At 44.5% G+C, this 59258-nt stretch overlaps 1 protein-coding gene and 1 long non-coding RNA gene across 6 annotated transcripts; one reads left to right on the forward strand and one right to left on the reverse strand.

The window, feature by feature from the left end:
* Positions 1 to 1007: 1007 nt before the first annotated feature.
* Positions 1008 to 48350, reverse strand: LOC101935553 (ADP-ribosyl cyclase/cyclic ADP-ribose hydrolase 1). Of its 5 annotated transcripts, none has more exons than XM_024110681.3 (9): positions 48107 to 48350; positions 41281 to 41499; positions 13365 to 13494; positions 12460 to 12595; positions 11538 to 11620; positions 10060 to 10136; positions 9189 to 9281; positions 4835 to 4921; positions 1008 to 2727 (listed from the first exon to the last, which is right to left on the reverse strand). In XM_024110681.3, exons 2-9 carry the CDS (start codon positions 41454 to 41456, stop codon positions 2652 to 2654), a joined length of 858 nt encoding a protein of 285 aa, XP_023966449.1. In that variant the 5' UTR covers positions 41457 to 41499; positions 48107 to 48350; the 3' UTR covers positions 1008 to 2651. The 5 variants fall into 5 exon arrangements, with proteins under 5 accessions (XP_023966449.1, XP_008172349.1, XP_023966450.1 ...); XM_008174127.4 differs by having other exon boundaries at positions 48161 to 48349; XM_024110682.3 differs by having other exon boundaries at positions 48103 to 48174.
* LOC135983762 (uncharacterized) lies at positions 6993 to 12574 on the forward strand. The gene is made up of 3 exons (XR_010601540.1): positions 6993 to 7230; positions 9557 to 9669; positions 12443 to 12574. It is a non-coding gene; the product is annotated as an uncharacterized LOC135983762 (long non-coding RNA).
* Positions 48351 to 59258: the final 10908 nt, after the last annotated feature.

Below are 59258 nucleotides of genomic sequence, written 5' to 3' on the forward strand. Positions count from 1 at the left end.
AGACACACAGTCCTGAAGAATGGAATCCTCTATCTATCTACAGACAAGCAAGCTTCCCCACACTCTTCTATCACTATGCAGCCACCATGTTATAGAACAGTGGTTCTCAAACGTTTGTATTGGTGACCCCTTTCACACAGCAAGCCTCTCATGCAACCTCCCCCTGTAAATTTGTAAATTAAAAACACATTTTTTATATATTTAACACAATTATAAATACTGAAAGCAAGTTTGGGGGGTGGAGGCTGACAGCTCATGACCCCCACATAATAACCTCATGACCCTCTGAGGGGTCATGACTCCCAGTTTAAGAACCTCTGTTCTAGAAGAACCATCTGTAGGGTTGAGAGGCTAATTCACTCTTCATGGCCCAGTCAGTCCCTGGCTTCTCCACTGACATTCAGGAAGGATGCCATATATTGAAACTACTTCTAAGCATTACAGGTTTATTGGGTTAAAAACTCAACAATGAAATAATGGTCTGAAAAATCTTTCACAATCTATTACTGCTACTTTTTGGGAAGTTTTCCCCAATGGAATAGTGTATTCTAGATACACAAATGTTTCAAAAACCAAAAATGTGTTGCAATACATAATGTAAATGTTACAGTAGAATAGTACAGTGGAGATGTAAGTCTGAGGGCTATATTTCACTTAAAAGGGGCAGCCATTGGGAAGGATGGCATGGTACAGAAATGCACCAATCCCATAGGAATTCTTGGACAGTATATGCCCTAGACTCTTAATATGTAGCAGTGTGTAGGCAAAACTAAAGACTGAGAGAAAACAATAAAAATCATTTGTTGAAAAAGAAAAACAATTCTTGGTTCTGCTGATTTTCTTCCTCTTACTTATTCTCATAATGCAAATATGTTTTCATAGAGAAACACTTCTGAAATTATTCCACTTTTCCGACTATTCTAATCCACATGGAAATCTCTTAATAGATGACTCATTTTAAGTATCCAGTCCATGATTAACCAATGTGTGTAATAGAATTAGGAACATTAACCATCAGCGATTTTATTGTACATTACCATTTTACATTCAACATTTTGTATTATGACAAAATATGTTCAAAAGCCAATATTAAACTCTCCAACCCTCTTGTCAGAAATAACAGAATTAAAGTTATTGATATATGTCTGAGTTAATCACAGTAACCACATATCAGAGTGCAATTAGAAAATTAAAATTCTGCTTAATGTAAACATTCCCAGTCACAGACCTGGCTAGGAATTACCAATCTGCACCATGAACACCCCCCTCCCGCCCCGTGCCTAAATGAGTGACAAATTGCTGGCTATACTAGTATTATACCACCTGGGGGTTTCCATATTTCAGGAAAGCCCCAGCTCTCTTCCTTTGTGTCATTAGAGTAGCACAAAATGAAGAGAGTCAAGGCCAGACTCTGGCCCTAAGTCTTCAGTTTCATCTGAATCTGAGTATCATGACAGCAAAAAAGAAATATAAGAAAACTATTACAGTTTATGTGTATGTGTGCTTGGAAATTGTATGCTACAAAGATGTCACCATCAACTTCAGAAGCTAAGCAGAGACTACTTATTTTGGGATCTTCCTGTCTGTCTCTATCTCAGTGGTGTCCAAGTCCATGGAGGCCACTTTGTAGACTGTGAGGGTGACTGCTAAGAAGAAAATGTTATATTTGATTCTGAACTGAAAATGTGTTCCCAGAGCTGTGCCCAGTGATTTTTAAATGGAAGAGCTGGAATTGGCCCTGTTGCTCCCTCCTCCCCAGCTGTCTCCCACCTCCTCTCTTGCAGCCTCAGGTGTAGGTCTGGTGTGAGCTGGAAGTGTTCTGAGAGTTGCTTTCTCTTAGCAGCAGCTGCTCAGCAACTTCCCTGTTGGCCACCTACTGCAATGCTGGGTAGGGAGGTGAGAGTAGTTCTGCCTTTTCTGTTGCAGGCTTCCCTTCCAGGCTCTGGGCGCTCCAGAGAGAAGAGGAGAGAACCTCAACTGGCTGTGCCAGACTTAAGGGAGTGCCTAGCAATGGAAGACTGCCCTCCCTCACACAACCAGACAGGGCAACCTGAGAGAGAGGAAAAGAGAAGCTGACAACTGTAACTGATTAGGTCTCTTCCTGCCCTGGTATGGTTCAGAGTAGCTTGTGGGCTGCTGTAACTTGTACCATTTGGCAACAGTCTTCTAAGAAACACATTCCCACTGAGGACAGCCAAAGCACAGCTGTTCCAGCCACTTCCCCTTCCCTCCTCCCACACTCCCCTGTGTGCCGGAAGGAAGGGAAGAAATGGCTATGGCTCTTCCCAATGTATTCCCTACCCCAGGGAATCCCCAACAGGGGCTTCTGTTCCCTTTGCACCACCTGTGCTGTGTAAAGAGAGGGAGCAGGGCTGAGAATCTGACCCAAACCACTTATTGTGGTCCTTTTGACCTTTCTGAAATAATATGTTTGGCCCTCAGGCTGAAGAGGTTGGAAGTGTGTGTGTGTGTGTGTACAGTAACCGCACCTAAAATATCATCTCCTTTCATTCATCTATGAGTGTTGCAGCCACAGCAAGGTTTTCTGGTAACATACAGTGTTTGTATACACATTTATACTATATAGTACTCTATACACATATTCTTGTTCAGTATCATACACAGTTAAGCAATGTGGAGTATTGTGTGTTTCACTGTACACTATTGGTGCAAAGTCTGCAGTCTGCATGGTCAGGATCATTCGCACACTGAAGCAGCTGAACTGGCCTGTGATAAGACAAAAAAGAAATCCAAACATTAGTAGCTGTTTTGGATGTATGGTGTCATAACTCTATTGATCGTTAAAAACAGTTATCAAGTGCCACATGGAAGTCAAAGTACAGGTTACATAGTTCTGAGCCCATGAGATCTCCTTTCTTAAGGTGATAGAAATTACTTCATAGACACAGCTGGGATGTTTTCTTCTTACTGCAGTCTTAAATCATTGATGCTTTTTCAGTAACACATCTGAATACATTTCATACATACTTAGACTTGTGGGTTTGAAATTTCTTCATTGAACCAATTTTTTGAGTTATTAACAGAACATCATGTTGACTGGCTGACAAAAATAAGAAGCATGCATCCATACTATACTTGCTATAAGTTATGAAACACCAAATGTGCAGCTAATGTAAATTGGCTTGAGTGGAGCAATGCTGATTGCCAGCAGCTGAAGATCTGGCCTGACGAGTTTTACTGTACACTGAAAATACTACTTCTTGCCCACATTTCACCTAATGTTGGTTTGGGCAGTAGGTTATTATTGATTGATTGAGCTCTGACAGAAGCGCTAAATCATTATTGTCTTTCACCTTGGGGTGCCACTTCTGAAACCCACCAGTGAGTGTGCTACAGGTCCTCCTCTCTGCAAAGGATATGAGTTGTTACAGTCCCCAACTACAGATCCTTGTTCCATTAGCTGCAGACATTGTGAATTCAATCCCCAGTGTTGGCCAGGGTTACATTTACATGAGAACAAAGTGGATGCAAAATACTAAGACTCTCATTTGGCAGAATTTTACATCACACTAGTATAAATGACTCCACAAGGTGCAGGGTGCTCATGAATCAGGCCCAGTAATGCATATTACAAAGAGGAAGAAATGGCTTTGTCTTCCAGAAGGTTAAAATATTACTGCCAGATGGTGCATTTTATCCAGTCATCCTCCTTTGCAGGCCAACTTTTCACTCAGTTAAAGATGACTAAAATTTAAATTATAAAACTCCCAATGGTTTATTGAAATGATTGTTTACTCAGGAAATATTCTTATCAACATACAAGTTCTGCTCTAAGGAAAGCTGTTCTCAATAAATAAGAATTATTCTTGTTCCTAGTTAACAACTTCACTGCCAGGACAGCAATGTCACTACCAAAACTTATTTCCTCCATTTTCTGGATCACCATGAGCCCTGAAAATGGATACCAGATTACTTCCATATTCTTTATCATGGCAACTGGAAGCAATGGCCTACAAATGGCATTCCTTGCCAGTAGCCAGCTTGATGCATGTCTGACTTTTGCAAGAATTGCTTTTAATTCTTCCTCAAGCTAATAATAGGCATGGGTGGTCTTAGGAGAGGATCAGTACAGGTAGAAAAAACTGTAGGACCCCTGATGCATTCCCACCCTAATATGCACACACTGCAAACATGCTGTTGTGTCTGTGAAGTGAAGTGATCAGGTGGCTCCTGGAAATTCTCCCACCACCACTCCATAATTCCATGTAGTTGGTTGCAAGCAGCTGCAGCTTTGAGTGGTGCCAATGGATCCCCGCCCCCAGCATGCAGCCTTCTCCTGAGTAAGGGAACAGAGAGGGCAATCATAATAATTAATAATACTTAGAACTTCCGACTATTGTGTCTCAAGCAAACCCTCACCAAATAGATGGGCTATACAGCAGGCTCAGAAGGTCAACCAGCAATGAAGGAAGCAAATTCCAGAGTCAGAGGCTAACCACTGAAAATGCAATGCCCCCAGCAGATCAAATCTAGGCATTATGACAAGTGGGAGCACATCTCTTGTTCTCGACTGCCAAGGCAGAGCATTAGGAGAGGGATTGACTTTAGTAGCGAGGACTGAACCACAGAGGACTTGAAAAATGAAATTTGCCTGGAAGTGGATAGGAAACTAGGGCAGTCTTTGGAGCAGAGGTGTAATACGAGTACTATTATGACCTCAAACTTATGCCACTAATGTCATTTTCACAATGGCCATCAATACATTAGCATAATAAAACATGCTCTAGTTCCTTCAAAAAATATTCTGATTAGGAGGGAAACAGCCTCATTTTATACAAGTAGACTCCAACTCAAACCCAAAGCAAATAATTACCTATAATTGTCCTCACAGGAGACATGCAAGTTTCGTTCCTCTAAGATGCTTTTTAACCTTGTTATGGAGCGACCCGTGCAGGACTCACTGAAAAGAAAAACCTCAGGATGTTACGTGTGTTCTGCATGCGTGTGAAGCTCACAATTGGCAGACACTGGTAGATTTTACACTATGCTGCCTCATGCTGTCTGACCACACAAATTGTTAAATGTACCTAAAGGGCAAAGACACAATTTTAGACCGCACTCCTGCCAGCTAATCCATGCCGGGGAGCCGAGCCCCAGTGCCTCTGTGAAGTCCAGTGGCTTCAATGGAGCTCCGGGTGTTGGGATCTGACCACATAGATCAGAGCCTGACTGAGTAGAATTCTAGGGTGACCATCACTCTCTCCTGCAAAAAGTCTTTGTATGGGGAGCTAACTGGGTTGTGAGAAATAATTCAGTCCTTTACACTCCGGCAGGGCATGGGGGCTGCAGAACTTGCCCATCCACAGCTGCTATTCTAGACCATGTGCCCTACAGCCTCAGTGGGCCTGATCTAAGGCTCACTGAAGTCAATGGAAAGCAATATGATCAGGTCCTGTGCGTGTACAGGGGAGAAGAGGGACTGGCCACATATTCATGGATGTAGGTCCCTACCCCAGACCCCGCTCCTGTAGTTGGCCATTCCACTTGCAGCTCCCTCTGTGCATCACTCCCAAAGAGTTTAAGTCATGTGGAGGGCCCTGTGCTGCTTCTCCTCATCAAGGTAAATTTCTCTGCCTGAATAAATTCAATTGCTAATTGTTAAATGCTCTCCAATACCAGGACTGGTGCTAATTTCCAGTGTGAGATGTTCAGAGCCCACTAGTGCATACAACACAAGGCCAAACTGAAACAAAAACAAAACAGATGTCTGGGTTGGTCCACAAAATACACAAGTGCAGCTACAAGTGAACATTTTTTCCCATCACAAACCATGTAATCAGCACGTGTCTGCACACCTGTCAATATATGTTTAGCAGGCAGTTTGCACCTGTTTGCACCTGTATGTGTATATTTTGCAGGCATACCGTAGATGTCAGTTTCATGAAATTTGGTACATAAGGAATTCAGAATTCATAGATTTTTAAGACCAGCGAGGACTGTTTTGAACATCTAGCCTGGCCTCTTATATAGCACAGGCCACAGAATTTCATTTTGCAATCCCTGCATCAAGTCCATGATCTCAGGGTGTTTCCCATTTGTTAAAACTGGAAAAAACAGAGAAACCTGGTTTCCTTTTGTGAGTCCTATGTACCGTTTGGGAGTTGTCTAGTCCAGACATGGGCAAACTATGGCCCATGGGCCACATTTGGCCCGCGGGACCATCCTGCCCGGCCCCTGAGCTCCCGGCCGGGGAGCCTAGTCCCTGGCCCCTCCCCTACTGTCCCTCCTCCCCCGCAGCCACGTGGGCCAAGCGCTGGCCCGCTGCTCCCGCTGGGCAATGTGGGGAATGCAGCTGGCTCTGGCTGGGTGTCACGGCTGCAAGCTCCTGCTGCTGGTAAGGCGGTGGGAAGCGGGGGTTTGGGTAAGGGAGCAGGGGGTCCTGGGGAGCAGTCAGGGAGGAGGGGGTGGTTGATGGGGTGGAGGTTCTGGGGGGTGGTCAGGAGATGGAGAATAGGGAGGGTTGGGAGTGGGAGTCCCGGGATGTGGATAGGGGTTGGGAGGGCAGTCAGAGGACAGGGAGCAGGGGTGGTAGGATAAGGGGGGTGGGATCTTGGGGGGAAGTTAGGGGTGGGGGGTCCTGGGAGGGGGTGGTCAGGGGACAAGGAGCAGAGGGCGGTTGGATAGGGGGTGGGAGTCCCCGGGGGTTTCTTAGGGGGCAGGGGTGTGGATAGGGGTCGGGGCATTCAGGAGACAGGGAGCAGGGGGGTTGGATGGGTTAGGAGTTCTGATGGGGGCAGTCAGGGGGCGAATGGGGGGGGGACAGAAATGCATGTGGCACAGAGCTCCTGCATGGGAGGCGATGCAAACTATAATAAAAAACTATCAATCCCAATGACCCAGCGAGGTAACAGGTCATGGGGGCAAATGCAGGACTGCCCCACAAAACACAGGCCAGCTGACAAACAGAATACAATCCTCTTCCTTCACAAGAGTTTCCTAAAGCTGTGGGCTGACACAACATGTGATGTGAATCCAATCAACATTCAGAGCTGACATGCCAGAGGTGTTAATTGGAGAGTGAAGGGGAAACTGCTGTAAGTCTGATGGAGGGGCCTCAGCATAGGAGGAAAGTGTGGGGCCTGAGGGACTGTGCAGGCTCCAGAGCATGAGGTAAGAGCTGCTCTGTCTCTGCTGAGGATGGAAATGAGGGTCATTCTGCTTCTGGGATATCTCTGGAGAAGGGAGCAAGAGCCATGCTAGTGGCACCAGGTAAGTGTGGACAGTGAGCAGTACGATGTGGGGTGGGAGGGGCATTCAGGGAGGCTGTGTGTCTCTGTCAAAGTGGTCATCAAGCTGTTAACTGGGTGACTCCATCCCCATGCTCCATCCCCCTCTTTTACTTTCTATTTAGTCAGTGGGGAAGTCATCCCCCCCCCCCCCCCCGCCTTCTCCCCCTGTTGTGATGCTGTTGAGCAAAAACAACAAGTTTTCAGCCTGCAGTCCTGAGGAGACTTCTTTTTGTTCTACCACTGAGTGGTACCTTTACAAAGACTGGGTGGGTGAAGAGGCAGCAGCACTGGGAGGGGTAAAGGGTGTGTGTAAGGAGCCTGCACCCTGAACCCCTTTCTGCACCCCAGCCTCCTGCTCCAGCCCTAAACCCCCTCCCACACCCAACTCCCTCCCACAGCTTGCACCCCAAACCTCCTCCTGTCCCGTGTCCCAGCCCTGAGTCCCCCCCATAGCTTGCACCCTGCTCCTGACCCAGCCCCCTCCAGCACTCTGAACCCCTAGGCCCCAGCCCAGAGCCCACACCCCAACCCTGTGTTCTAGCCTGGTGAAAGTGAGTGAGGGTGGGGGAGAGTGAGCTATGGAGGGACGGGGGATGGAGTGAATGGGGTGATGCCTCAGAGAAGGGGTGGGGCAACAGTGTTGGGTTTGTGTGATCACACAGTTGCCAACCCTAGGTTTATGGAATCACTAGAGCCCCTCTATGGAATTTGTTGTCTGTTCTGTGTGTCACTTGCCCCTCGTGATTTGATTTTTGAAATCTGCATGTTTGGGGTTCTCTTCAAATAATGTTTATCTTGCTTTGGGGCTGAGCCCTTTGTGACCAGATGAATTCATTTGTTAGAATGCTTCCTGCTTATTCCCAGTCACGTCTGCCAGTTGATGGCCAGACACTCTAGTGGACTTAAGTAATAAGCAGTGCTGCTGGTGCAAATCAGGAGTAAGTAAATGGAGTTACTCTGTATTTACACCAGAGCAACTGAGATCAGAGGGCCAGATTCAGACACATTGCCGGCATGCTGTGCCAGTGCATCAGTGCAAAGTGTACACCCATGGATCCATGTAGAAGATCCCCCTTGCCTACAGAGGACCCTCACAGACTGCATCACCTTCCACTCTAAGTGCAAGGTGCATTTCTTTGACTGCCTTCTCTAACATAAACATACAGGAATGTGTGTGTAATTATATAAAATGACAACTCCAAAAACAAAGCACACTGTTGTATGTATTTCTCTCCCTGGGGAGACTATGAGGGAGCAGATGTGTGACAGATGTTAGTCATGTCACTTAATGCACTACTGGAAGCTGTTCAGATGCTATGGTGATGAGCTCTTTATAAAACCTATATAGAACAGAAATTCTCTGACTTATGGTCACTGTCTGGTATGAATAGTTAAAAATAAACATTTAAATTGTGGGTCTGTTATTAAAAATTACTTGGCAAAACATGGCTTCATGGTTACTCTGCATTGATTGCCTCTCAGTGACCTGCAGAGCATATTTGCTCAATTTTCATGTAAAAAGATGTTTTCCAACTGCACAGATTTGCAAACTCAGCCAAGCTGTGTTCTTTATGTCTGAGCACTACACAGATCTGTTAGGCCTCTGTAGGGCTTCTGTAGGATTGCACAGACGTAAAGAGGTACAGAATTTGAAGACAACAGGGTTACGGAGATGACTATATCCAATTGCAAGGTTAACAGAAAGGAAACAGTTTAGCTCTTCCAGAGCTGTATTGGCTCAACAGAGCTGGCAGTAATAATAATAATATTTTTACCACTTTTTATTAATAATTTCCACTAAAGTAAGCAGTTAACTGCATTCAAGGAGCAAAGTTGATGGGTAAGGCAGTGCTATTTTTAGTCACGTTTCAGAATTGAACCGCATTTTAAATTATAGAAACAAAGCATCACACATTATTTTGTACTAGCAAACTTTACCTTGGAGGTCCACCGATGTTCTGCATAAGCCAAATCTGCACTGTAGAAACTTTGTCTGGGTCCAAGTTTAAGATCTCAACACTTCCAAAAATGCTGTAAGAATGGGAGCATGAAAAAGCAACACACATCTTCGCTTTAGAACAAGATGAACAAAGTATGTTCTCCAGTCACTACTACATACTCATGCATTATCATTATTCCCAGTGGAGATAATGTATAATTTTCCCATGAAATTTTCATGGACTATTTAATTTGTGTAAAGGAATTTCCCCCCATTTTCATTCAGCTTTATTGAGAGCCTTTGGAGCTGTTTGCAGAATGAAACAGTCTGAGGTTCTTTCATTCCTAATGATTTTTCTCTTGTCTAGATTACCAGTGACTGCCACTACTAAAGGAAAAAAAATCTTTCTGCTTGCGCTAACCACAAGTTTCTTCATCCCTCAGAGTTAGCAGAGGCAGCACCTCCTGTCAGTCACTGAAAGTATGTACAATCTCTGGGGGAGCATAATCCAAGAAATCCACTCTGAGGATAGTTATAATGTGTTGGTCATGTGAGTGTAATATAGCAGAGGAGTCCATTTTGGGCTTACTGCACAAAGTTCTGTGGATTGTGGCCATTTTCAGAAAAAATCCAAATCAAATGCATCAGAAGATGCATCATATAATGGGCCAGATCGTCAGCAAATGTAAATTTAGCATAGCTCCATAGAAGTCAACAGAGCAACACTGATTCAGAAAAGCTGAAGAAGATCTGGCCCTCTAAGGCCCCAGTCTTGCACTGGGATTTACTGTCGCCAACACCTGCACCAGTACAGCGTCTCTAAGTGAGTAGTAAGACAGAGCCAAAGGCAGTGACCGATTAAGTAGATACCTGTTACTTCTGAATGCTCCAGCTTCTATTGATCCATTGAGCATCACCTGAACCACACCACATGCTTCTTCTGCAAACTAAACAAGCAAACGTACATTGTACTTTAGCTTTACATGAAACAGAGGGTCAAATCCTTAGCTAGAGTAAATCAGCATAGCTCTTTTGACTTCAGTAGAGCTGCACCAATGTTTACCAGCTCAGGATCTGGGCTCACTATTTTACCAGAAGATTGCAGTGAAAATAAAGGGCCATATCTTCTCTCACTGGTACAAAGTTACCCTAAAGCTACATTGACCAACCGCAACTGGATAACCCCATGTAGGGAGAGCCTGTGATGGTGCAAAGCTGGCATAACAGCTCCTGTGCCACAGTTTTTCTGGCTGCTGGTGTAGAGGACATTGCTGTGACTTCCCTGAGCCCTGGCTTCTATGAGGAGTTCTTCTCATTATGTTAAAAAGGCACAAGGAGGCACTCATTCTCTCAGCCATGCTCTACAGCAGTTTCCAGCATGCTTTTAGCATTCAGAGGTTTAAAAAGTCATTGGTTTTAGCAATTGTGATCTTGTGTATTTGTATGAGAGAATGATTTCTATATATATATATATATATATATATATATATTATGGTTAATTAATGTTTAAGAACTAATTGTGCTTGGTGCTGTTCGACACAAATATCAAGATGACCACTGACGGAGGGACCCATTCAAGCAAGAATAAGAATGCCCAAATTATTGTGACATTAAATGTTGTGTGAAACATGAGACCTTAGTGAAAGTCTTGGGAAACCTGTATTTCCCAAAAACACATGGCACAGCTTTCAGTTCTTAATAATCTAATCAGTGTTTGAATTTGATCCATTCAATGTCTTTGGTGAAAGCCGAGAGGAAAATGGCATTTTGAGTAATTTGTGGCATGACTCCTAACAATTTGGGAGGAATTCACATCAGACCTCTGAGATGATCAGACTGTGTTCCAAGGTTTAACTGTTAGCCACTTTTTCCTTTGCTGTAGTTCTTTCATTGTTATAAACACGAATATTTTGATTAAAAGTATTGTTCCAGGATGTAATTGGTCATGATAAAAATATAGAAAAAAGACTACTGGCCATTAAAGTAGGGAGCCGTGGTTAATAGTTAAGGCCCCAATCCTGCAATTGGATCTATGTCTGCACAGAGTCCCACTGAAGTCAATGCATCTTGCAGGGACTCAGGGATTCACATGCATGGATTTGGTTGTAGGATCAAAGCCTTTGTTTTCTAGCCAATGGAACAGACATACCAGACAAATTTGGATGTTCAGCATTTTAGCCCCAGATTTCCACAGTCTGGGTGAAACCCTGTCCCACTTAAGTCTATGGGAGTTTTGCCATTGACTTGCTTGGAGGGCCAAGATTTTTACCCTCTTTCAACATCCCCAACCCCCAAAGGATAAATTGATGCTAACTGTGATCCTGGAGAAGTTTCTATATAATCCTTACCATCTTGGATGCCATTTTCCAGTACACAGAACTAGGGTTGCTCTCGCATTCACTCCATTTTGGACAAGATTCATAGTTAATTCCTAAAATAAATATATGATGCAGAATAACTAAGATTAGAGAGGAAATTGTCAGACACTTTAATACTGCCTGCAGTGCTGAATAAGAATGGCAAAAATAACTATTGCGCCCCATCACAGCAACAGGCTTAGGTGAAAAGTGTTCTAAGGGGGAGATTAAGTTGAAGGTGTTTGGAAGACTGTGAGGCATTTACAGTCCCCTTATGCAAATTATTCCAGCAACATTGTTCCTGGTCAGGCTGAGCAGGGAGAATGTGCACTTATTGATGTGACAAAAAGCGTGGGGGGGTGGGAAGGGGATGCTCAGAAGTGACTCTTCCCACATAATTTTTTATTTTGTTTTTTATACATTTCCCTCAAATTTGGGGACAGATTCTGACATCCCTACTCATTCTTAGCCCTTAGCGTGAACAAGCAACCCCCTTATATCTACATGTGGTCCCAATGACTTCTGTGCAAGTGCAGGAGTCTGCCTGAATGGAGCATATTGCAGGACTGGGGCCTTAGTCTGAAAGTGGTCCCACTGGAATCACAGTATGTTGCTGATTACTGTAAATAAGGGGGGCAATATGTCACTAGGCTGAGCTCTTTTTGTGCTACTGGGAGCTAAAAAGTGTTGATAAAATTAAGCTGAAAATTAGTGTGTTTTTCACTTTTCCATAACTCAGGCAGGGTAGAAAGGTTCAACAGTTGTTTTGGGCTGAAACCAAGAATGGAAAGTATCCTCTCCAAAAGAGATTTTCTTATATTAGAAATTGGTGAGTGAAAGAAAACCTGGAGTTATAATGTTGTTGGTTTTTTTTTTTTTTTTTTTTTTTTTTTTAGTTTGAAGGAATCCTTACCTGGACTAGAAGGGTTTCCACACCATGAGATTCCATCAGCCATATAGCCCAGCAAGGTGTCCTCCAGAGTGAGGAAATTGTGATTGGTTTTTGTATAACGATGAACAAGGTCACTTGTCTTGCTCCAAAATAATGACTGTGAGGGAAAGGATGATGAGTAAGAAATGGCATTGATAGAAGAGCTGGTCAGGAAATGTTTTTTCCAGAAAAAGTTTTGATGATGAAAATGTTTATTTTCCTTTATATTTTGGGGGTTTTGTCAAAAGACCAAAAACTGATTATTTAAAATATATAAAAATTCCAGTGGGGTTTTTGATGAAAATTTCTATTTTCAGAAAAAAAATATTATTTGGTTGGGGGGGGGGGGGGGGAACCAATTTTTTCGATTGAAAAAACATTTTGAAGGAAACTTTTTAACCAGCTCTAATTGCTGTCACTCTGCATGCATTTCAACCACCCATGAGCAATAAAAAGCCATGTGCCTCTAACTGCATGGCTGCTCTTACAGAGAGGTTCTCTTCTAAATAGCAACGAAGGCCACAATGATTTTTTTTCCCATCATGGCCCAAAATGTTGTCCCTAGAAGGAATATTCTGTACAATGATCTTCATCACTGGCCTATAATGAACAGGATTCTCTTGTTCTAAAAGAAGTAGCTTTGGGAGTAATGTTATCTCAAGCCTGAAGTCAGAGTACCTGTAGGTATTTGAGGGTCACTCATGATTGCGATCATTATTATTATTTGTTACACCATAGTGCCTAACAGCCCTAGTATTGGACCAGGACTCTGTTGTTCTGTGTTTGTAAAGTGCCTCTAGCACAAAACCAAAGAACGTCCATTGTACTAAGCATGTACAGACAAGCAGTCCCTACCCAGACAGCTCATCACACACAAATATTGTTACCTTGTTACAGGGGATAGGATGACTCGCCAAATCCAGTAACGGCTGATAATCTTCTATTGTAATATTACATGGGTTCTTGTAAATAAACGCCTTTTGCATTTTTTCCCATATTTTTTGGCAATCTTTGTCTCTGTCAAAAGATTAAAATATATTAAAGGGAGATCAACTGTTTAAAAAACAGGTAATCCTCCAAAAGCATAGTTCTATTTCTGTGAGATGCTGCTGTGTTGTTACAAGGAGAGAAAATAAATAATGGGGGAGGGGCTTACAAAAGGATCCCCACCCCTCTGCTGTGTTTAGGCAATGTGGCCAGACTTTCCGAAGTGCTTATCTCTCATTTAGGCCCCATAATAAACAACCAGATTTTCAACAACAACAACAACAAAAACCCTCGGCATGTTCAGTATTTGCTGGATGCTGAGTAATTTTGAAAATCAGACCCCTCTCCCTGCTTTAGGGATTTTATGCTGCAGCCCATCACCGTAGTCACTGAGCACCTTCCATGTTTGGGTGCCTAGAAGGGAGCGGAGCTTTTTTGTTTTGTTTTTTTTTGGGGGGGGGGGAGGGGAGGGTTTGTTTAAAAAAAAAAAAAATCTGGCCCCAGTTGTAGGTGCTGCACACTTGAACATTTGGTCCTGAGTTCTTTCAAATATCTGACTCCACACAAAGAGAGGTCCAGATTCTACCCTCCTCATTCCTGCTAAGTAGTGCTGTGAGTTGTCCCACTGCAGCCAGTTGGACCGATCGCCAAGTCAGTGACTGCTTATCATGAGCAGCAAGGGTGGCAGAATCTAGCCCAGAGATTTAACACTTCATGGCACAGAGAAGTTGAATGGTATTGCCGGTTCATATATGTCAGTGGTGCCCAAACTTTTTGTCATGCCCCCCTTACCAGTAATGTAATCTGTCTGTGCTCCCTCCCCCTCCCCATCACTACACAGCTGGCTCAGCAGAGGAGGGTGGGCTGAAGGTGGAGCTGGGGGCTGAACTGGAGCTGGGGTTAGAGGTGGAGCTGGGCTGGGGGTGGAGAGGGAATGAGAGCAGAGCTGGGCTGGAGCAAGGCTGGGGCCAAGCGGGGGCAGAGTGGAGCCAGGGGTGTTGCAACAATTTTTATAGTGGGGGGGTGCTGAGAGCCATGGAACCGAACTGTTAACCCTGTATAGAATGGAAACTGCCTCAAGCCAGGGGGGTGGCAGCCCCCCCTGCACCCCTAGTTCCAGCACCTATGAATGGAGCTGCAGCTGGGGCCAGAGCTGGGCAGGGTGCAGAGCTGCAGCTGGGGCCTGAGTGGGCCTGGTGGTGGAGCAGGGCTGGGTGGCGCTCCCTCCCCATCCCCTGTGGGAGCTGACCTGGGGCCCACCATGTGCCCGACCCCCTTTCTCCCCCCCCCCCTCCCCGTTTGGGGATCAATTATATGTGTAGATCTGCTGGTAATCTAAAAATCAGCCTGTGAACCTTCCGAAAAGGAGACCTATATAGGTAGCATCAGTAATTTTATCCAAAACAAAAGGAAGAAACTTTAGAAGTATTTAGGGCCTGATTTTGATAACACACCTATTTTACACCTATTGACTTCAGTGGAGTTACATGAGTTACTTGATCTCCAACTTTTGAGCATCCTTTTCTCTGCAGTACTGATTCTGGCCTTCTTGTTTGCACTGAAGTCAGGAGTAACTCCACTGAAGTGAATGGAAACACACTGATGTAAAACTGATACATGCGGGAGGGTGCACAACCAAGTAATCTGTGTCTAACTTTGTTGCTTAAGACGTTGGCCCATCAGCTAAGTCATCAGTGTGGGAAAGACAACAAGTGAGTGCTGAGAGTTTCTCCTGTATTGCTAAATGGTAATTCATTGCACTGTGCCAGGCTGAGGTCATTTTTCAATATGTAGTCTTGGAATGAAATTTCTGAGACTTTTGCTGAGCTCCAGTGAAATAGTACTCTGTCCCATTTCTAAATCTCACTATGTGAGTCTTGCTGATGCTCTTGACACGAATCCGCACCAGCTGTTCTGTTGCATTTGAGGTATTGAATTAAGCTAATGAATTAAGCTAACACTTGTGTACAAACATCAACTCACAATTGTTGTCCGTCTAGTATATTTTTTCCATGTTGTCCATGGTGGATGGAATATCCTCCTTTCTCTGCTCTGTCAAGGCACCAGCCCCTTGACATTTAAATTCCTTCTTGAAAACTCACCTCTTTCCTGTTCATAATAAGTTAGTCAGTAATAGTCACAATGCTGTAGCTTTATGTTCTTTTTATGAAAATTAAAAAACACCTGAATTGAGTCACCCTGAGATGAGCATGTCCAAACTGAGCAACTGCATAATTGTAATGCTGTGACCTTTTTCCTTCCCTGACTCATTCCCTTCCCCATTATTTCTCACCACCACTCAGTGTGTCCCATGCAAAAGCTCTTTTTTAAGAAGGACTGTTTTGTGTGTTTTCCTCCCACCCCCTTCTGTGAAGTGCCTAGTACTCCTCTGGGCAGTATAAAATAATAATGGAGAGGTGACATTTATTTTAAGGACCTTGTACCACATACAGCTCTACGGCATTGTTACCAGCAGACATCATGGGAACTATGCCGTTTGGTATTTGGTCATGGTGTGATTGTCAAAAATAGTCCTAAGTGACCTAAGGAATGTAACGCCATGACAATACTTTACACTTTTCATCCAAGGATTTCAAATCACTTTACACACACTATTGCATTAAGCTATACAACAGCTCTGTGATGTAGGGAAGAATTATCACTATTTCCCAAGTCAATCTAGGCTTTTATATGGTGCCCATCTGAGTATTAGATAGGCAAACTGAGAGATGCAGTGTTGATTTCCTCAAGAACACACAGTACCTCATTTCTAGTCTCTTTTCATTAGACAGCACTGCCTCCATACCACTGGAAAAATCAGTGTATAGTCAAAAGAACGACGAGTACTTGTGGCACCTTAGAGATTAACAAATGTATTTGAGCATAAGCTTTTGTGGGCTAAAACCCACTTCATCAGATGCATGCAGTGGAAAATACAGTAGGAAGATATATACACACATCTAAAATCATTGAAGAGGTAGGATTTAGATTTCCACATCTGTGGAACGTTCCTACTTCTTTTACTATGAAGCAGCCACTATATTGGATGGCAAATAAAAATGAGACACCAGAATGGGTATTTTAGAAACAAGGTCATGTCAATAGTTTAAAAAAAGGAAAAACCCGGACCATCAATATGCAAATAGATCCAGCCAGCTATAAAATATTTCATTTCCACTGTCCCCATATACCAGAACATTTATGTTCTAGGATAACTCAGTCTATAAAACTGAGCAAAAAAATTATTTCATTGGTTTGCTTTGAGAAGGACTATCAACTCTCTTGTGGAAGGTAGATTCTACCTCAAATCCTAAAAGAAACCCTGTACATTACATAGGGTTGTATTTATAGTTGGCACATACAAATCAAGTAGTTAAAAATCAAAATTTTCAAAGATAATCTAGATAAGCCCCAACTCCTAGAATATCTAGAATTCTTAAGAGTCCTGTTGTTGACCTTGAGACTTCAGAACTCCTGTGTAGTTCAGAACTTCCTTTTGTACTGCACAGAAGGTAACTGCTATCTAGTGTGAAGTGCTCATTGACTAAAATTAGAGAAGATAGAACTAGAAACTTGAGACATGATATAGATGAAATGGTGATAACACGCACAAAAAGAAAACTGTAAAATCTACTAAAGACTTAAAACATGGGTCCTGATTCTGCAGGCCTGTCTCTCTTTTAAAGGTTGTAGAATTGGGCTCTTTGACTTACTGTACAGAGTACAACATCAAACAAGATCTAGCTAGAAATTGGTAACTGTCCAATTAAATGGAATAGGCACTGTAAATATATTTTCAGATTGTCCTTATGTCTGTGCAATTTGGGGGAAAGCATTAGCTCATATTTGGTCATGAATTTGGATATTTCTAGTCATCCACCTTTTTAAAGGAAGATTTTATTAATATGCCATAGCTAAATTAGAGCCAAAAACATTTCCAGTAGGAGCTATGTGAGTGGCCAGATGTTAATATGCACTTTAGAAAAATAGAAAGCCTCTGGAACATTGTATATTGCAGATCTGTATGGGAGTCTGATTAACTGGCTAACCTTGAAAGGGTATCTGTTCATTTGAAGAAAAGCAAGGGCAATTTTAGGAGGTGGTGTTCTGGAGGCTCATGATTAATATAGTTCTTGATATTTTTTTTTTCACTTTGCAATTATTTTCCCCTCTTAAACTGAACATACAGAACCAAATTCATCCCTAGTGTAATTAAATTGATTTTAAAAGTAGTTACACCAAGGATGAATTTGGCCTCTTAGGGTTTCATTTACTTAATAAAAAGTATACAGTTTTAAACTCCGCTTTGGAAAATGCATTTTTAGGGCATCATGCTGTCAGGCGCCGAGTGCCTCCTGTGAGGCAGAGAGCATCCTCCGCTCCTGCTGACTGCGGTTTTGCTGATTACACTATGAAAATGTTGTAGCAATGGAACAGAGTTTAGATTCATGACAAACAGTGAAAGTGCTCCTGGGCCCAGCATGTCTGGTTTCATTATGAGGAATTCACTCCCCTCTGATGGGGCGGCTGCAACGACTCAACATAGCATAAGGACCTTCTTAATCGGGGGGCCTGTGACTTTGGACTGCTCTCCTCCATGCTCAGCAGAGACTTCCAGCAAGGCTAACAACTTCTTTCCTTTGTCATACTCACTGATAGCAAAAGGCCAAATTTTATTTTAATTATGGTCCCTGGGAGAGAGCTACAAAGTAGCAGCCATAAACAATCCCCACTGTCAATGGGTGGTTTACCAAAATGTCAAAGGTAGAATATGGACTTTTTATAGTTACTAAATTTTCAGGGCCAGATCCTCATGTGATTTTTAAGATGGTGAAGGCCCATTGTAGAGGATCTGGCCCTTGGTTAGTGGAGTTGCTGTTGCATTTGATATCACTTGTGGGGGAGGAGGAAGAAGGAAGAATAATGCTTGATGCTTTTAGGGGCACTTATTTATGCTCTTTGTTTATTTGGTCCTTTGTGCATGCATTTATCCGACTTGCCTTCTCAACCACTGTCATTGGTCACTAAAATTAGAAATGCAATTGTGCATCTCCGTTATTTGGAAATCTGGCCCATAAAGAGCCATCATTAGGCTTCAGAATAAATCATGATTTTGATGAATGGGAACAGTTCACACCTCTCTAAGAACTGGTTTGCTGTCAGAGTTATTTGCACAGCCAGAAGAGCTAGAACCATATTTTTTTAAGGAGATATTGTGCCCTAAAAGGTCTTAATCCATCATGAGCTAGATTTCTACATGAAATGGACCCATCTGGTCCAGGGGCTCAGTTTGTCAACCTTCTATTAATTATTATTGTTTGTTATGGTAATCCCAAAGGGCTATCCAACCATACAAACAGAATAGTAGATGGCTCATTTCCTAAAGGGCTTACAATCTAAATAGACAGGACAGGCACATGGTTGAAGAATGTAGGTAACCCACAAGCAGAGGGAACAATGTGATGGCAGCACACATCTGTTAGTACCACAGTAATGTTTTGTGAAGAAGGGTATTTAGGAGAGGATCAGCTGAAGGGAAGGGAGTCTGGGGGACAGGGCAGAGGAGAAGAGGGTAAGGGGGAAGGTATTGACTGACGGTGAGATGAAGGTAAGGTGGGAGAGGGGATGGTCAGAGCAAACAGCCAATCAGCACAAGGCAGAGAAAGTCCAGTCAAAACTCTAGAAAATTCTCTGAATGCCCAAAAAGAAGAACAGGAGGACTTGTGGCACCTTAGAGACTAACAAATTTATTAGAGCATAAGCTTTCGTGGACTACAGCCCACTTCTTCGGATGCATATGCATCCGAAGAAGTGGGCTGTAGTCCACGAAAGCTTATGCTCTAATAAATTTGTTAGTCTCTAAGGTGCCACAAGTCCTCCTGTTCTTCTTTTTGCGGATACAGACTAACACGGCTGCTACTCTGAAACCTTTCTGAATGCCCAGAGACCTCTGCTTTCTGCTGGAGTCTCTGCCTGGCTCCTCTCTGCAGCTTTCCTCCAAGACCACAGCGGAGAGGGAGGGGAGGCACCATCTCTATCCCAGTAGGGTTCCCCTACACAGTTCTACATATCATCCAGGAGGATGCTGGCAGAGAGGTGGCCCCAGCTGGACCCCAATTTACCCCTGCTCTCCAGTGCAGCAGTCCCTGCTTTGGCTGCTTCTGGTCTTCCTGGCTGGAGTCTCGCCCTGCTTTAGATGCTTGTACTGCTGTGGTTCTGGGTTAATAGTGGACTTTTATACCAGATTTGTGGTGTTTTTAAACTTTGGCCTGATGAGTTGGTGTATCTGGGTGTGAGGTGCTCAGACACTACAAAATGCATTTTTAAGTACCATTAGTCTTGCATCTTACACTGGAGCACTCTCTAGTCTGCACAGTAACTGCTGCTTTTTTTCTATACATTTTTAATTTTTTTTTATTTTCTTTCACCACTCCTTCCCTCTTCAGGACCTGCTCTTTCATCATTACTCTGGAGCAATCTCAAAACCCAGCCACAGTAGGTGTATTTTAGTTTTTCTATTCTCTATTTCAAAGGTTTACAGACATTAGAGCTGAATTTAAGGTGAACACTGCCACCTTGTGGAAGAAGTGAGGGATCAGCAGGAGGTCAAGTACAGAAGGGACAATTAAGCTGTATTACGTGTTTTGAATATTCTATGGAAGTCAAAACACATTAGAGAACTTTTTCTTCTTTTATCTTCATTGACACTATATCAGAAAAATGGGTAAGTGCACACAACGGTTTATTTATTGATTATTCATTCTATAAGTGTATGAATGTAGCACCTAAAAGCCTCAGTCAGGAGGGGGATATCATTGTGCTAGACACTGTACAAATAGATATGAAGAGTGGCCAGCCAATACTTTTCATCACTGAATATACAAGGAGGCTTATATCACTTAGGGCACATGTACGTTAGCAAATTTACAGCTCCAGCAGTTACAGCGCTGCTCAGAGAGCGCTGAAGGGAAACTGCTGTTGTGTGTTCGCACTGTCAGCTGCCCGCACAATAGCGTTTTCACACTTGCAGCAGTATTTGGAGCAGTGCACACAGCTATCCCACAGAGCACCTCTTTCTCTTCTGCAGCTAAGACTTGTGGGAAGGCGGAGGGGGTTGCGGGGAATCCTGGGTTGTGTCTCAATGCCCCATGATGCATTTCTTTGCATCCCAGAAATCCCTGCACTTCCGTCCGCACTTGGTGCCATCTTTCAAACGTTTTTGTACTGTGTGCTCTCTTTGGGCTGCAGGAATGGATCCCGAACTGCTGAACAGTATGCTGTTCATTCTAACATGTCACAAGTGGCAGTGGAGTTATTCCTTAAGCTACAAAGGCAAGAAGCATGCAACATTGATCTCGCCACGCGTAGTAGCTGACACGAGATTGCTTGTGGCATTCACAAGGGTGCTGACCACAGTGGAATACCGCTTTTGGGCTCGGGAAACAAGCACTGAGTGGTGGGATCACATCGTCCTGCACGTCTGGGATGACGAGCAGTGGCTGCAGAACTTTTGCATGAGGAAAGCCACATTCACGGGACTGTGTGATTGGCTCGCCCCAGCCCTGCAGCGCAAGGACACGAGAATGAGAGCTGCCCTGTTGTTGAAGCGCATGGAGATTGCACTGTGGAAGCTGGTTACTCCAGACTGCTACTGATCGGTCGCTAACCGGTTCGGAGTGGGAAAGTTGACCATTGGACTCATGTTGATGGAAGTGTGCAGGGCCATTAATCGCACCCTGCTCCGAAAGACCATGACGCTGGGCAACGTGCATGACATTGTAGATGGCTTTGCACAAATGGGCTTCCCTAACTGCGGAGGGGTGATAGATGGCACGCATATTCCAATTCTGGCACCAGACCACCTAGCACCGAGTACATTAATTGCAAGGGGTATTTCTCAATCATTCTCCAGGTGCTTGTGGATCACCATGGGTGTTTCACAGACATTAACACAGGCTGTTCCGGAAAGGTGCATGAGGCATGTATCTTTTGGAACACTGGCCTGTTCAAGAAGCTGCAAGCTGGGACTTTCTTCCTGGACCAGAAGATGACCGTAGGGGAAGTTGAAATGCCCCTTGTGATCCTGGGAGACACCCGCCTACCCCTTAATGCCGTGGCTTACGAAGCAATACATGCGGCAACTTGACAATCACAAGAAGCAGATCAACAACGGGCTGAGCAAGTGGAAAAACGACTGAGTGTGCTTTTGGCCATTTAAAGGCCTGCTGGCACTGCCTATATGGGAAGTTGGACCTGGCCGATGACCATATTCCTACGCTTTTAGCCGCATGCTGTACGCTCCATAATATTTGTGAAGGGAAGTGTGAAAGCTTCACTCAGGCCTGGACCGCAGAGGCTCAGCACCTGGAGGCTGAGTTTGAACAGCCAGAGACCAGGGCTATTAGAGGCAGGGCCGGCTCCAGGCACCAGCTTAACAAGCAGGTGCTTGGGGCAGCCAAGGGAGAGGGGCGGCACCTGCAGCAATTCGGGGGCCGCAGGTCCCTCACTCCCTCTAGGGGCGAAGGACCTGCTGCTGAACTGCCACTGCCGATCGCGGCTTTTTTTTTGTTTGTTTGTTTGTGGCGGCAGAAATGCTGGAGCCAGCCCTGATTAGAGGGGCACAGCGCAAGGCCTTAAGGATCAAGGATGCCTTGAGGCAGCAATTCGAAGCTGAAATCCACTAATATTTGTTGCTATGTTCAAGATTGCTTGTAATGCTAGGAGATGATTGGTGCACATGATGCAATAAGGGGGTTTAACATAATTGTATGTTGCTTTGCAGTGCTCTTTTTGCTTTCAATTAATAAAGATTGCTTTCAAACCAACACAATTCTTTTATTAAAAGATAACTGGAGGAGAGAGTCAAACAAAAAAAAATACATCAGCAGGGAGGGGGATGGGGGAAGGGAAGGTCCCAGGAGGAGGGGTCCTGGGACGGCTAAAGATTTGGGTATGTTCAGGGATCATATCCAATGTTCTCCATTGGAGTACGATGCAGCTGGTGCTGTACTTCAGCAGGGCCAAACTGCAGAGGGATGGGTGTTGAGTGCAGTGAGTACTGGGAGTCCACAGTGCTGTCCTGTGACGGGGGAGGAATGGAATGGCGAGGGTAGAGACTGGAGCCAGGAGATTGATTGTGGGGCTCATGGGAAATAGTTTTGCAACAGCAGCTGCAGGGGCGGGCGGGCACAGCGCTGCTCAGTTTGAAGAGCTAGTATCACCTGGGCTGTGTCTGCTTGGCGCTCCATAACATTTAAGAGCCGCTCCGAGGCTTCATTCTGGTGTGCCGCATTCTCCTTTCGGTCCCTCTTCTTGCTGTCCCACCACTCCTTCAATTCCTGTTTCTCGGCAGCGGAGTGCATCATAACATCATGCAGAAAGTCCTGCCGCTTTTTAATTCTGTGCAGCAGTTCAGCTGCTGATAACAAAGACGGAGGCTGGACTCCCAAGGTCATCTCTGTGACGTTTAAACGCAACATTTTACAGAAGCAGTATTGTTTGCAACACTGATGCAGGGCTTTAAAACACAGCCAGTACTCACGCACCTGTCACTAACTGGCTGACCCCAGGCAAGCACACATGAGCCACAAGACTCCCAAAATGGTGAGTAACCACAGGGGCAGGTAAATCACTCTTCCCAGACCGGACCCTGCTGTACACTGGGCATGTAGCTCTTGGGGAGAGCCAGCACTGTAGGGGGGTCTGATAATCATTCCTGTCTCCACACTTTCCACAGGCTGTGTTCTTTATGGAAGATACCTTGCTGCTGAGGTTGAGCAGGGAATTGAGGGAGAGTCTTCTCCAAGACTGCAACTTCTGCCCTGGCCCCTATGCAGCTCACCTGTGTGCAGCAATAGTAGTTGTCGTCCCCCCCCCCCCCCCCACACACACACACACACAGTGACGGCAGAGTGGCGCGGGAAAGTAACCGTTAACGGGGCAAGAAACAAAGCCGCTCTGCCGAAGAACCTGTGGCAGCAGATTGCTCAGTATCTCCACAAGAGTTTCCTGGAGATCTGTGGGAGATTGACTCCCTCACTTTACGAGAATCAACCGCCTGTTCCACTGCTCAGACTAGGCATGTGGTCGGACACAAGCCTGCTTTCTGCAACCCTCCTGCCTGCAACAACTCGCTTCAGTGATTCCCAAAATCAGATCCACTTACCAGGGGCCTCTTCTGTTTGCTCTTCGCCAATCTCCATCAGCTGTGACTGGCTAGGCTCCTCCATAGTAGAAAAGAGCTCCTGGCTACATGCATCTCTGGCCTCCGAGTCATCCTCTGCTTCTGGGTCCCCCTCTCCTTCCACATCCTCATCCAAGATTTCCTCCTGGCTCGGTCCACTCTCGACTGGCACGCGAGCCACTAAAGTATCCACAGGGGCCTTCGCAGTGCAGATGGGATCACCACCAAGTATCACGTCCAGTTCTTTGTAGAACCGGCAGCTCGTGGGTGCAGCACCCGGAGCGGCAGTTTGCCTCCTGCGCCTTGTCGTAGGCATTCCGCAGCTCCTTCACTTTGACCCTGCACTGCAATGTGTCCCAGTCATGGACCCTTTCTGTCATGCATCGTAAAATCTGTCCGTAGGCATCATAATTCCTATGGCTGGAGCGCAGCTGGGGCTGGACAGCCTCCTTTCCCCAAATGCTGATGAGGTCCAGTAACTTGGCACTGTTCTAAACGGTGGATTGCCTGGTGCGTGGAGCAGGCATGGCCACCTGGGAAGATGCGAGACCGCTGCACACATCACCGAGCAAACAGGAAGGGGACTTTCAAATTTCCAAAGGAATTTACGGGATGGGGATGATGGTTGGTCACCTGAGGGCAGGGCAGTAGAGTTCAAACCGATGACCCGAGAGGTGAGAACAGGCATTGTGGGACACCTCCCAGAGGCAAATTGCAGCACTGTAATCACCACGCTGTCTACACTGGCACCGCAGTGCTGTAGCCCCGGCGCAGAAAGCTTTACGCCTCTTGGTGGGGTGTGTTGGTTTTTTAAAAGCACTACAAATGCGTAGTTTCTATGCACTAAGTGGCTTGGCAGTGTGTACACTTCAGGAGTTAAGTGCAGAAAGCTGGTTTACTGCACAGAAACTTGCCAGTGTAGACAGGGCCTTAGTCTTAGCAGGTGACTAGTAGAAAGGGGGGGGGGGGAATAAAGAGAGAATAAAGAATGGCAAACTTTCTTGACACCTTAAATGACTGCTTCTTGGAGCAGCTAGTCCTGGAAGCCACAAGAGGAGAGGCAATTCTTGATTTAGTTCTAAGTGGAGCACAGGATTTGGTCCAAGAGGTGAATATAACTGGAACACTTGATAATAGTGACCATGATATAATTAAATTTAACATCCCTGTGGCAGGTAAAACACCACAGCAGCCCAACACCATAGCATTTAATTTCAGAAAAGGGAACTACACAAAATATGAGGAGGTTAGTTAAACAGAAATTAAAAGGTACAGCGCCAAAAGTGAAATTCCTGCAAGCTGCATGGAAACTTCTTTAAGACGCCATAGTAGAGGCTCAACTTAAATGTATACCTCAATTTAAAAAACATAGTAAGAGAACCAAAAAAATGCCACTGTGGCTAAACAACAAATTAAAAGGAGCAGTGAGAGGCAAAAAGGTATCCTGTGGAAAGGGGCATAAAGTCTGGCAAATGAAGTATAAAAACGTAATTAGGAAGGCCAAGTAAGAATCTGAAAAACAGCTAGCCAAAGACTCAAAATAATAGCAAAAAAAATTTTAAGTACATCAAAAGCAGGAAGCCTGTTAAACAACCGGTGGGGCCACTGGCCGATCGAGGTGCTAAAGGAGCATGCAAGGATAAGGCCATTGGGGAGAAACTAAATAAATTCTTTGCATGGGTCTTCACGATTGAGGATTAATATAATTAATTGGAGATATCCCATCTCCTAGAACTGGAAGGGACCCTGAAAGATCATTGAGTCCAGCCCCCTGCCTTCACTAGCAGGACCAATTTTGATTTTGCCCCAGATCCCTAACTGGCCCCCTCAAGGATTGAATTCACAACCCTGGGTTTAGCAGGCTAATGCTCAAACCACTGAGCTATCCCTCCCCCCCTCAATGTGAGGAGTTCCTAAACCTGATCCATTCTTTTTAGGTGACAAATCTGAGGAACTATCCCAGATTGAGGCGTCATTAGAGGAGGTTTTGGAACAAATTGATAAACTAAACAGTAATAAGTCACCAGGACCAGATGGTATTCACCTAAGAGTTCTGAAGGAACTCAAATATGAAATTGCAGAACTACTAACTGTAGTTTGTAACCTATCATTTAAATCCACTTCTGGAGGATTGCTAATGTGATGCCAATTTTTAAAAAGGGCTCCAGAGGTATTCCCAGCAATTACAGGCCGGTAAGCCTGACTTCAGTACCAAGCAAACTGGTTGAAACTATAGTAAAGAACAATATTGTCAGACACATAGATGAACTTAATTTGTTGTGGAAGAGTCAACACGTTTTTTGTAAGGGGAAATCATGCCTTACCAATCTACTGGAATTCTTTGAGGGGGTCAATAAGCATGTGCACAAGGGGGATCCAATAGATATAGTGTACTTATATTTTCAGAAAGCCTTTGACAAGATCCCTCACCAAAGGTTCTTTTGCAAAGTAAGTTGTCGTGGATAAGAGAGAAGGTGCTCTCATGAATTGGTAAGTGGTTAAAAGATAGGAAACAAAGGGTAGGAATAAATGGTCAATTTTCAGATTGGAGAGAGGTAAATACTGGTTTTCCCCCAGGGGTCTGTACTGGGATCAGTCCTATTCAACATATTCATAAATGATCTGGAATAGGGGGTAAACAATGAGATGGCAAAATCTGCAGATGATACAAAACTAACTCAAGATAATTAAGTCCCAGGCAGACTGAGAAGAGCTGCAAAAGGATCTCTCAGAACTGGGTGATTGGGCAACAAAATGGCAGATGAAATGCAAAGTAATGCACACTGGAAGATGTAATCCCAGCTATACATATAAAATGATGGAGTCTAAATTAGCTGTTGCCACTCAAGAAAGAGATCTTGGAGTCATTGTGGACAGTTCTCACTCAATGTGCAGTGGCAGTCAAAAAGGCAAACAGAATGTTGGAAATGGCAAACCACGGCCTCTGGGAGCAGCGGGCAGCTGTGCAAATGTATGTAAACAAATGGTCTGGCAGCCCGCCAGCGGATTATCCTGATGGGCCACAGGTTGCCCGCCACTGATGTACTCCACCGCAAGGTGGTCTGGTGCCAAAATTGGAATATGTGTGTCATCTATCGCCCCTCCAGAGTTAGGGAAACCTATTTCTGCAAAGTTTCCACTATTTCACACATTTCCCAGAGTCACGGTCCTTCATAGCAGGATATGATTAATTGCCCGGCATACTTGCATTAACGCAGCTCCAGTGGTCGACTTCCTGACCCCAAATTGATTCACAACTGACCGGTAGCAGTCTGGAGTCATCAGCTTCCACACAGCGATTGCTACACGCTTCTCTACCGATAGGGCAGCTCTCATTCTGGTGTCCTTGTCCCGCAGTGTTGGGGCGAGCTTCGCACACAGTTCCGGGAAGATGGCTTTCCACATCTGAAAGTTCTGTAGCTACTGCTCATCATCCCACACCTGCATGATGATATGATCCCACCATTCAGTGCTTGTTTCCCAAGCCCAAAAGTGACCATCTACCCTATGCAGCTGTTCTGTGAATGCCAAAAGCAATCTAAAGTTGCCCCTACCCACATCATGCAGCATGTCAGGGAACTGGGACTCTTTTTCAGTTAGGAACTTTGCAATTAACTGCACTGCCATCTGTGATGTTTTCATGACAGTTGTAAGAGCACAGGAGAGCAGTGCAGGATCCATCCCTTCTCACAAAGATGCCAGGGTGCACAGCAAAGGCAGCCATTGAAAAATGCCGTGAAAGAAAGCCAGAAGCCCATGGAATGCTAGGACATAAAGCAATGCATCACAGGACATTGAGTCCAGTCCCAAGATGCGTCGTGATCCGTTCCGCCTTCCCGCAGTACCTAGCAACAGAAGGTATCGAGCTGGACTGTGGGAGAGGTATCCACATTGCTCACACTGTCGACGATAATGCCACAACTGCGGACGTGCTCTGCTAACAGAGGGAGTGAGTGTGAACACGACATTCCGACTTTTATTATGCCGATTTTTGATTGTCGACATCACTTTTGTTGACAAAAGTTGGTAGTGTAGACAAGGCCCCAGTCTACAGTCATGATTCTCCTTAGCAGACAAAAAACAGCCAAACTTAAACTAGTAAAGGAGGAGTGGAAAAAACAAAACAAAAATCCCTCACTGCTATGAAGTGCAGCAGAATGACTGGGAGAGAAACAGTGGTAAATATCTGTGTAATGCTGCAGTGGAAAGTTATGTTGGGCAGCATTTGTTCAGACAAATGGCAGCTGAGACCTCCAATGCATTTGTGGCAGATTCTCACACACTGAGTGATCATCTCTTTGGTACCTGGGTTGATTTTGGGCTGTGGGACAGATTTATACAAATATATGGTTGAATCCTTAAGCTGTGCAATATATGTAGGGCAACTGAAGCTCTAAAAAAAATACTTTGAATTTCTATAATGTGTCATCAGAGAATCTCAAGGCACTTTACCAATTATTAATTAACTTTCACCATACCACCTTGAGGTGGGTGAGTAGATATTATTATACCCATTACACAGCTAACGAATGGGTGCCAAAAAGTGAGGGCTATATTTGGCCCTATCCAAACTCCAGTAAAGTCAATGGGAGTCTTTCCATTGACTTTTTTGGGATCTGGATCCAGGCCCATATTTGCAAATAGGAAGGGGGATAAATTCATCAAATATGCTCATGGTTTATAGTTTGTACTGTATTCCTTATAATTAGAGGTGGGCAATCAAACCGAACATGCGTCCCAACAACTATCTACAGGAATAAGAACATCCATCCTTGGTATAGACCAATGAACCACCTTGTTCCAAATCCTGTCTGACAGCAGCCAATTTCAGTGTATCCAAATTATCATCAATCATCATCGTCACACTTAAATTACTGCATTGCATACTTCTACAGCAATAACCGAAAGGAACATAGATTTTTCTTACTTTTGAATTGTAAAATTTTCTTAGCTCACATATTTATTATCAGAGCCAGATCCTGCAGTCATTGCTCCAAACTCCTGCAGACTGCATTGTAAGATTTGGCCCACGATTCTCTTCTTTTAAATTGTCATTTTATTTTATTTTTTAATGATGTCCCCTAACGACTCCAATTGACTTCAGTGGAATTTGGATAAGGTCTTACATGCAAACAAACTTGTTTTTTATGGATTTGTTTGGTCTTTGATATTATTCAAAATACTTTGTCACTGTATTTCCCATTTGCTTGGAACTGGGATGGAAACACTGTAAAGCTGGTGATCAGAGGAAATATAAACAAACCTATGCAAAATTAAATTAAAAATAGTATTTCCTCTACTCTTAAAGTAGAGAAGTTCTGAACGGTGGAATATCCATCAAAGCCACTTTCACATCACAAACATTTAAGATTCCATTGGTAATGCAGGACAACAGCCTTGAAGAAGTATTTATTAACCAAGCTAGTGGCACAGCAGAAAAGAGAGAATGTTCCTATTCTGTTCCAAGTTAAGTTTACAAGAATTAAAATATAGCACTTGCATACCTCTTAAAGGGATGAATGCTAGTTATGACCTCTGCTCAGATAACTATAATGATGTGCATGACAAAAATCTAGATGGATAGATATGTCTGTCAGCATAGTATGCAGCGTAGTTGTAGCCGTGTCGGTCCCAGGATATTAGAAAGACAACATGGGTGAGGTAATATCTTTTCTTGGACCAACGTTTGTTGGTGAGAGACAAGCTTCTTCAGGACCTGAAGAGGAACTCTGTGTGGCTTGGAAGCTTGTCTCTCTCACCAAAAAAGTCAGTGCTGTGACCGGTTCGGTCACAGAGACCCCCTTGAGACTGTCACCTGATGTGCTGAAACTACCTCTGAGCCCGTTTTCTTTGCCAACTTGGGACTCCAGAACCCTATCTTGTTGAGCCTGACATGCTAGCCTGCTGCAACGCAGTCCCAGGCAGGGGCGGCTCTATGTATTTTGCCACCCCAAGCAAGGCAGTCGGGCAGCCTTCAGCGGCACGTCTGCGGGAGGTCCGCCGGTCCCGCACCTTTGGCGTACCTGCCGCCAAATTACTGCCAAAGCCACAGGGACCGGTGGACCTCCTGCAGGCATGCTGCTGAAGGTGGCCTGACTGCTGCCCTCATGGCGACTGGCAGGCCGCCCCCCCGATGGCTTGCCGCCCCAGGCACGTGCTTGGAGCACTTGTGCCTGGAGCCGCCCCTGGTCCCAGGGTCTGAACTATGCCCCCAAAGCTGCAGACTTAACTGAAAACAGCTCAGCAAGTACTTCTGTTTCCAGCACCCAGACACCCAGCTCCCAAAGGGATCCAAACCCCAAATAAATTCATTTTACTCTGTATAAAGCTTATACAGGATAAACTCCATAAATGGTTCGCCCTCTATAACACTGATAGAGAGAGATGCACAGCTGTTTGCTCCCCCAGGTATTAATTACTTACTTATTCTCAGGGCCGGTGCAAGGAAGTTTCGCGCCTTAGGCGAAACTTCCACCTTGTGCCCTCCCCTCAGCCCTGAGGCAGCTTCCCACCCCCACCCTGAGGCGCCCCCGCCCCCCCCCCGAAGCAGCTCCCCCCACCCCCGGGAGCTGTGCAGCAGCTCACCACTCCAGCTCACTTCTGCTCCGCCGCCTCCCCGACAACATCGTCGCTGCTCTAATTCTCCTCCCCTCCCAGGCTTGCAGCGCCAATCAGCTGGGAGGTGGGAGAAGTGGAGCGGCAACCGCACACTCAGGGAGGGGGTGTAGCAGAGATGAGCTGGGGTGGGGAGCTGCAGCACGGCTCCCCGGGCCGGGGGGGGTGGGGAGCTGCCGTGGGGGGGGCCTCAGGGCGGGAGGGGGGGAGCTACCGCAGGGCTCCCCACCCCAGCTCACCTCTGCTACGCCCCTTCCCCGAGCACGCCGCCCCCACCGGCAATGACAATAATTGCATGGAGCAGCTGCTGCACTGGGAGACGGAGTCTGAGCCACACATGTCAGCGCGCCACCGGCAGCCCAGCCCAGGAACGCTGTAAAAAAAATTGGGGGTATCGCTTTTTGGCACCCCCAAATCTTGGCGCCCTAGGCAACTGCCTAGTTTGCCTTAATGGTAGCACCAGCCCTGCTTACTCTGGGTTTGTTACTTAATAAAATCACTTTTGTTTATTATAAAAAGTAGGATTTAAGTGGTTTCAAGTAATAACAGACAGAACAAAGTAAGTTACCAAGCAAAATAAAACAAAACACGCAAGTCTAAGCGTAATACATTAAGAAGCTAATTACAGGTAAATCTCACCCCCAGAGATATTCCAATAAGCTTCTTTCACAGACTAGATTCCTTCCTAGGCTGGGCCCAATCCTTTCTCCTGGTATAGTCCTTGTTAGTTCCAGCTCAGGTGGTAACTTGGGGATTTCTCATGACTGCCCCCCGCCCCTTTTGTTCTGTTCCACCTCCTTTTATAGCTTTGGCGCAAGGCAAAAATCCTTTGTTTCTCTGGGTCCCTACTCCTCCTTCTAAATGGAAAAGTACCAGATTTAAGATGGATTCCAGTATTGTGCAACATGGTCACATGTCCTGTGAGACCCCCCTAGTCTCCATTCTTCCACGTACCCCAGAAGGTTTGCAAGTGAACAGAGCCATTCACACGTGATTGATTCTGAAGTACCCTTAGTAGCTTCCACTTAACATGGTTACAACAGTAATACAAGTTTATATCTTATTCTCCTAACTCCAGACAAAGAAATAATATATGCAAATAGGATGAACACACTCAGTAGATCATAAGCTTTGTAATAATCCCTTACAAGAGACCTTTTGCATAAAGCATATTTCAGTTACATCATATTCACACTTATAAACGTATTTTTGCAAAGCATATGGAGTGTAACATCACAGGTGCAATAAAAAATATTGCCTCCCTCCCCTGCTTGTCTCTCTAATATATCAACACAGTAGGAATTCCTTGAGCGAAGGAGATTCAAGGCCAGAGTGCATCAACACACTCAAATGAGATCTCGCTAGAGACCTTAAGTAGAGTCTCAGTACTCGGATACTTAAAGAGCTGGATCCTTTGCTGGTGTAAATTGGAATTGCTCCATTGACCCATAAAAAATGTTGTATAATGAAATTATCTTCACAGAGACTTATTTTGTGCTACAAGTGTTACTATGTTTGTCCATAGCAACTGTTCTAGATAAAAGGTTGCCAAGTGTTGTGGGTCGTAACCTCTGTTTTGCAATTGTTCATTGTTCAGCACTTTTCTGAAATGTTCTTCTATAAGACAGAAGTTTTCTAGGCTTGTTGGGGAGGGGAAAATTTAAAAAGGGCAACATTAGGTGGCATAGATGAAGGGGAAAAGTCATGAAGTATAGAAATTAAAGTTGTAACAACGAGTAACTCAGCCACATTGTGCATATGTGGTGTTTGCTAATCTTGTTTTTCATATTTAGCTTAATATATTACTGCATGTCTGATCAGTCCTGCTTCTTTTGAATTCAGGGACAAAACTCCTACTGACTTGAACAGGGAAGCCCATCTTAATAAGGGAGATAGTGTTGCCTGATGGACAGGGACTAGATTGGGACTTAAGAAACCTGGGTTCAATTCCTGGCTCTGCCACTGCTTTGCTGGGTGTCTGTGGACAAGTCACATACCGTCTTGTGCCTCAGTTTCTCCATCTGTAAAACAGGGGTGATAATACTGATCTCTGTAAAGCACCTTGAAATCTATGGATGAAAAGCACTAGATAAAAGTTGTGCATTATTATTGTTAAAAAGGAAGGAGATCATGCCCTGAACTGAATGTACGCTGTAAGTTAAACAGGACTGGCACTGTGGCCAAGTTAACACTAATAGATATATAACATTATACATTGTGTGCATTTGGATTTATTTCAGGAGTAAGTGATAATGGTATTGTGGCACTTTGGGGATTTTGCTTTGCTGAAAGACAAAAGAGGAATATGCAATACTCAAGGAAATGACTGAAGAGATGATTAATCACAGAAACCGTCAGAAAACAATCTGGCAATACTGCGAGTCTGGTGAAGGTCATAAATGATCTGGAAAAAGGGGTAAACAGTGAGGTGGCAAAATTTCCAGACAATACAAAACTACTCAAGATAGTTAAGTCCAAAGCAGACTGTGAAGAGCTACAAAAGGATCTCACAAAACTGGGTGACAAAATGGCAGATGAAATACAATGTTGATAAATGCAAAGTAGTGCACATTAGAAAACATAATCCCAACTATACATATAAAATGATGGGGTTTAAATTAGCTGTTACCACTCAAGAAAGAGATCTTGGAGTCATTGTGGATAGTTCTCTGAAAACATCCACTCAATGTGCAGCAACAGTCAAAAAAGCGAACAGAATGTCATGAATCATTAAGAAAGGAATAGATAATAAGACAGAAAATATCCTATTGCCTGTATATAAATCCATGGTACACCCAAATCTTGAATACTGCGTGTAGATGTGATTGCCACATCTCAAAAAAGATGTATTGGAATTGGAAAAAGTTCAGAAAAGGGCAACAAAAATGATTAGGGGTATGGAATGGCTTCCGTATGAGGAAAAATTAATAAGACTGAGACTCTTCAGCTTGGAAAAGAGACGACTAAGGGGGGATATTATAGAGATCTGTAAAATGATGACTGGTGTGAAGAAAGTAAATAAGGAAGTGTTATTTACTCTTTCTCGTAACACAAGAACTAGGGGTCACCAAATGAAAATAGTAGGCAGCAGGTTTGAAACAAACAAAAGGAAGTATTTTTTTACAAAATGCACAGTCAACCCATGGACTCCTTGCCAGAGGATGCTGTGAAGGCCAAAACTATAACAGGGTTCAAAAAAGAACTAAATAAGTTCATTGAGGATAGGCGCATGGAGGATGGTGTCCCTAGCCTCCATTTGCCAGAAACTGGGGATGGATCACTTGATGATTACCTATTCTGTCATTCCCTCTGGGGCACCAGGTGTTGGCCACTGTCAGAAAATAGGATACTTGGCTAGATGGACCTTTTGGTCTGACCCAGTATGGCTGTTCTTATGTTCTTAAACAAAGCAGATGTAGGAGGACAAAGGGATGTTGGTGAAGAAGTTTTGACTCCAAAATTTCTGATCTTTGTAGAAAATTTAGAGACTGAGAACAAGTATTTTCATACAGTGTGAGGACTTCAATCTTGAAATCATTCAGGAGTAGGAAGTTGTGGCTTAGCCAGGAGCTGAAAGTCAAGATAAGCAAAAGGACTGGGGTGGGTGGAAACAAATATGTAGAGCTGGGTGTTATTGCAGAAAATTATGTCCATGACTGAATGTGTTTAATAAGATTGCTGGAGAAGCTCCTCAAGATCTTTTGGGTGCTCCATAATAGAGAGAGAGCTGTAAAACCTGCATTAGACATGAAAGAACAGTGTGTGTTGAGGTATGATTCTACAGTGTGTCCATGAGGCACTGGCTTTGTGATCAGGGTGCTCAAACAGAATAGTGATCAATGTACACTTGTATCAAAAATGACATTAATGTCAAGTAGGATCAGGAAAGAGGAATCCAAGATCAGAGCTAAGAACATATAGCTAATACTCTTAGCCATCCTCTGCATGAACATTACAGATGTAGGTAAGTTAATATAGTCCCACCTCCCCCTTCCCTCCAATAATGTCAGTACACCTTCACCCCGATATAACACAAATTCGGATATAATGCAGTAAAGCAGCGCTCCGGGGGGGCAGGGCTGTGCACTCCAGTGGATCAAAGCAAGTTTGATATAACGCGGTTTCACCTATAACGCAGTAAGATTTTTTTTTTGGCTCCCGAGGACAGCTTTATATCTGGGTAGAGGTGTATTTCAAATGGAAATTTCCTGTTCACATTGTTTTAAAATGTTAATTGTTTACATTTTTTTTCTTGTTTTAGGAGAAAATGCACTTTTCTATGTTAAGAATAAATAAGTTTGTCCTCCTTAAATAGCTATTATCAGGTCCAAATTCAAACAATGCTTTAGGTTTTGTTTAAAAATAATCTTTTTGAAAACCTAGGACCAGTCAGCATGACTTAACATGTTTTCATTCTTTTGTTTTGTTTTTTTAATTTATTTAAACAAACAATTCCTTGCCAAGTGTTACACCCTTGGTCTAGTGCAGGGGTGGGAAAACTATGGCCCGCGGGCCGGATTTGGCCAGCCGGCCATTTTAATCTGGTCCTTGAGCTCCCAATGGAGAACAGGGTCTGGGGCTTGCCCCACTCCAGCCGGGGAGCAGGGTCAGGGGCTGTTCCACGCGGCTCCCAGAAGCCATGTCATGGCCCTGCTCTGCCTCCTATGCATAGGGGCAGCCAGGGGACTCTGCTCTGCACACTACCCCCACTCCAAGCGCCACCCCTGAAGCTCCCATTGACTGGGAACTGCAGCCAATGGGAGCTGCAGCCTGCAGACGGTGCAGCGCACAGTGCTGCCTAGCCACACCTCCGTGTAGGAGCTGGAGAAGGGACATGCCACTGCTTCTGGAAGCCATTTGAGGTAAGCACCACCTGGAGCCTGCACCCCTGAGCCTCTCCCCACGCCCCAACCCCCTGCCCTAGCCCTGATCCCTCTCCCGCCCTCCAAACTCCATGATCCCAGTCCAGAGCACCCTCCTATATCCCAAACTCCTCACCCCCAGCCCCACCCCAGAGCCCTCACCCCACATACACACACCTCATTCCCCGGCCCCAGCCCAGAGCCCCCTCCCACACCATGAACTTCCCATTTATGGCCCCACCCCAGAGCCCGCACTCCAAAAAAGAGCCCTCACCCCCTCCCGCACCCCAACCCCAATTTTGTGAGCATTCATGGCCCGCCATACAATTTCCTCGGGCCAAAAAGTTTGCCCAAAAAGGTCTAGTGCATGAGAACCTGTAAGTGACTAGAAACTTGCTATTGTGCAGGCACCTGAAGTTTCACTTTTGTTTATAGTGTGTTCACACTTGCGGCACTTGCAGTGGTATTCAGAGTGGTGCACTCTGGGCAGCTATCCCACAGAGCACCTCTTTCTCTTTTGCCGCTAAGACTTGTGGGAAGGCGGATGGGGTCGCGGGACATTGTGGGTCCTGTACCAGTGCCCCATAATGCATTGCTTCGCATCCCAGCAATCCCGGTGCTTTCATCTGCATTTGGCCCCATCTTTCAACCATTTGTGTATTGCATGCCCTGCCTCTTTGGGCTGCAGGAATGGATCCCGAACTGTTGACCAATATGCTGCTCTCTCTGACCAACATGTCACGAGTGGCAGTGGAGTTATTCCTGTAGCCTGATTTAGGGTGTACTGATAATATTAATTTGGATAATATGGGAATTTAATTTATTATTTTTTTATTTAATATTAATAATCATTAATATTAATTAGTATGGGTCTTAGGCTCGCCAATCTGTTTGATCAGAAGATAAAAGTTCTTGTCCTGAATCAGGCTCCACAGAATTTACAAAGGACCCTTGGGGGATATGACAGGAAGGTCACACTGAGACAGATATAGCCTTAAAGACTTTTCATTAAAATCAATAATAGTAAGTAAATGGTAAAATACTCAGAGTTACAAAGTTACAATTGCATTACTGCTATTCAAAAGATGCATATACTAAGATAGTATTATATGCAACAAAACTTTGGTTGTTATACTCACACCCTTCCTTGATTACCTGGTGGTAAGAGACGCAGGACCAGCCTTGCAGTTCAGGTTTCTCAATTCTTGCATGAGGGATGCAGTGCTTAGAAGAAATCTAATGCTAAGAGCTATCAAAACTAAATTAGGGTTTACTTGACTAACTTAAACTTAAAATCAAAACCTAATAAACAAAACTAGGAATAAAACTTAGGGAAATCAAGCTTAGCCTAGTTCCCTTGAAACTTAAAGTTTAAGAAGTATACTAGTTGTCATCGTAAATAGATAGAGTAGAAATAGAATGTATGTGAGAATGATAGAGCGGAATAAGTGAGAATGGAGATGGAGTACTCTATCGAGGTGGGTTATCTCTTTTATAGGGCAAAGTGCTGGAAATCCTTCCTCCTAGGCCCAAATTTCATTCCTCACCCACAAAATGTTAGGGTACACTTACCCGATAGGCTAGTATGTATGTGCATATTGATGACCGGTATGTACGCACATCAGTCTCTTGTGGTGTACTTGTTAAGTCTGTAGGTACAACACTGAAAAAACCCCTATGCCATTCTCCATTGTCTATCGGTCTAGATAAAAGGTCATAGACATAGATGTGGGTACTTATCTATTTAGGTAACAAGATATAGGTCAACTTTGCTTTCTGAGTAAAAGGTCTTAATATAGATATGCTAACTTTGCCTTGGCCTAACGTACAGGATATGGCCTGTAGGTCTCTTGCATTACAGCCAAACTTACTTTAATATAAATCTATAGACCTATTACAATAAACCAAATACTTAAACTATGAGAAAATATATATAAAATATAGTTAGTCCTATAGGTTTCATTCCTTAAACTACAAAGGCAAGAAGAGTGCAACATTGATCTCGCCACGTGTAGTAGCTACGACATGAGATTGCTTGTGGCATTCACAGTGGAATGCTGCTTTGGGGCTTGGGAAACAAACACTGAGTGGTGAGATCACATCATCATGCACATCTGGGATGATGAGCTTTGGCTGCAGAACTTTCAGATGAGGAAAGCCACATTCATGGAACTGTGTGATGAGCTAACCCAGCCCTGCAGCTCAAGAACACAAGAATGAGAACTGCCCTGCCGTTGGAGAAGCGCATGGCGGTTGCACTGTGGAAGCTGGCTACTCTAGACTGCTACCAATCGGTCACTAACCAGTTTGGAGTGGGAAAGTCAACTGTTGGACTCATGTTGACGGAAGTGCGCATCCTGTTCCAATAGACCGTGACTCTGGGCAACGTGCATGATATTGTGGATGGCTTTGCACAAATGGGCTTCCCTAACTGCGAAAGAACAATAGATGGCATGCATATTCCAATTCTAGCACCAGACCACCTAGCCACTGAGTACATTAATCGCAAGGGATATTTCTCAATGGTTCTCCAGGCGCTTGTGGATCACCGTGGGCATTTCACAGACATTAACACGGGCTGTTCCGGAAAGGTGCATAACGCATGCATCTTTCAGAACACTGGCCTGTTCAGGAAGCTGCAAGCAGGGACTTTCTTCCCAGACCAGAAGATCACCATAGGGGAAGTCGAAATGCCCATTGTGATCCTGGGAGACCCCGCCTACCCCTTAATGCTGTGGGCATACACATGAGCCACAAGACCCTAAAATGGTGAGTAGCCACAGGGGCAGGGTAAATCATTCTTCCTGGACTGGATCCTGCTGTACACTGGGCACATGCCTCTTGGGGAGAGCCAGCACTGTAGAGTGGGCCTGATAATCATTCCTGTCCCCACACTTTCCACAGGATGTGATCATTATGGAAGATATCTTGCTGCTGAGGATGAGTAGGGAATCAAGGGAGGATCTTCTCCAAGACTGCGGCTTCCACCCTGGCCCTGGCCCTGGCCCCTATGCGGCTCACCTGTGTGCAGCAATGGTACCCCTATCTCCCCGTGATGGCACAGTGGCGCAGGAAAGTTACCGTTAATGGGGCAAGAAACAAAGCAACTCTGCTGAAGAACCTGCAGCAGCAGATTGCCCAGTATCTCCACGAGAGTTTCCTGGAGCTCTCTGAGGGAGATTCCCATGAAGTGAGGGAGTCAATCAACAACCTGTTCCACTGCTAAGATTAGGCATGCAGTGGGAGACAAGCCTGCTTTCTTCAACCCTCCTGCCCCCAACAACTTGCTTCAGCGATTCCCCAAATCAAATCCGCTTACCAGGGGCCTCCTCTCCTATTTGCGCTTCACCAACATCTGACAGCTGTGACTGGCTAGCTTCCTCCTGGCTGCATGCATCTCTGACCTCCGAGTCATCCTCTGCCTCTGGTTCCCCCTCAACATCCTAGTCCAAGATTTCCTCCTCCTGGTTCAGTCCACTTTCGACTGGCACGCGAGCCACTGAAGTATCCACAGTGGTCTCCGCAGTGGAGGTGGGGTCGCCGCCGAGTATAGTGTCCAGCTCTTTGTAGAACCAGCAGCTCCTGGGCACAGCACCAGAGAGGCAGTTTGCCTCCTGCGCCTTGTGGTAGGCATTCCACAGCTCCTTCACTTTCACCCTGCACTGCAGTGTGTCCCGGTCATGGCCCCTTTCTATCATGCACCGTGAAATCTGTCCGTAGGTATCATAATTCCTAAGTCTGGAGTGCAGCTGGGACTGCGCAACCTCCTCTCCCCAAATGCCAATGAGGTCCAGCAGCTTGGCATTGCTCCAAGCAGAGGATCACCTGGTGCGTGGAGCAGGCATGGCCACCTGAGAAGATGCACTGAGACCACTGCATGCATCACTGAGCAAACAGGAAGGGGACTTTCAAAATTCCAAAGGAATTTATGGGGTGGGGATGATGGTTGGTCACCTGAGGGCAGGGCAGTAGAGTTCAAACCAATGACCAGAGAGGTGAGAACAGGCATTGTGGGACACCTCCCGGAGGCCAATCACAGTGCTGCAATCAACCAGGATGTCTACACTGGCATCGCGGTGCTGTAGCCCCAGCGCAGAAAGCTCTACGCCTCTTGTTGGGGTGGATTTTTTTACAGCACTGCAACTGCGCAGCTTCTGCACACTAAGTGGCTTGGCAGTGTGTACACCTTGGGAGTTACAGCGAAGAAAGCTGCTTTACTACGCAGAAACTTGCCAGTATAGACACGGCCTCACAGTGTTAACACACAACAGTGCTCTCTGAGTGGTGCTGTAACTCTGCCAGTGCAGACATGCCCTGACTGTACACTTTCAGTGCCCTTATTAAAAAGTAAGTAAATAATATACCTATTGAAAAGACTGTTAAGCTTTAAAAGTTATTTCAGTTTAATAATTGAATGCATTTTTAGTAATATTGACAAGGAAACTTCTTTCTTTTCTTTTTATTAGGATGTCCTGATCCTACAAACACTTGTGTACTGGCTTAATTTTACACATCTGAGTAGCTCCATTGACTTCAGTGATACTACTCACATGCTTAAAATTAAGCTTATGCTTAAATTATCACAAGATCAAGGTCAAGGCTTTATCATGACAGTTTCCCTTCAAATACTGCAGATTTTAGATTGTGTATACAGTAGTCTCAGCACTGGATAGCAGAAGGCAAGATTTGTTGATTGCTGCAATCTAGCAGGAAACCAGTTAATATTTTGCTAATATTTTGTTTAAATTATGTCAGTGCCATTATGGAGCGGGGGCAGGCACATAAGTTAAACATGACCGCACTTCAGCAGGAAAATGTTGACTCTGTAGGTGTAGGGGTGGAATTGTACTGTGTAGAATGGCTGTCCTGCCTCAGCCCTGCTCCCTCCCACAATACAGTGCCCAATCCATGTTGAATTCCGGGGCAGGGGGGTGATATTTTGCAGGGCCTGGGAAAAGGCAGGATGATGCTTCCCTTGCCAGACTCCTTGCCTCTGCAACAAGGAATCCCTGGCTTTTCAACCTCTGTCTGCAAGGAGGAAGAGAAGTTGAGACCTCCTCCCCTTCAAGATTCTGCTCAGCTCTGTCCTGGCCTACAGTCTCTGCTTTCATATCTCCTTTCCTGTTCCCCCTTCTGCTGCAAGAGCTCTTCCCAGCTGCTTCTCTAAATGCCACTTCTATATCTTCCACTTTTGTCTGGCCCCTTCAGTGCAAGCCTTTACACTTGAAATGCCCTCTCTCTCCAACATGCTTTAAGTATTCAAATCCTAAGCTCCTTAGGGTAGGAATTGTTTCATCCTCTGTATAATGTACAGCAACAAGCACACTGATGGAATTCAGTAAATATATGTGTATGGAAGATTTTGCAGAGTCTCCCCAGCTCTAATCATATGACCAGTTGCAATCAATCTTTTTACACAAGCCTGAAAGCTCCATGTGCTTACAGTGAACTTAGGCAAGTCCTCTGACCCACATTACCACAATATCTGTTTTGCATATTTTAAAGGAATTTCTCAATGTTCTTCTCACTTCCAGAAGGAAAAAAGCAACTGAATAGAGATCTTTCTTAAAAATGACTTCCCAGCCTCCTGCGCTCTCTTTCACATACACTCACATATTTGGTTATATGGGTTAAATGTTATATGCGACATTAGTGCTTCACAGATTGCAGTTAAACTTCACTGCTGTCACATCCACACATTAAAATTTACTAGACTCTGGCCCAGAGTTTAGATGTTTGGTTCTATGAGATTTTTGAAGGAGGTGCACATTTATATGTGCGGGCAGAATTTGCCCCCAAATTACTGTTGTTTCACTCTCTCATTTGCTGTGCTGTTTTGCGCACCCTCAATCCACTCCCAAAAATGTTCAACAGGATGTAACCAATTTTAAATCTGACTTTATATGTTTTGCTCCAAAATACTTGTAATAAGTTCTAATTCCTCTGTTTTCCTTGTTCAGCTGATAACACGGGATATTGTTTCAGTTGAAACAACGAGGAGTCCTTGTGGCACTTTAGAAACTAACAAATTTATTTGGGCATAAGCTTTCGTGGGCTAGAATCCACTTCATCGGATGCATCAGTTGAGTTAGTAGTTAGCTCTTTGCCTGTCTTTGCCATTAAACCATATTATGCATGACTGTAATTATTACTCACCTCAGCTCAGGGTTCACTGTTGTGATGTAATTATAACACCTCCCGAGGATGACTTCTTGCAGATTTTTAGTGGTCCCTCTGCCTTTCCACTGTAGCAGCTCCATGCTAGTCTCTTTCATTCCATTTGCCAGCAGCACAGCAGACAGCACAGCAACAATTGTCACTATCAGGACCATGATGACCACTAAAAGGACGGTACGCTGCCGTGTCCTGGAGGACCTGTTTTGCAAGGGCATCGTAGATTAAGTTTGTGAACAGCAGCAGCAACTGCTTTCCCGGTCACGACAGAAAAGTAGCTTTTTAATGTGCCAAATAGCACTCCCCCCGCCCTCTCTGCCTTCACACGCTGACTGACGTGGAAGCTAACAGTAACCTGCTACTTGCTGGGCTGAAATACCACATAGAAAAAGGAACAGCAGTATTGATTCAGACCTGAAGCACAAAACGTACACAAACCAGTGGGATGGTTTATGCACATTTGCAATCTTATTAGCAGCATCTGTGACATTAAAGGATGTTGCAAAGATAGCATAGTGTCACTGGAGTTTCCTTGCCTAAATAAATTAATGGGTCGCTTAGTGTGAAAGACCCACCTCTGATAGTAGCCTGTCCCTGATGTTTCAGAGGAAGGCCATCTCCCACCCATCCCCTCTCTGCAACCTCCCTGCTTCCCACCATACATGCAATACTGCGGGCAGACTGGGCAAAAAAAGAAGTGGAAATTATTTTGTGCCTTGAAGTGGGAGGATTTGCCAGTCTTGTAACTTTTATTCTAGCTACTACAAAGTGACTACAGATACTTTTGTTGCTCTTCAGTGTTTAATCCTCTCTGAATCTTTTTAAGCTATTTTGCCCCATTAATATCCTGTGGCAGTAAATTCCACAAGTTAATTGTAGAATGCCAAACCCTGAAGTCCTTACTTGGTAAAGCTTGCAGGGAATAGAAGTTTGTCTACAGACAGAGCAAGTAACAATTGTGTAAAAATGGTCCACGCTGTCTGTATTTAATTTTGGAAAATCATTTCCTCAATTTTAATTTGTGTCCCCTTACTCTTGCGAATGTAAGCATGAGCACTTTATTCACCCGTACTTTGCCATTGATTATTTTATATCCTGCAGACACACTAATAAACATCAACATCAACAGTGGCTTTTAGACAATTTTAACCAAAGCCAAAATGTTTTCCATAGTGAGAAAAAAATATCTGAAAAGCACATTTTCTTTCTCTTCCCCCGCCCCTTCTCTGCATATAATCTTGGATTGATTGTAAACCACTTCTAAGCAGAACCCTGTTAATTGTGAAGTGTTGTGGCTATGCTATAAAAGCCGATAGGGTGCAAACTATTCTCTGAGATTGAAATTGGTTTCTTATTCAAAGGCTAAAATTTTTTCAAAATCATCAATGCAAGATTTTTTTTTTAAATTACACTAAAATGTGATTGCATTTTATTGCCATTTATATTAATAATTAACTATTGATTAACTCATAATTATTTATGTATGCAGTTTAGTTGCAGCCATGTCAGTCCCGGGATATTAGAGAGACAAGGTGGCTGAGGTAATATCTTTTATAGACTCATAGACTCATAGACTTTAAGGTCCGAAGGGACCATTATGATCATCTGGTCTGACCCCCTGCATGCTGCAGGCCATAAAACCGTCCCTACCCCTTCCCTGGACTCTGCTGCTGAAGTCCCCAATCCTGTTATTAGTGACTTCAATCGGCAGAGACCCTCCTGCTAGAGATCCCTGCCCCATGCTGCGGAGGAAGGCGAAAAACCTCCAGAGGCTCAGCCAATCTGCCCTGGAGGAAAATTAGTATCCCTAATACCTTCATTGGCCTCATTAAACACCGATGCAAAATATTCATTGAGATATTGCGCCATGCCTAGATGGTCTTTAATCTCCTCTCCGGCAATAGTCTTCAGCGGTCCCACTTCTTCTTTCTTTGCTTTCTTCCTATTTATGTGGCTGTAAAACCTCTTACTATTGCTTTTAATTCCCCTCGCTAGGTCCAACTCTACACGGCCTTTGGCCTTTCTCACTCTATCTCTACATTCTCTGACTTCACTTAGGTACATTTCCTTACTGATCCCTCCCCTCTTCCACTCTTTGTACGCTTTCTGTTTTTTCCTAATTGCCCCTTTGAGTCGGTCGCTCATCCAACAGATCAACTTCTGTTAGGGTATGTCTACTTACATTTTATTGCGCTCTAACTTGCTGGCTCAGGGATGTGAAAAATCACCCCTCTGAGCGCAGCAAGTCTGAGCGCTTTAAAGTGCTAGTGTAGACAGGCTCAGGCTTGTGGAGGTGGATTACCAGGAGCACTGGGAGAGCTCTCTCCCAGCGCTCGCGCACGACCACACTTGCACTTCAAAGCGCTGCCACGGGAGCGTTCCCATGACAGCGCTTTGAAGTTTCCAGTGTAGACATACCCTTAGTGAGAGAGACAAGCTTTCCAGCTACATGGAGCTCTTCCTCATGTCTGGGGAAAAAGGACAGGAGTACTTGTGGCACCTTAGAGACTAACAAATTTATTTGACCATAAACTTTCGTGGGCTACAGCCCACTTCTCCTGTTCTTTTTGCGGATACAGACTAACACAGCTGCTACTCTGAAACATGTCTGGGAAAGGAACTCCCAGAGTCACAGCAAAATGCAGGGGTGAGGAGATTGTTTAGCATAAGTAGTTAGCACATATTGTAAGGGGCCATTCAAGGTTCAGTGGCCCATTTACAGCTCTGTAGTCATAGGACAAAAAGGAGAGGGTTAGTGGGTAAAGCCATAAACTTACCCACTCTGTTCAGTCCATGATTTTTTGTGTCTTAACAGAGTAATGAATTTAAGCTCCCAGGCTCATCTTTTGAAAGTGTTGTGCAGGTTTCCTGTGAGGATGAGGACTGAAAGGTCAGATATAGAGTGATCACTTTGTGAAAAGTGTTCACCCCTCAAGTGATGGAGTATTTTTGTCTTACCATTTTCCTGTGAGAGTTCATTTGAGAGCATAATGAGGGTCTGGTTTCACCCACTTGGTACTTGTTATTGGGGCATTTAGTGCACTACGCTCAGGAATGAACTATATGTGCTAACTACTTATGCTAAACAATCTGTTCAATCTTACATGTTTGCTGTGACTCAGAGTTCCTTTCCCAGACATGAAGAAGAGTTCTGTGTAGCTAGAAAGCTTGTCTCTCTCACCAACAGAAGTTGGTCAATAAAAGATATTACCTCACTCACTTTGTCTTTCTAGTAACTACTTAGGGCTTGTCTACACTTACATTCTATAGTGCTCTAACTTGCTGGCTTAGGGGGGTGAAAAATCACCCCCCTGAACGCAGCAAGTCTGAACGCTTTAAAGCGCTAGTATAGGCAGGCTCCGAGCGCTGGCTCAGAGCTAATCCCCTCATGTAGACATACTCTTATTCAAATAAAGAAACCGGCTTTGACTGGCTTTACGTGACAAAATACTTCTTGAGCCATCCCAAGTAACACATTCCTGTGACATGCCTCTCCCAGAACCGATTCTTTATTCTGCTGACATAAGTCATCTTAATTTGTCACAGAAATTATATAGACAGTTCAAGTATTACAGCTGGATTTGCAACAAATTGGTTGAATATTGTTTTTAGCTGGTATATGTTGTATGTTTACTAACAAAAAAAATGCAAAATAGAAAGAAGGGTACAATATTTGGCAGAATTTTGCCCAGAAATGAAACTTCATCTGTGGGAGTGACCCAAGAAGTATATTGTCACACACATCCAGTCAAAAGCCTAGTTCCTTATTTGAGTAACTATTAATATATATATAGTGAATTAATTATGTATATAAATTATAATAGAATTCAGCCACATTTATTTTGATGAAATTTCTAAAATTTTTATCTTCTGTTGATCAATTTTAGAAAAATTTTGACCTTTGAATATGGAACTGGGTACAGTAAATAAGGAACCATCTTCAGCCATGTATGCCATTTCGGACTAAATCAAGAATTGCGCTCTCCCCTTGTGGGTTCCAGGACAATCTGCTCCAAGAAGCAGTCCTTTATGGTGTCTAGAAATTTTATCTCTACATCCTTTCCTGAGGTGACATGTACCCAGTCAATATGAGGATAGTTGAAATCCCCCATTATTATTGGACTTTCTGCTTTTGTAGCCTCTCTAATCTCCCTGAGCATCTCACAATCACTGTCAACTTCCTGGTCAGGTGGTCACTAGTATATTCCTACTGCTACACTCTTATTGTTCAAGCACGGAATTTCTATCCATAGAGATTCTATGGCACAGTTTGATTTATTTAAGATTTTTACTTTGACTCTGCTTTCTTTCATGTATAGTGTCACTCCCCCACCAATATGACCTACTCTGTCCTTACTATATATTTTGTAACCTGGTATTACCATGTCCCATTGATTATCCTCTTTCCACTAAGTTTCCGTAATGTATCCTCATTTGATGGTAGGCACTCTGGTTCACCCATATTAGTTTTTAGACCTCTAGCATGATTTTTACATTTTGCCAATATTCAGTTGTTTGCCTTCATGTGTTATATTTAAATGGGACTCTTTGACGTTTGACTGTTCCTCATTAACTCCTACCTGTACTTTACCAACTTCTTTCCTATTCTCTTTGTTAGGATGTAGAGTTTCCCCTTTAATGAATTCATCCCTAAGGGATGTGTTCACCTGAACCATGTGCTCTTCCATGCCTGTCAGCTTTTCCCCAGCCCTTAGCTTAAAAACTCCTCCACAACCTTTTTAATTTTACATGCTAGAAATCTAGTTCCATGTTGGTTTAGTTCATCCTTCCTGTATAGCTCCTCATTTCCCAAAAGGTTCCCCAGTTCCAAATAAACATAAAACCCTCCGTCCTATACCATCGTCTCATCCATGCACTGAGACCCTGCAATTCTGACTGTCTTTCTGGCCCTGCACGTGGAACTGGGACCATTTCGGAAAATGCTACCATGGAGCTCCTGGACTTTCATTTCTTACCTGGCAGCCTAAATTTGGAATCTCTCATACCTTTTCCTATGTCATTGGTACCTACATGTATCACAATCCCTGGCTCCTCTACAGGGCCAGCTCTGGCTTTTTTGCTGCCCTAGGAAAAAAAGCCACCCTCCCCCCCCCCCCCCCGCCAGTGCGGCAGGGGAGGGCGCTGAGCAATCCCCCACCGGCCGGAGCGCCAGGGGGATGGCGGCGAGCCTGCCGCGGCTCCGCTCTCCCCAGCGGCCAGAGCGCCGGGAGCAGGGCGGAGAGCCCGGCTGGGGCTCTCCGCTCTCCCCGGTGGCCAGAGCGCTAGGGGGAAGGCGGAGAGCCCCCGGCGGCCAGAGCGCCGGGAAGAGGGCGGAGAGCCCGGCCGGGGCTCTCTGCTCTCCCCGGCGGCCAGAGTGCTGGGAGCAGGGCGGAGAGCCCGCCGCGGCTCTCCGCTCTCCCTGGCGGCCAGAGTGCCGAGGGGAGGGCGGAGAGCCCCCAGCGGCAGGAGCGCCGCGGGGAGGGCCGCGTGCCCAGTCCTGGCCCGCTCTCAGGCCGGAGCGCCCCGCCGCGCCACCCCCCTCCTGGCGCCGCCCCAAGCACATGCTTGGTGGGCTGGTGCCTGGAGCAGGCCCTGCTCCTCTAGCAGTGCATATATGTCTGTCTAGATGTCTCATGAGATCTGCCACCTTTGCACCCGTTCGGCAATTTACCATGTGGATTCTCCTGGTCATTACAAACCCAACTATCTATCTTTCTAATAATCCAATCCCCCATTACTATTATCTGTCTCTTCCTAATAACTGGAGTCCCCCTTCCCACAAGGGGTATCTTCAGGGCAAGAGGATACCATGACATCATCTGGAAGTAGGGTCCCAATTATGGGACTGTTTTCCTCTGCTCCAGCTTGATGTTCTCCTTCTGCAAGATTGTCATTCTCCTTAACAGCACAGAGACTGTAAAAGTGGGCGTGGGACCACTCTATTGTGTCCCTGAAAGTCTCCTTCCTCCAGTTCAGCCACTCTGGCCTCAAGAGCCTGCATTGTGCCTCTGGGAGCCACAAGCTGCTTGCACCATATGCACACATTCTCCGCCTGTCCACTAATCAGGTAATCATACATGCTACATTCAGTGCAACTAACTGGATAGCCCCACTCTGCTGCTAGACTCTGCCTGCATTATTTTTACTCTTGCAGGGTTTGTTTTTGTTGTTTTGGGATATTTTTGTGAGGGAGTTGTTTTTTCTTTCTTTTTCTCTCTCTCCCCCTCCTTTGTTTCTTTTGTAGGGACTTTTCTGGTGCCCTTCCAGTACTAAGGTTATAGTCCCTCAGCCACCTTCTCCCCTTGCTACTGAACCCTCAGTGCAGCCAAACTCTCCTAACCTTGGTAGCTCACTCAGACGAGTGCTCTCCCACTCTGTCATGGGGCTCCTTATGCTCGAGAACTGGACCTGGAAGGAATGCCTCTCACGCTTCCTCTCTAAACTCCCCTGTTTGCTGCTGCTGGTCACTTAGGAGCTGGATTTTTAAACACATGTTCTCCCAGAGTTAGTCTCGCCTCCTTGTCAAAGGACCCTAAAGGGGTTATGGATCAAGGGATAGCAGGCTAGAGCCTGGATAGCGTAAACTCAGCCTAGCCAACCACTTGGCTCAGCACACAGCCCCCAAAACAGACCACACTACAATCTTCAGTCAAACAGGAACACAGCAAGCAAGCCAGCACACAACAAACAAATGAAGTAAAGAGACAAGGTGAGTGGGGTAAAACACACCATTCAATAACGTGTAGCTCGAAACCTTGTCTCTCTCACCAACAGAAGTTGGCCCAATATAAGATATTAACTCACCCACCGTGTCTCTCTAGTATCCTGGGACTGCACAGCTACAACAAACAGAGAGCCTCACCTCAAAGATCACGTAGTCTCTCCTGACTCCTCCTTCACCTGGAGAAGTCCCTCAGAAAACTCCCTTGTTTGTTGCTCCTGTTCACCAGTGAATAGTTAATTCTGCAGTGCCTAGCATTGTACTAGGTGCTTTTCAAAACAATTGATAAGACTCCTGCCGCCAAGAGTTTACAGTCTAATCTTAAATGTGACACATGAGTAAGGATAACAAAAGGGGGTTGTGGCAGGGGGTGATGAAGGTATCACTTAAGCCAAAGGGATTCTCTGTTTAAGAATGTGATGATTCTGCTCTTGATTTAATTCACACATACTCACCACTTCTTGACATGAGTGCTCTGGCAGAAGGGAATTTTAGGAGGGAACTGATAAGGAGAGGATAGTGGATTAGAATCAGATAGCAGGGAGAAGGGAAGTATTTCATGGGCAGGAAAAGCATGGAAGGAAGCACAGAAGTGGGAGTGGGACAAAAAAATGAAGAGGGGTTAATTGTGTTTTTTTTTTTCTTGTAAGGCTCATGGATACTAGAATAACTTGTGGATACCTAGGTATTCCCCACCCCTTTTCTAAACAAAACAAAAAGGTAAATTATTGGGCAAGGCCAAACAACTCAAACACAAGAATAGAGTGGTGCATTTTCATATTATCTATTTCCTGATAACAAAACTGCTGGGAGGGGCCATGCAGAAACTCAGCTGATAGGAACAGAAACAAGCAACTGTAGCAGCTACAGCCATAAGGAAGCAGGGAGCTGAGACCCAACCAGAGTTACTCCTCCCCTCCAGCATCCCGGACCCAGAACTCTGCAGGGGAGAGCCCTACTCTGGGGAGACCAAGGCCATGTGGTAGATGCTCCCACCATGTGAGCTCAAGAAAGAGAGAAACCACAGGGAGGCCAGGCCTCATCCAGAAACTCAGCCAGGAGGAGCAGTTGCAGCAGGGACTGGGGTATATCATCAGTGCCCAACTGCTTTCCTTCCCCTGTCCCCTTCAACTCGCTCCTGCCTCTTCCCTCATGGTCTCTCCATGTCAGCCTCATCTCAACAGCCTTCCATGCACCATTTCTTCCTTCCTCTTTTCCTTCCTCGTCCCTACTTTCTCTCTAGTTAGCTACTCCCCTCCCAATAAAACCTCACCCCAAACTGTAAAAGTAAAATAAAAAGAAACCAATGGAAAAAATGTATTGCACAAAAATTGCATTTATCAACCACCACACAGTTCACTTTTTTTTTGGTTCACTTTGTTTCTCTTATCTATATAGGCCATGCCTACACTGCAGTTAGTACATCACTTGTAAAAAAACAACAAGGAGTCTGGTGGCACCTTAAAGACTAACAGACGCATGCATACATGGCTCCTTGTGTCGGCAGTGCATGCACTCACCAGGAGTTCTGATGTCAATGCAGAGTGCAGTGCCCCATAGAGAGAGAGATCCCACTGTGCAACTTGCCATCATCCAGTGTACATCCAGGGCTCAACTGAGTTGCGTGGGGTGACTGGGACCTTGGGGTTTCCAGTTTGAAACTGTCTCCATCACATGTTATCTGTATCCCATAATTTTTGCACCTTTTTTTCAAAATCCCACTAACCTGTGTGGCCCTCCTCGCTGTCCACCATCTCTAACAGAAGCATGGAGCCTGCACAGCTCTGCACTAGTGTCATGAACCTTATAAGCACAGAGCACCCAATCCTGGAATATTTGCACAGCCACAAGAAGAACTGGATCAGTGAGGAACATGATGATTCCTTGGAGAAGAGATCGCTGTGGGACATAGCGAGAACCAAATCAAGGTTGTTGGTGGCATTCATGGAGCAGCTGCAGATGGGAGCACCTCTGCTGGGCCTGAGAAACAAGCACTGACTGGTGGGATCACAGCGTAATGCACGTTTGGGATGATGAGCAGTAGCTGCAGAACTTTTGGATTGGCAAGGCCACATTCCTGGATCTGTGTGCTGAGCTTGTAGGGATATTAAAGAAGGTACTAACAGTGATTCCCCCAAGTGACAGTGACCCCCCCTCATAATTTGTCCTCCACACTTTAAAATCCAAAAGTTTCACCAAGTACAAAAATCTCTTGGGTCTTCTGTTAAAACTTGTAAGCTACAGTCTGTAGAAACCATTGATTATATCTATCCTGTGAAAGATACTTTATTACTATGTAAAACTTACAAACAAGTTAATTGACTTTGTTCTTGAAGTAATTGATACAATGTAAACAAACACTATAAGCCCTTAAGTGACTTTCACTTCTTTCAAAGGCTCCTAGCACAGACTCCCACCCTCTGTGATTAAAGGGCCGGGAGTCTCAAATAAATTAGCACACACCCTGAAAGTGGTGAAGACAGTAAATTAAAATATGGTTAAGATATGGAATGTATGCTGATGAATGCTTGATATACATGAATGGTTAGGGAGGTGCCAGCCTAGAAAGGGAGTATCCATCGGCCGAAGAATGTGTCAAGTGGATGACCAGACAACCCCCGGAGGGTAAACTGGAATCCACCCCATCACCTGGAAGGATGAGAAACACAAACTTTAAACAGTTTGGAGCCACCAGGAATGTGTCCAGGAATGTGCCATCTGCTGATTGAGTCAGTAACAGCAGGATGAAACAGCTCCCATAGACTAACATAGGAATTAATTCCTATAAGAATGGACTCTCAAGACTGATGACTTTGAGTCTCTGGTTCTGCTGCCAACCTCCAGGAGCATCAGGTGCATCTGACACAGACTCGGCTCCATCCTCATGACCAAGATACCTGGCCAGTAACTTGGCATGAGCAACTTCTAGGCTGGTAACTATAACACCTATACAGAACTTGAATGAATGATTGTGTGAATGAATCTCTCTCTATATATATATGTGTGTGTGTGTGTGTGTGTGTGTGTGAGGAATGAGTAGTGATAGGAATAAGTAGTCAAACAAAGTTGTTTACTTTTATCTTTTGCTTTACCATTATATTTACAATAAATTTGGCATCTTTGCCTTATCCCTCTTAATAAGATCCTGCTGGTTTTTAATCTATTGGTATAACAAGCAGCTTTGGATTTGTAACAGCCTGGTTCCTGAACTGTAGTGGAGTGATAGATGGCATGCATATCCCTGTTTTGGCGCCAGAGTAATCAACAGAAAAGGCCACAAGCATTGTAGATCACTAGGGACACTTCACTGACACCAATGTGGGCTGGTCGGGGAAAGTGCATGACACTCACATCTTTAAAACAGTTTGAAAGCTTGTCTCTTTCACCAACAGAAGTTGGTCTAATATCACCCCCTTGTCTCTCTATTTTTATAGGCTTTTTCAAAGGTCATTTTATATGGGTATCGGTTCTGAATATCTGATCAGACACGTATACCAACAGACACTGGTGTATGTGTGTGGGCAGAAGTTGAACACAGAGTACATGTGTGCACACCTGCCTGTGTGTATGCCTTACTGGGGTTTCAAAAGGGTTTGTGAATGTTGTGTGCACCTTTGAAATGCTTTTATGCAGTCTTGTATCACTCTTGTTCTTTGTTATATGCACATAAGGTTCCTGCACTTCTCATGGACATTGCAATGCTGCAATGCATTTATTTTATTTTATAAACAGGTATTGCTATGACAAATGTGCTGATAATTTTCCTGACTTCTTGTTTGTGGCTGTAACACAGACTGGAGCGCCTGTGGCTAGTCAACCCTGATTTCTAGAGATACACCTGGATTGGATCATATTCTTCCTTGTAAAAAGCAACCAGGAAGCTGCAGAGAGTGAGAAGGGTTTTTGTAGGGAATACCTGGGGTATTTGGGAGCCAGATTGGAAGGCTGAGCTCCAGCCAAGTAAAACCTGAGAGTGGTCGTTGAAACAGGAGGGACGACAGGCAGGAAAGAAGAGCAAGGCCTGGCTCAGCCCAGTTTAAAAACGAGTTAAGTACTTTGTGTTTGTTTTGTGGTACTAGGGAGAGACTGCACTGAGTTTTGTACATGACAGACTTTGTGGCCAACCTGAGTGGAACTGGCGAAGGGTGAATGAAAGGGACTAGGGAGAAGAATAGCCCAAGTCCCAGAAGGAGGGCTATGGGGTTCCCTTAGTCAAGGGGGGGGGGTGGCCTATTGGGCCACTGGGGACTATGTGCAAGACTAAATAAACTAGTCCCCACCCAAAAGGGGTAATTTTGTTTGAAATACTGAGGACTGTGCAGTTCTTAAGGGGCCCTGAAGAGAAGGAAACAGGGGCAAGAGTGCTGCAGAGTGATCTCCCCCCATGAGGGGGTGCTCAGGAGGGGACTGGCCCTGGTACAGGACTAAGATATTTCTGTGTTTATATACCTATTCATCTTTGAAAATCCAGGCCAGAATCCTCAGTTCCAGTGAGAGACAGGTGCCACCACTGGGGCTGGGGGAGATTACAGTGCAACAGTATCATTTTAGTTTCAATTATTGAATTTGTCTTTGATAAATAAAAAAATAGAGATATCCCATCTCCTAGAACTGGAAGGGACCTTGAAAGGTCATTGAGTCCAGCCCCCTGCCTTCACTAGCAGGACCAAGTACCCTAAGTGGCTCCCTCAAGGATTGCGCTCACAACCCTGGGTTTAGCAGGCCAATGCTCAAACCACTGAGCTATCCCTCCACCCATAATTCTCATCTCTCTGGTCTCACTGTCATGACCTGCTTAGAGTGGGCACCATCACTTGGGTCTGAACTGCTTTGTCTGTGTCTAACTTCAGTTGAAAGCTCCTTGGGACAGGCCCAGGACTTTGGTTGTCAGCAGAGTTTGAATTTAGGACCTTCAGCGCTAAGGGCATGAGCTGCTTGAACCAAAAGAGTAACTCCGTTAGCTGAAAGCTATAATAAGTTTTTATCCCCATATGTGAATTAGCCGCTAGAAGGGGACAAAGACGCACTGTGTTCTACTTTGGGTTCCACAAGCACAATGCTGACTGAACAAATAATAAACCCAATACTCTTCCACCCACTCTTATTTTGATAGTCCTGTCGGGGACTTTTTAACCCAGACGGCAAGGTTCGTTGTCTGACCGCAGAGTGAGAGACAGGCAACACCAGCAAGGTCCAATACAAGCTCTTTATTGAAGAGTGCACACAACAATAGAGAGCGGCCCGTCTCCTGAGAGAACCAGCCACGATTACAATAACTAGTGAGATTATATAGACCGTTCCGTCGCGTCATAGTTAAAGCAACCCAATCCCCCCCTTTACTAGTTAAAAGCTTCTAATATTCATGCATATCTATGTTCTTTGACAGTACAAACAGTTCATGATGCCTCAGCAGCTTCTTATCGGCATCTTCGTCATGTGCCAGAGGCTGAGAACAAAGAAGGAGTTAGGTACAGATAAAAACCCAGAAACAGGGAGTAACAGGGAGTGGAAACTCCGAGTCTTCATCTGTTTAAACAAATTGTTCCTGGTACTTCAGTTACAAGAGTGCGGCCCTTCCTCCTATCTTATCTCTTACAGTTTGAGCAAGCGGGCCCTTAGGCCTCACAGAGGAAAAAGAAATGGCCTACCAACTACTGTTAGCCTGACTATGATTAAGCTAGCCAGACAGTGTTTTATACCCCATAATTTTACGGGCCTAACAGTCCTATATATTAACCTCTTCATGTTTTTTCTTTAAAATGCTCATTTAAATAAAAATGAAATCTAAAAGAGAAATTTCTACTTCCCACTAACAGGATGCCAAATATTGCAATGCTGAAGCAAAATGCTATGTTGTGTTTATAAAAGCACATACTGTAAGGTTATGCTATTATCTCTATTTACTTGAAACAAAAGATTCCTTGTGAAGTACAACATATAAATGGTTGTAGATTAACAAGGCAGTTGGGTCTGATGGCCTTATTTGCTAATCTGGCATTGCAGTGTTTCATCACTTTATGCCTTTGTCATGCAATTTGTTTTGTTTTTAATTCTTGGAAAACATACTTAAGCATTTTACCTATTTGCCTTGTTGTACATAGAAGCTAGTTGGGTAATTGCAAATCTGGCCTAGCTTTTTTAGCATGGTTTGAATTCTAAATAAGTGACACTTGTTGTTATTGGCAACAAATGACAAAAACAGTATTTGTTAAATCACATTCCAGGACTAGAAATCAACTTTGCTTCCTTTGCACTGAGGTTCTTTTATCGTAGAACCTCGATTTCAGCTTTTACTGTGTTCTTTGGAGAGTAACTAGTTTTGTGTCTGATTTTATATCTAGTTAATTATTTATGAAACAACAGTGGTTGCTATAGTAGTTAAGGTTTTGTGAATGTTTCCATTATAACCTTCTGTTTTTGAGTCACCCTCAACTTTCTATAACTGTCACATTTCAGGCTTTGGCGGCGGCGGGGGGGGGGGGGAAGGGGGTCTATGCTTTCAGGTGACTTATTGTGGAAAGTTTGTGCAAAATCAGTTCATCAGTAGTTTTGGAGGAGGAGGATGGGTGTAATGAGGGAAGGAGGGGGGACAAAGAAGAAATAGAGTTCCCCATTTGAAAAAATCTCAGACAGCACTACAGCTGAGAGAGTGAGGAGTATTAAGCTATAGCTTCATATAGAAATAGTACCCACTGAAGAGATGCCTTGGAATGTTGTGATAAAAATGGAAAGTCTTTGATTTGACAGAGTTATGAACCTATTAAAATAACTATGATGCCAAGACTTGTGATTTTATCATGAGTTCCACAATATCTGGTGTTTTGCTTAAATCTCCAGCTCCTGGAATCATATTACACACAAATCTCAGCTTCCATTGCAAAAAAAAAAAGTATGTTTTCATACGTTATTTCTGATTTACATTGCAATAAGTGAGATTAGAATAAGACATCATGTTTGAATATAGGGTATGTTCCAGCAACATGATAAAATACAAGGTTCCCAGCTATACACATCAACATTACTCTGTGATGATAATTCTTTGTACTTCAGTGTTGCGCTCCTCTTCAAGTGTGCATGTTCTAACAGGCAATGTCACGCAGACTGCTCCAAGCCCCGGTCTTGAGACAGAATTGTTAGAATGCGCCTCAATGATGAGGCAAAAACTGGTGTAGCTTAAGTCTTAGGCCATGTCTATGCTATAGTACTACAGCAGCATAGCATAGCATGGCACTGTAGCTATGCCACTGTAAGCCCATAGTGTAGACAGTACACAGACTATGGTAATGGAAGGAGGTTTTTTCCATCACTGTAGGAACTCCACCTTTCTTAGTTTTCCATGACAGGGGTTTTCAAGTTGTTGGATGTTCTCCCATTACGTTTAATGGTCTATCACTTGTCTTTTCCTGGGTTGTGCAATGCTAGGTACTTACAGTTAGTCTCCTCTGGGAGGAGAGCAGCCCCTCCCTGCTTGGCTGACCACCTTCCTGTTGTGAGATGGAGCAGCTGAATGTAGCAGCACGAATTATGAGCATAGTTTTATATTTATACAAATACGTAAATGTATAACCACAGTCTCTATACATCTCTTAATAACCATCAGGTTTAGAACATTACGAGCTTTCATAAAAGACATTACTTGACATATCTTCATATACAAGAACACTGTATATGACCAGTTGATTCTGTTGCTTATTCTTTGGGGTTCAGACCTCCTGTTCTCCCCCTGGGGTGTCTGGACCCTGAGTGTCACAGCCACTGAGTTTTTACTGAGTTATTTTAGGGTGAGTTTGGCCTGTAAAGGGTTCCCCAAACTTTCAGAGTTAGTGACCCTCTTATAGATTAATACATGTTTTGTTTGCTGCTTTCCAAGACCTCTACCCCTAATCATGAACAGATGGAATCTTGTAGCCATAAGCATACCAGAAATTACCAGCTATGAATTGGTGAAAAGTGAACTTTAATAAGAAAAGAAATGTAGAATTTTAAAATACACCCAATTTAATGTGATGGATGAATCTGTCCTGTTAATGAAGGAATAAGGATAAGAAATGAAGGAATTTCCCCCACCATGAATCACCACAGTCGGAGAGACAGAAAGGAAAACAAACAAAACAAAACAAAAACAAAAAAAACCCCACACCCCTGCAAACCTTTTTAAAAGGAAAAGGGTTTGAAGTGAAGGCTATCCAGAACTGAGGGACAATCTTAAAGGCAGGGGGCTGTCGGTGAACACTAACTCAGTGGTCTCCACATTTTTTATGCACGAGATCACTTTTTGAATTTAAGATCAACCCAGCATCTACCCAACCTCTCCCTGAGGCCCTGCCCTGCTCAGTCCATTCTCCCCCATCCTCACTCACTTTCACTGGGGTCGGGGGATGAGGTTCGGGGGGGGGTGCAGGCTGTGGACTGGGGCCAAGGGGTTCGGAGTGTGGGAGGGGGCTCCAGGCTGAGCCTGGGGCAGTGGTTCAGGAGTGTGGGGTGCAAGCTCTGGGAGGGAGTTTGGGTGCTGGAAGGGGCTCAGGGCTGGGACAGGGGTTGGGGTGCAGGAGCGGGTGTGGGTTCTGGGAGGGAGTTTGGGTGCAGGAAGGGGCTCAGGGAGCCTGCCTTAGCCCCGCTGTGCCACCGGACTTTTAGCGGCCTAAAATCTCCCGGTTTGACTGCAGTAGCCACCTGGAGATATGGCCTTATCCCAGGAGACTCCCAGCAAAACCGTGAGGGTTGGCAGCCCTATCTAATAAACATTTTTCTATGCCTTAAAAATTCCTGATTTTTCAGGGGTTTTACCCTCAGAAGATCATCTTAGTGTTCCTGGCAGACTAACCAGAGTAATAATAGTACTATGTGTAATGTAAAAATACACCACTCTCTTGTAAGTGACACAATACCTTTTTTTCTTTTAAAGTGTTTTCTTCCCCAAATAATCACACATTCAAAAACATTGTCAATGTAAACACTCAGGAGTAGATTCTGCTCTCAGGACATCAATGTATACCAGGAGTAGCTCCACTGAAGCTAATGGAATTATACATGTATAAAATTAACAATATTGAAATCAGAGCCAGGCCCTCAGAACATGCATGGCTGACATTTATTTATGCAATAGAAACACTGCTCTATTTAATTTAATAGACTTTACCCAAATTATTTTTCTCAACCATTTGTTCTTTCACGTGATACTGCTAAAGAAAGAAGTTGGGTTAGGTTCTCTTTTCTCCACCCACACCCCCCATCTAAGAATGTATGCAGGACAATGAAAAGGTCACTGCCACCATAAAAGGAAAATGGTAACATTATTTGTCTTTGCTCCTTTCACGCTTTTCCCACAATGTAGCAGAATGCATAGAAAAGGGTAGCACACTGCAATCAAAATAGTCAATGTTTTACTGAAAAAAGGGAGGCTTTCTGCTTGTCTACATTCTATAATCACTTCCTCTGTCTAAAACTCTGGCAGTGCACGAATTGGTATGTACACCTTTCTTATCTAAGGTCAGGCTTCTCAAAAGGAATCAGGATGAATGGAGAAAAAAATTGTGTAAATATCTCAGGAGCAAATATTATTGATTGTGGGAAATGCAAATAATGAGTTTGTGCTGCCATTTTACAATTTAAATTATATTTGTGACATCTGGTGATTGCAGCCTTCTGAACATAGCTATGCTGTCCTAAAGTTTAGGGTTAGACCAGGCCTTAGTCTGGCAAGCTTTCGGGCTCAGGGGTGTGAAAAATCCACTCCCCTGAGCTCCATAGCTATGCTGACCTAAGCTTTAAGTGTTTGAAAGGGGTTTGAAGTGAAGGATACCCAGAACCATGGGTGGCAGGTTTGTAGAAATTTTGGTGGGGGCAGGGGAGAGGCGCAGTGAGGCAGGGGGGAGACATGCGGGGGGAGGGGTGGCAGGCGGGAGCCGGGGCCCGCTCCAGGCAGGGCCAGGGGAGAGACCCACCTCCAAATATTGGTGGAGTAGGACCCCTAGCCCTGAATATTCCTGGAGCCCGGGCACCACAAAAGAATATAACTCGTCGCCTATGCCCAAAACTGAGGGACAGTCTCAAAGGCAGGGGGCTGTCGGTGAACACTAACTCAGTGGTCTCCACATTTTTTATGCACGAGATCACTTTTTGAATTTAAGATCAACCCAGGATCTACCCAACCTCTCCCTGAGGCTCCGCCCTGCTCAGTCCATTCTCCCCTTCCTCCATTGCTTTACATAAGACTGCCCTGGGGAAACACAGGATCCTCAAATATCAGAGGGGTAGCCATGTTAGTTATCCTCAGTTATTTTCAATCAACAATTTATTGCCACCATTTGAAGAGAAACCTGACTCTCAGAAATACTAGGATGAAAATGAGATGAAAAGTGACCGGTCTTTCTTAACTAAGGATTGGGTATTCCTTCTTCAGAGATATACACACTCTGCTGAGTTCCTGCCTAGAAAAGTCAGTTATAGGATCCTGTCACTGGAGAGGTCTCTTGCTTTATCTTGCAATGGCTCAGTCAGTTTTGTTGAAACAACACATCTTGGATGAAGCCGTTGGTCATCCTCCTGCCTCTGGACTAGAGTCCTCTCAGATATTGACAGTTGAATTTCAGTAGATTGCTGACAAATATATCGTTTCTTTCCATGAAGTCTGAAGCAAGAGAAAATTACTCCAAGTTTCCTCCTTGGGCTGGGAAGACCATTTTCCAAGTTTTCTAATTAATCTAACTACCCTGACATGGAAGTTCATATTCAGCCTCTGGAAATGAAGAGTTGAGCTTATGTAAGTGTCCAAAGATGTCAGCCAGGTAAGCTAAACTTGGGGAGCAGAAGGAGGACCAGAATCTGGTCATTATCGCTTAGAGACAATGGGCCAAATCAGTCCTGCCATACATGAGCACATCTCCATGACCAGCCAACATGTTGTAGAATACAATTTGCCTTGTCTACACTAGGGCTTTAAAACCTCTGAGTTAAAATGTGTTAGGGTATGTCTACATTATCCGCTGGATTGGCGGGCAGCGATCGATACAGCGGGGGTGGGGGGTCGATTTATCGCATCTAGTCTAGACGTGATAAATTGATCCCCGAGTGCTCTCCCGTCGACTCCTGTACTCCACCGCTGTGACAGGCGCAGGCGGAGTCGATGCGGGAGCAGCAGCTGTTGACTCACCACGGTGAAGACACCACGGTAAGTCGATCTAAGTACTAATTATTCATGTAGCTGAAGTTGCGTAACTTAGATCGATTCCCCCACAGT

This window comes from Chrysemys picta, chromosome 5 (genome assembly GCF_011386835.1).
Source record: "Chrysemys picta bellii isolate R12L10 chromosome 5, ASM1138683v2, whole genome shotgun sequence".
NCBI classification, from domain to species: Eukaryota; Metazoa; Chordata; order Testudines; family Emydidae; genus Chrysemys; species Chrysemys picta.

What these genes read in the sequence shown, in the direction of transcription:
- LOC101935553 (XM_005296145.4), bottom strand. Translation starts at nt 41,516, where the DNA reads ATGCCCTTGCAAAACAGGTCCTCCAGGACACGGCAGCGTACCGTCCTT. An exon ending in ACAGTGAACCCTGAGCTGAG is followed by an intron (nt 13,495 to 41,280) that starts GTGAGTAATAAT and finishes ATCTTTTGACAG; the next exon opens with AGACAAAGATTGCCAAAAAA. An exon ending in AACATCGGTGGACCTCCAAG is followed by an intron (nt 4,922 to 9,188) that starts GTAAAGTTTGCT and finishes TTTTCTTTTCAG; the next exon opens with TGAGTCCTGCACGGGTCGCT.